The sequence below is a fragment of the Paramacrobiotus metropolitanus genome, unplaced genomic scaffold (genome assembly GCF_019649055.1).
Source record: "Paramacrobiotus metropolitanus isolate TYO unplaced genomic scaffold, Prichtersi_v1.0 Parri_scaffold0000041, whole genome shotgun sequence".
Taxonomy (NCBI): Eukaryota; Metazoa; Tardigrada; class Eutardigrada; order Parachela; family Macrobiotidae; genus Paramacrobiotus; species Paramacrobiotus metropolitanus.
Genome location: NW_026570261.1, coordinates 974403 through 1044968, shown reverse-complemented (window position 1 = coordinate 1044968; position 70566 = coordinate 974403). Strand labels below are relative to the sequence as shown.

General features: G+C 46.5%; 5 protein-coding genes and 1 long non-coding RNA gene across 8 annotated transcripts in view; 5 read left to right on the top strand and 1 right to left on the bottom strand.

Annotated features, from left to right (window-relative positions):
• LOC129590639 (methylmalonic aciduria type A homolog, mitochondrial-like) overlaps positions 1 to 252 on the top strand; it is a 4895-nt gene extending 4643 nt beyond the window's left edge. The window contains exon 5 of the mRNA XM_055485974.1: positions 1 to 252. This exon is cut by the window's left edge and continues 233 nt beyond it. Coding sequence (XP_055341949.1) covers positions 1 to 55 — 55 coding nt within the window. The 3' untranslated portion in view covers positions 56 to 252.
• A 12818-nt stretch (positions 253 to 13070) lies between these two features.
• Positions 13071 to 24097, top strand: LOC129590661 (kelch-like protein 3). The gene is made up of 5 exons (XM_055485997.1): positions 13071 to 13357; positions 20526 to 20802; positions 21005 to 21284; positions 21925 to 22524; positions 23886 to 24097. Exons 1-5 carry the CDS (start codon positions 13071 to 13073, stop codon positions 24095 to 24097), a joined length of 1656 nt encoding a protein of 551 aa, XP_055341972.1.
• Positions 24098 to 26120: 2023 nt separating this feature from the next.
• LOC129590688 (uncharacterized) lies at positions 26121 to 29131 on the bottom strand. The gene is made up of 3 exons (XR_008690757.1): positions 28717 to 29131; positions 27610 to 28640; positions 26121 to 26727 (listed from the first exon to the last, which is right to left on the bottom strand). It is a non-coding gene; the product is annotated as an uncharacterized LOC129590688 (long non-coding RNA).
• Positions 29132 to 32654: 3523 nt separating this feature from the next.
• Positions 32655 to 36966, top strand: LOC129590660 (kelch-like protein 3). Its single transcript, XM_055485996.1, has 6 exons — positions 32655 to 32854; positions 33771 to 34047; positions 34291 to 34438; positions 35515 to 35946; positions 36604 to 36675; positions 36755 to 36966. The coding sequence occupies exons 1-6, from the start codon at positions 32655 to 32657 to the stop codon at positions 36964 to 36966; spliced, it is 1341 nt and encodes a 446-aa protein (XP_055341971.1).
• Positions 36967 to 39162: 2196 nt separating this feature from the next.
• On the top strand, positions 39163 to 48274 carry LOC129590635 (kelch-like protein 12). 3 transcript variants are annotated; one of them, XM_055485969.1, is made up of 9 exons: positions 39163 to 39298; positions 39378 to 40465; positions 40680 to 41504; positions 41700 to 42122; positions 42836 to 43112; positions 43301 to 43580; positions 45083 to 45694; positions 47604 to 47675; positions 47768 to 48274. In XM_055485969.1, the coding sequence occupies exons 4-9, from the start codon at positions 41839 to 41841 to the stop codon at positions 47977 to 47979; spliced, it is 1737 nt and encodes a 578-aa protein (XP_055341944.1). In that variant the 5' UTR covers positions 39163 to 39298; positions 39378 to 40465; positions 40680 to 41504; positions 41700 to 41838; the 3' UTR covers positions 47980 to 48274. The 3 variants fall into 3 exon arrangements, with proteins under 3 accessions (XP_055341944.1, XP_055341945.1, XP_055341943.1); XM_055485970.1 differs by having other exon boundaries at positions 39181 to 39298; positions 39408 to 40465; XM_055485968.1 differs by having other exon boundaries at positions 39186 to 40465.
• On the top strand, positions 39418 to 40849 carry LOC129590659 (serpin B8-like). The gene is made up of 2 exons (XM_055485995.1): positions 39418 to 40465; positions 40680 to 40849. The coding sequence occupies exons 1-2, from the start codon at positions 39418 to 39420 to the stop codon at positions 40847 to 40849; spliced, it is 1218 nt and encodes a 405-aa protein (XP_055341970.1).
• Positions 48275 to 70566: the final 22292 nt, after the last annotated feature.

Below are 70566 nucleotides of genomic sequence, written 5' to 3'. Positions count from 1 at the left end.
CACCCCGTTGGCGGGGGCGCAGGTGCTCATGGAGGCGTACTACCGCCGCAAATGAAATTGGCATTAGTTGCGAACCTACTGAGATGTTTTTTAATAATGATGGGCTTGTTAATTTTATTAAAATCTTTATTTGATTTGAATTTGTTATTGTTTTCCTAATTTTATTGGATTTGTTATTGTGACAGGCAAGCGCAGGGGACTCACAGTGAGCTTTATTGACAGATAAAGGGAGCAAATACCGCGTGATTGCGGGAGAGGAAGAACCAAGAGCCAATGTCTGGCCAAGCAAAATCAGCACGTCAAGTTGCTGAGAGCAAGTTCTAGAGCGTAATGAAATGTAGAGAGAGAAGTGCTGGCGGCAACGTCGTGCTGTCCAGACATGTGGAATGTGATGCGCAGACTGGACTCGTATCCAACGCGAGCGTATAAGCGCTGAGTCATACAGCGAGAGAGGAACGAGAGAGCAAGTATGCTCAGTGAGTGCGCCCGCGGTGGATCCGCTAGGCGGAGAGTGCAGTGCAGCCACTCACGTACGTACAAGAGAGGGCGAATCAGCATGTGTGCGTTGGTACGCATACGCAAAGTGGCGTATCTACCACGCAGGCTGTCGTGCCTCTAACATGCCTCTGGGCGGGAATCCGAGCTCCTGCGAGGATGCTCCGACTCAGTACCGCGCCAGCGTCGCACCTCTCCGGTCGACCCATGTGGGGTCGCCGGTACGCGTCCTCTTCCAGTGGGAGTCCGGTGTCCTGTTGACCGTCCCATCCTTCACTTCCAGACCCATGAGAGGCAAGCAACTCACGGCCGCAAATCTGGAAGCCGCTCGGGCGTTTCGTTGGGCCGGTAATGCTTCTGTCGGCAGGCATCTTGCTTCTGTTGGCTTCGGAGAACGTAAAAGAAAAGTGTAATGACGGTTAAACAGCGCGAAAGAAAAATGTAATAAAGTTTAATCACAATTCCAGTGAGCACAAAGGTAACACAAAACAGGTTTGGTTAGAGATTATTCCGACTAGGATGACGTCCACGGGGTCTTGAGTTTCCACGGGGTCTTCTTTCCAAATGCAGTCCGGTATATCAGGTCCGGGGCGTCGGTTCCCGGGTTACCTAACGTAACCGGTAAATTCGTTCGAGGTCGGGTAAGCACGGCTGACACTTACGTCCGGCTCGTATCCGTCCGTTCCGGAGAGAGAGGCACTGTCGCTGTTGCAAATGTCAAAGCATCCTCTCTGAATAGGGCAAATGGACCGAGGTCGGTTAACCAAGGTCGACCTACCGGTTAGTTAACCGGCGGTCAGTAAATCCGGCTAAGTTCCGAATTCCGAAGTTCAGGTCGGACAAAACCGTACTTGTGTCGTGCGACTTCTGTGGTCGCCAAGTGGTAATGCCGATAAAGTGTGGACGGTCGAAACCGTTCAATCTGCTACCACGAGCCTGGTTATGACTTCATCCGATGCGAACTGGCTCGAAGGTCCGGTCGGAATTTTTTGCTCCTTCCATCCAACGATGATTTACTGTTGTCATCCGACCTGTTGTCGGTTAGGATGGATATCCGACCTGAGGTCGGTCGTAATGTTATCCGACCTGAGGTCGGTGATAACGTGCCTCCATGGTCGACCTCGGTGACCCGTGTTATTTAGGCCCATGTAGGGTCAAATAAGTCCCGTCAAGTCGAATTTGTCCACTTCGAGGTCGTTTACAGTTCCAATCTTCAGTTTCGTCATTCTTCACCGACCTGTTATCGATGACTTCTGATGTCCGACCTGAGGTCGGGTATAATGTTATTTAGCCCGAGGTCGGTGGTAATGTTGTGCGACCTGAGGTCGGTTACCACGTGACGTTGGTACTGGTCCGCTCAAAGGTCGTAATTCGGGTGATCCGCTGGTTTTCCACGCGGTTTCAGGGATCCGGTGTTATTAACCGATTTCTGTGGTCGGTTAAACCGGTTATCCGACCTGAGGTCAGTGATAGTGATTTCCGACCCGAGGTCGGATATTCCATGTTCCAGGTCGACCAAGAGAGTTACAGTCTTGCAGGTCCAAGTGGGACCATACAAGGTCGTTTTGGCCGAATTCATCCGTTCGGAAATCGTTTTCCGCGGAGTTCTTCTTATGGGTATCCATCTACCGATCTGTTGTCGGTTCATCCACATGTCCGACCCGAGGTCGGTTACAATGTTATCCGACCTGAGGTCGGTTGTCCTGTGTCACAGGTCGACTGAGGTCGATTTCATCCGTCCGGAAGTCGTTTTCCTTAGACAGTTTCAATAGTCTCTCCATCTACCGACCTGTTGTCGGTTACTTGACATGTCCGACCTGAGGTCGGTTACAATGTTGTCCGGTAATTCCATATCATGTGGCATTGGTACCGATTTTGGATACCGTATAACGTCGAAAGGTCGTAATTCGACTAATCCGGTGATGTTCCAGACAGTTCCGAACGATCCGGTGTTGTTAACCGACTTGCGTGGTCGGTAACGCCGGTTATCCGACCTGAGGTCGAGTGTAATGTTATCCGACCCGAGGTCGGTTACTCCATGTTCCAGGTCGATGGAGGTCGATTTTATCCGTTCGGAAGTCGTTTTTCGTTAGAATCTTGCGTCCACCGACCTGTTGTCGATTATCCGCACAAGTCCGACCTGAGTTCGGTTACACTATTATCCGACCTGAGGTCGATGATTCCATGATTGCAGGTCCAAGTGGGACCAGACAAAGTCGTTTTGATCAAACCTCCGTCCGGAAATCGTTTTCCGTGAAAATCTTCCATGGTGTGTCCATCCACCGACCTGTTGTCGGTTACTCCCCATGGCCGACCTGAGGTCGGGTACAATGTTAACCGACCTGAGGTCGGTGATTCCGAGATTCCATGTTCAACCGAGGTGGGTTACGGTAATGTAAGCTCAAAGTGGAGCCACACAAGTCCCATTCGGCCGAATAATCCTCGTTGACCGGCCTGTTGTCGGTAATTTCGCGTTATCCAACCTGAGGTCGGTGGTTTCTCCCTCGTAGTTGGTTCAATCCGTTGGGAGGTCGTTTCTAGCCTCTGGGCATTCATCCGAGCTCTGCAAAGTTGTTAGGAGCGATGGCCGTGTTCGTACCTCTAACATGCCCTGGGTCGGGTCCGTGACTTTGCCTCTGGACGGGTCCGAGTTCCGTCAAGTTTGGCGGTTCCATGGCGTCTTTTGGCCATTCAGCATACACTGCTGGTTGATTACGGTGTCAAGGGACTTATGTGATCCCTTTTCACCAGGTAATCTTTTTGGTTCCATATGCTTCCATCAGGTCCACGTCGGTCGGTCATGTGTTGACATTTCTTAGGTCGGCTACCGTTGGCAAAATCGACTTCTGTGGTCGATTTAGGTAGCAGGTCATGGTTGACGCGATCCGCTCTGTTGGGATCCGAGTGATTCCGGGTCATATCCAGACTTGTTGTCTGGTTAGCTTCGCTTTATCCGACCTGAGGTCCGGTAAAATGTTGTCCAACCCGAGGTCGATGATTCTTCATCATGGTTGACTCCATTCATTGAGAGGTCGTTTCAGGCCTCTTGGCATTCGTCCGAGCCCCGGAAAGTTATCAAAAGTTGTGGTCCGGTTCGTACCTCTCACATGCTCTGGGTCGGATCCGAGTCGCTGTTGGTCGGTTATCCCGCTGAGCCATGTGACATTGGACTTTGCCTCTTGACGGGTCCAAGTTCCGTTGAGTTCGGTGGTTGCCATGGCGTCTGTTGGCCAGGTTTTCCATCGCAGGTCGAAGTTAATGATCTGCGAGCTTGCGGTCCGTTTAACTAATCGACTACCCTTATTCGGATCGACTTCCGTGGTCGATTAAGGTAGCGAGCTGTGTTTATTGCGGTCCGCTTGGTTGACCCTCCGGTTCCGGAGTCGACCATGGGTGCTTCAACGAACATTTACGACTTGTCCTTCGGATGTTGAGTTGAAACTTTCACCGACTTCTGTGGTCGGCTATTTTATCCGAGTCGTAACGAGGGGGGTCCAAGTTCTACCTTGAGGTTGGTTGACTTCCGTGGTCAACAAAGGTAGCGGATCGTGGTTCTGTGGCACGGTCTGCGCCACTTCCTTTTTAGTTTAGCTACCTCCGGAATGGTCAACTTTTGCGGTTGACTGAGGTAGGAAGACGTGGTTAAAGTCGCGGTCTGCGGGGTTAAGTCTTTGGGCGGAAGTCCGGTTCTTCGCTCCTGCTTTAATTCAATGGGCCATATCATAACAGGTCGGTTTTGACTTCTGTGGTCAATTCCGAACCATGTGACATTCCAAACCGATGAGGATACCACTGTCTGCGGTGACGAAAGTTACTGGTCAGTTACCCGGTCCCAAAGTCGGCCACGGGTGCCAGGCAAACACGGTGTAAAACAAGCGCAGTGACGTGTTTCGCACCATGTTAGCGTAATCCTCTCGGTCTGTACTCCAGAGTCGGTTGGCCGGAGTAATTTTCTTCGGTAGCAGAACGTGGTTCACGATGTGCTATGTTAGCAGGCCGGGGCGTCTGTTGTCTCCGGTCCGACCTCCGGGAACTGAGGTCGGTTGCCCAGTTCGTTCCAGGGGATTCCTCCGGGGACGTACCGGTACGGTGAAAGAACCGAATCACGTCGGTCTTCACCACGCGTTTCCGGGTCTAACCGAAGAATCCGGCTAAGGAAGCAAATCAGGGTTATTGTCACTTCTGGGCAGCGGTCTGCTCCTTTCGACTCCTTCCGTCGTAATCTTGAGTGGCCGGGCGTCTTTTAGCTCCGGTTTCTTCTTTGATTCGGCCGGCTCAGGCCGACCTCTGCGTGAGGTCCATTGATGTGGTCGACTTTTGTGGTCGACTATGGTAGCGAAACGGCATTACGGTGCGGTCTGTTGCGCTTGAGGCGGCCGGGCATCTGTTGGCTCCAGCCTTTTTCGCTTTGCCGGCTGGACTTCCGTATATGGTCGACTGACATCCATCCTTCTGGTTTGATGAGGTCCTTCCGGCTTCTGTTGTCGGTGGGACGTTACGGATTTCCTTGATCGAAGATTGTTGTGCGACCTCCATCTTCTGTTGATGTTGACCGACCTTGGTCGGTGGAAGTTGTCCGACCTGATTAGTCGTTGAAATCCTACCGACTTCTTTGGTCGGTTGGATCTTACCAACTTCCGTAGTCAATGTCCGTTGGCCAACTTCCTTGGTTGGTGATGCTTGACCATCCTTCCTATCCGGTTGAGGTAGACCGACCTTCCAGGTCGGTAACTGTTGACCGTCCTTCAAGGTTGGTTAAGTGAAAGTCCTACTGACTTATGTGGTCGGTTGGACTTGACCGACGTCCGTTATCGGTTGTTTTTGTCTGACCTTCAAGGTCGGTTGCTGTTGAACGTCCTTCTAGGTCGATAAAGTCGCCTTACCCGAGTGGGGTGAGGTCGACTTCTGCGCTTCATCCATCTGGTTGGGTGATTTGCGTCTGATGTCGGTGACTGTCGTAGTCTTTACCGACTCCTGAGCTTTGTGTGAGCTCAGCTGAGTTCCTTCAGTTAGGTCAGAGGAGGTCGGAGTGCCAAGTAGGTGCTCCTGACCTATTTCGCTTTGCCGGGGAACCAGGCTGTTTGCACCGTTCTTTCCGGAGGATTCCTCGGGGGGTGTGCGGTACGGTGAGCGTGCCGGAGTTGCACCGGGTTTGACCCACTCAAGCCGAGTCCGGCCGAAGAATCCGGCTAATTGCCGGTCAACTGTCCATGCGTGCAAGTAAAAGGTTAGTCTTGAGGGTAAGTTCCGGGTATCCATGTCGTTTCTCGACGTTGCTGTTTCTCAGCTAGGCCGTTTCTCGGCTTTCAGTCCCAAGTGGGGACTGGTTGATAAATACCAGGCAAGAGATATGTGTCGGTCATTGGCTATTCGTCCATCCAGTACTCTTCCACTGATATCATGCCGGCCTGTTGTTTTTTTGTTGGTCTTCCCACCATTGGTATCGGGAAAGACTTCATCGTCTCTGGTGCTGATCCGGGCGTTCCAACGTGGTGGAGTTGTGATGCCCTGGCGGCGTTCTGTCCTTCACCGGTGCGATCCTGGCAGGTGAGACGGGTGTCTCCGGTGTGCACATTCCGGCTTACCCGTGTGTCGACACTGCCCGATGCCTCTGGTATCGGGATAGACTTTGCCACCGATGTAGGCGGTTCCAAAGTCCGACCAGCAGGTTGTTCCGTTTCGTGCGGAGACTCCGTTATGCTGCTGACCGCTGGAGCGGGTTGGCTTCTGCGGTGCGCAGTTGGACAGGTCGCGATCCCATCGTAGTGCGGACGAATATCAGCTCTCCTGTAGTCGGCTGTTGTTGTTGCCGTAATCCAGTTTTTTTTCTTTTGGCCAGTGGGAGGTAATCCTGTCCGCGATTATGGCAGACAACTCGACCGGAGTTTTACCGGGGGACCCTTCCGTACTCTTGACGGAAACTCCCTTCGCTGCACTAACGGTGGAGAGTCCAGGAGGCGTTATTGTGTCCTGATGAGGCGTGGGGCGACATTCGGCTGTACCACGAGGTCCGGTTGCCGGGGCGACATTGTTCGCGCCTTGCAGTACGGGAGGCACGGTGTCGTTATTGGCACGTGCCGGTCTGACGACGTTATTGCCGTCAGGCGATGCGGATGGCAGAGCGTCGTTATTGGCGCCGGCCGGTCTGGCGACGTTATTGGCGCCAGATGATCCGCAAGGCACAGCGCCGTTATTGGCGCTGACCCATCCAGCGCCGTTATTGGCACCGGACAACCCGGCAGCGTTCTTGCTACCAGTCGGCACAGTTCCTTCGTGGGCACCGTGCCGTCCAATCGGGGTCCTCTTACTGGACTGAGATGCATTGAGGCAGTTGTCGGCTTCCGAAGTGGGTTGAGGCATCACCGTTACTAGGTTACCTTTAAACTCCGTCGGCGAAGGTAGGCCAAACTTTTTTTGGGTAGTCACAGACCATATCCGGGGTGATATGACGGCGTTATTGTCGTCAAACATGCTGGCGGCTTCTGTTGTTCCAGATTGCACGGTTCCTTTGTGGGCTCCGTGTGATTCGACCATGGTTGTCTGGTCGTATGATGATTCACCGGCACGTCTGTTGGCGCTTCTAGTGAATCCAGCTGCGGTTGGCTCTGCGGCACTGACGGTTAACACGGTTCCTTTGTGGGAACCGCGTGGTCCAGCTGACGTCCTTTTGTGGGACGATGGTTTACCGGCGCTTCTGTTTGCGCCTTTTGTGGATTTCGTAGCGGTTTCTCTCGCTCTCCCTGGGACGCTTTCGTTGCGATGCACAGGGTTGTGTTTGTCCGGTGGGTTGGTGGGTGGTAGGAGGTCAGTTGAGCTACCGGTGCTCACTGACCATAGTCGTTTTCCGTCGGATAGACCGGGGTCATTCCGCCGCCGTTATTGGAAGGGAAGACAGTCGGTCCATAATATGAGGGCTGCAGAGCGGTCGGCTGCTGCATCTGACCGGTGAAATTCTGTTGTTCATCCGATCCAAAGTTGTGTCCGCCGCCATCCGGTAGGTTTCCGCCGTCGGCTCCGTTTCCGGTGCCAGGCTGCCAGTTCCGATTGGCTCTGCCACTTGATCGACCAGCGCCATGTGGGCGCGGTGGGACCAAGGCCGCGCGATTCGGATTTGCCGCGCCAAGTGGGCCGCGGGCTTGGTATCTCTGACGCCAGTCCATGTATAAGTTCCGGTTTGGGTTACAGGCCGGGTCAACGTTGGCGTATGCGCAGGCATCGCTGTGGTGGTTCCCCCACATGCAGTGGCCGCAGGTTATTCCGTTCTGGAATGTCCACTGCCAGAACAGACCTTCTTGTCTTTTTATATATGCGTCCCGGTTCCGCTGACTCTGGTTGGGCCCAGCGAGGCTCTGACCGTTCTGTCCGGCGCCTCCTGTTTGGTCGCGGTTTGTCCGGCCGTTTCCGTTGTTACGTCTTCCGCCGGAGTTTCCGTTCTGGCCAGCGAATGGCTGAGCCGTATACTGACCCGACCCTCCGTTACTGCCGTAGTAAAGCAGTGGGGCTCCGGGTTGCACGGGGAATGACCCATGTGGGGTCACAAAATACACCACCTGCGGTCTTTCGTGGGCCAGCGAGTGGTTCTGTCCGATGGTTTCTCCGTACGATACATCGTATTTTGCCTTTCCAGTGGTGTATTGTCGGATGTAATTTAGGAACTCTGCCGTAGTCGCCGGCATCCAGATATCCAGAGCTTCCCGTAGTTTGGGTTCGAGGATGTTCTCCTTTAGGTAGTGGACCGCCATTACGTCGGTGATGGATGGGACTCGGGACTTGATACTCATCATGGCATCGTAGTACTGTTCCGGCGTCTCTTGTCCGAAACGGTATTTCCGCTTAGCCATCGTTGCTAAAGCGTTAATCTCCTTATTTTTGTCCGCGAACCGCTCCTCGAATTTCGCAAGCCACAGATTTACTGGCCATCCGCCAAGTGGTTCGTCGGCTGCAGCCAGTCTGTGCCATTCTTCAGCCTGTCCTTTGAGTTGGGCAGCAAGGTCGGTCATAAAGCGGATATCCGACTCAAACCATTCCTGGGCCTCGGCGTGTAGGCGACGGATCTGTTTCATCCAACCATCAAGTTTGGTGTGGTCGCCGTCGAAGTCCGGGAGGGGTTGTCTACGTCCGCGGGCACATGCTCGTATCATTGTTCGTGTTAGCTGATCGCTGGGCCGTCCCTCTCCCTCCTGATTGGGCGCGTGTCCAGCCTCCGGATGCTGAGGGTGTTGAGGTGCCACTGGTGCATTCTGTTGTACATCCAGGGCGGGCGGTGGGTTGGCGTTTGGTATCCGACCTTGTTGGTCCGGATAACCTGCCAGATAACGAGCCGGTTCTAGTTGACCATCGTGTCCGTTCGCTTGCGGAGGTGATACTTGAGCTGATTGTGGTGGCTCCGGATAGAATCCCTCAGGTAGGTTGGGGACTCTTCCGTATAGGCCAGGTTGCAACTCAAGTGGAGTCTGTCGACCTTCTGTGGGTCGATATAGCTGCACCCGGCTGTGTTGTTCCGGGTAGCCGGCCGGATAATGAGCCGGATCAGGTTGGCCACCATACCCGCCTAGTTGCGGGTCGGCCATGTTGTATGACCGAGTCCGTGCTCTCTGAAGGTTGAACTCCGGTTGGTTCAGACATTTCGGATCGTCTATGTAAAGGGGGGAACTTGTTCGTTCCATCTGTGGACTGGTTTCTCCGGCGGCTGCGTGGAGCGCGGACGGGTAAGAGGCCGGGTAATGCGGCTGTGGTGCTGTTGACCACGGCACCGACGTGTTAGTCGGCGTGATGACCCATCCTTCGGGTGATGTTCCGTCGAAGGTCACATATTTGGTCGGCTGTGGCTGCTTATGTGGCGCCACCGTTGCCGGTCCGTGGTTCGTTGGACACTGAACTACCGGTCCGGTAGGTACCTGTAGCGGCAGTTCAATTGGCCGGTTCGCATCCGTCGAGGGTGGTTCCGACCGATGGTGCTCCAGATCGGAGATCCGCCGGTTTAGCGCATCGACAGCCTGCAGAGTTACGGTGTGGTTCTTCTGCAGTGTGCCGACGGCTTGCAAGGTTTCGTCCTGACTCCTTTGTAGTTGGAGCAGAAGGCCAGCAATCTGTTGGTAGAGCGGAGCGTTCTGTTCGCGCTCCTCAGCCGGGTAGAGTTGGCTGTCCTGACCACTTCCGTACCTGCGGTCCGGCTTCATGTTGCCGTCCTCTGGGCCGCCGTAAGACTGTACGGTTAGCGCTGATGGATTCTCCATCCGCCGTTCCGGGGTTCTGTATGCGATCTGCCGGTCGACCACAGTCAGTGGTGCTGTCGACCGCGTCAGATGCGCCGTGTCATAGTTGGGCCGGGTTGGTGCCGCGTAACCGCCTTCGTTGACGACCGGGACCAAGCCGTTCTCGTAGGTGTCCTGGAGGCCGCTGTCGTATGCGGTGAATCCGGTCGGTGAAATGCGCTGGTCGCGCGCTCCCGGTACCTCCGTTCGCCTAAGTGGGCTCGCGGATGGCACCTGACGACCGACTGGGCTGGCATGTTGGATGCTGTATCCGCCCGCCTTGAGTGGCTCAGGTTGGTGAGCATAGGCGTTGTTGACCAAAGCGGCCATTCTGACAGTCAGCTGGTAATGGCCGGGTATTTGTTTACCTCGGCCGAGACAAACGGACGTTAATCCCTTTTGTGGGGATGTCCGTTGACACCAGGTCCCTTTTGTTAAGGAAGCCGGCGGTCTGCACAGGTCGGTTGGACTATGTCCCAAGTGGGGATGTCCGTTTGGATCCGATGATGTACAGCACCGTCAAGGCGTGAAAGGCATGAGCGTTCTCGCTTCAGCCAATCAATCGGACAATCCCTTATGTGGGGCTTTCCGATGAGAGCAGGAACTTTTTTCGGTACAGGTACTTCCGTGTGTCCGGTAGATGTGGGCGAATGTTCTTGATGACGTAATCCTGTGTGTGACTCAGTATGGGTTACAATACAGTACTATATTACAGTACAGTGCTATGTTACAGTACAGTACTATACTACAGTAAAGCAAGGTGGTACGGTTCTACGTACGTCCTATACTACTGCCAATGACCGGTCTGACGTCACACGAAATGGTCTTGCAGTTAGCTGCCTACGTCACGACGTTAGTGCCGTGCGCACAAAAGGCGTAAACAAGTATGACTCACTACGACGGTCACTATGTTATAAGTATGGGGACTTTCCCAGAGCTCTGATTGGTCGGCTCTAAAGTACTGAAAGTAAGTCCTTCTGACGTCACACAGAAAATCGAAAATTTTCGCGCTAATTTTAAGCGGAAAAACAAGTTATTTTTGGTCGGCCAGAGTTGTTATCTGGTCGAAATTTTAAGTTTTAAGCCGTTAGAAATTAATTTTAAGAATTTAGGAATTTTTCTGACGGTGGGAAATCCGTCGAAAATGAAAATAAAGAAAATGACCGACCTCTGGTCGGTTAGCCCGAAGTGGTCGGTTAGTCCAAAAAAAAGAGGTCGGTGAAAGTAAGCTTTTAAGTCTGTTTCTCCGACGAAAATTTATTTTTATCCGTTAAAACGTTGCTTTTAACCGTTAAAAATTAATGTTAACCGTCAAAAACTAGGAATTCGACCTAGTTTCGACCTGTGACCACGACTTTACCGGTTTGTTACGGGTCCTTGGAGGTCGGTTATCCACTGTTGGGAGGTCGGTTATCCGCTGTTGGGAGGTCGGTGATCCGCCGTTTCTCGGTCGGAATCCGCCGTTAAAGTTGCGGGTCGCCGTTCAAGGCGAAGGTCCCCGTATTAATGGAGTAATCCTATCGCGCTGCAGGCTATCGTAGCGAGCCTGGTCCGTCAACGTCCCGTACGGTCGGGGAAAAAAACTGTCCGATCTTCTTATGTGGAAGAGTTAAGGAACTGATGCTCACCGATTGCGGCAGGGATCGCTTCTGCGGTCAACCTGTACTTCCACAATCGTAAGACGGCAAGATCTGTCTGATCAGCGGTCGAAGTAGAGGCTGCGTTTGCAGTCTATCTGACTTTCAACCGTAGGTTCCTCAGGTTCTCCGAAAAATGCCTTTACCGTCTCCTCAAAGGGTCCGGTGGATCGAAAAGCCAAACGATCTGCTTACCATGTGACAGGCAAGCGCAGGGGACTCACAGTGAGCTTTATTGACAGATAAAGGGAGCAAATACCGCGTGATTGCGGGAGAGGAAGAACCAAGAGCCAATGTCTGGCCAAGCAAAATCAGCACGTCAAGTTGCTGAGAGCAAGTTCTAGAGCGTAATGAAATGTAGAGAGAGAAGTGCTGGCGGCAACGTCGTGCTGTCCAGACATGTGGAATGTGATGCGCAGACTGGACTCGTATCCAACGCGAGCGTATAAGCGCTGAGTCATACAGCGAGAGAGGAACGAGAGAGCAAGTATGCTCAGTGAGTGCGCCCGCGGTGGATCCGCTAGGCGGTGAGTGCAGTGCAGCCACTCACGTACGTACAAGAGAGGGCGAATCAGCATGTGTGCGTTGGTACGCATACGCAAAGTGGCGTATCTACCACGCAGGCTGTCGTGCCTCTAACATTATGTTGTTGCAGACTTGCAGATACGGAAATTTAGTTGATAGGTTCGTATTTACTGCGCATTTTTACCAGCTGTAACAACGAGAGAGAAAAAATAACTATATTCAGCAAAAACCGATACACGTAAAAAATGCTTGCGCCGGGATACTAATTAAAACGATAAGAGTTTAAACACTGAAATAACAGTCAAAATCGATATCCGTGGTCTTGGAATGCAATTTTGGTGGTTCACAGAACGGCTGTTGCATTCCCCCTAAATAAGAAAAAAATGCAACTACGGGGAAAAGCAGTTGCGATCGCACAGAGACGTCACTGGAGAGTATGCATTTTGTGTGCCAAGAAATTTGAGATTTCTTTAAAGATTCTTGTTTCTAAGAAATTTTAGGGTAGCGCTGATGTCAAACAAATTCCCCAAGCATGCTTTTGATTTACCGAGCAAAAAAAAACATGTCTGCTCGGTAAATATGCTCGGTAATAAATATACTTTTCATCGCTTAATACTCGTATCTCGAGTAACATTTGTTTTGCGTTTTACCATGTTTTGCGATACGTTAGAAGGTTAACGCAACACGTTGCAAGGGTTGACTTAGTTCGCACAAAAACTGAAAAAATCTGCCGATCGCGGCAGTCGAAACTCGAACCCGCGCCACCATGATCAACAGGCCGGCATGGCTAGCTACCACTGGGTCATCGACAAAGCATACAAGTTGTTTTGAAAGATTTTACCGCACGAATCTGTAGAGAGAGGCAGCCTCTGGACATTTGTGAGACTCTGACAACTTGACACGTCATCAGTTCAAGTGGTCATATATATGGTTGCTGGTGCAGCGTGGACTGTGGACACGCCGGCACGGTCTTGCGGCCACAGCTTGTTTTATAACGAACTGCATGTTAGTTAGGTATTTTATCACACTTTCTATTTCGACCGATATATTTTCGTTTTGGATCAGGAGCTCCAGATTCTTAGCTCCTCTTTAATTTTCACCAGCCATTCAAAAACTCATTTCATTTAATCGGCTCTCCTGCGGCAATCAATCCTAAAAAATGCCGAAGCGCTGCCGATCAGCCAGCCCTACGGATTATGGAGTTTATCCTTCCCGAGCCTCTCTGTCCGCCGGGTTTGTGCGCGGAATGTATGAGCTGCAGAAGACGGGGAGCTTCTGTGACGTTGTACTGAAGGGCAGTGAAGAATCTTCTGTCGGTATTCCCTGTCATCGCAGTGTTCTCACCGTGCACAGCGAATACTTTCGGGCGGCCTTCTCGCAGGACTGGAAGGAGTCCACTCAGCAAGTATATCGGCTGCGCAACATCGACAGCCAAACACTGAACGAGTGAGTATCTCACAACGGCATGTATCCCCGCGCTAGAGGGCCAGATACCGGGTCCAGTGGGCGGAGGGGGGCCTTGTATATTTATTATTTTTCGAAATGACAAAACAGTTTTCTGACAAAAAATTTTGCATTTTATCAGGTTTTCTCTCGGAACTTCTATGTTTGTAAATTTTCACCTTTCTTTTTCATTTTCTTCCCTTTCTTAGCGCTCTTTCAATTTTTCCAGTTTTAAAAATTTTTACAATTTTTACAATTTTGCCGGCTCGTCGGATTTCCAAGATTTTGTAGGCTTTTGGCCTACTAATACGATAGCTACAGTATATGCCGTACACCGCACACAACTGCCCAATAATAATACACTTTTATTAATAACATCCACTCTACCGCCATACAGTTATACCGGCGGATTTATAAATGTGCTGCTCCGGCGCGTTGAGCGCGCCCAGAGCAAAATACTTGCCAGAGTTGTATAACGCTAGCAGATAAACAACACCAACGCCACACATTATACCACACCTAACGAGTGTGGTTTACTACAATTTGGCTTTAACCTTTACTCCTGTGGGCTTCGCCACACAATGCGTACGTTCGTTGATGCGTACGTTCTTCGTTCTGTATCTGTAATTGTGTAACGTTCGTTCTTCGGCCAACGTGTTGTGCAACACGTTGGCCTTGCTTGTATGTTATGCGTTTAGAGAGCTATATAAAGGCCCGCTTCTGCTTGCAGAGGGGGTGGTGCAGTCGAGTAGGTTTCCCATTGTATGGTATAAGTCATATAGTGTATGCCTTTATGGGCCAGCTCCCACACTGGTAGCAGAGCGTGGTTCCGGTCTTATGTGATTTTATAAAGTTTTTTTTAAACCAACGGGAGCTGGCCCAAATCACTTATCTCACTTTTTATTATCATCATTCTGCCTTAATTTTCTTTCCAATTCCATTCGAATATTATCATTCTCGATGCCTTATGAAGATACCCGGATGACTTATAAAAACACCGCCTGTTTTCTCCCTTCCGCAATGGCCCATTCAACTTGTGACCTTTCTTGATTAGTAAACAGGCTCAGTATGTGAGTGCATGAAGTAGCTCTGCCCTAAACTCATTTATTATATTTTGTTACGATCAAGGTAAAGCAGTATTGACTGTTCAACACAACGAAATTTATTTGCATCATCTAACTTTTGCCCAGTCAAAGCAGTAATAAACTATGTATGCCCGAAATAAATATGTCTCAAGTTTACCTCTTCAAATATAAGCAGTTTGTTAGAGTTTATGCATTCTGAAATTACATTTTGCTTGCCCGTAATAAATTTCGACTTGTTCATTAATTTTATGTGCCCTAAATACTCGCTTATTATAAGCTAAAATACAAAGATTTTGGCCAATTTTCTTCTTGCCGGCTTAAATGAATTTATCCATGTAATATGTTAAGCGCGCGAATTTATTGACGCAATGAAGTGCTTCGTCCGAATTTGAATGAAGAAATTTTTCAAGATAGTCGGGTTTAAAACCTGCCATTTACATGGCAATTTTATCAATATTAACGGGAGCTTTGTGCTGTTGTCCCACTGTTAGCGAAACGCAAGGCGTGGGACCCTTGCACGTTAACAAACAACACAAATTGCGACCACAAAAATAAATCGAGATTCATGAAATCACGTGATAATTTTGTTACAGAGATTAATTCCATTTGTAGTCAATAAAATTGCTGTTATTTTTGTCAAACAGAAGATGGGTTGATTTTGATTTCCCCACACTTTGATTTGCTGATGCTTAATCTCATATCAGTTAAAAGGAAATTTTTTATAACATGGCGCAGGATGTATGGAATAAATCGGGCACTATTTTCAAAGACGGGGTCAATACTGTTTTTGCAAAAATTTTAAATTTTGCGCAGTTCACATTACTAATTACAGTTTTAATGGGCATGACATTATCAAAATGTAGGCGATATTTCACTCTTTTGAAAATAAAACCAGAGCAGATTCGATGCGACTGAGGCCGTAAAATCTGTCATTACTAGCAAAATTTATGCGAGTTCGAATTTTCGTGAATTGTTACATAAGGAAGCTATACTTGCTTATGTATACTTGCTTATGACATCCAACTCGAACAATTAGGTTCATTAAACGACAACAGTTATAACGATCGTTGACTATACTATACTATAAGCATATAATTTTTTCTAATTGTCTTGTAATTTTTTTATTTGTTCAAGTGCTAAGTATAGGTACGTCCGTTTGCATCATAATAGTGTCCGTAGTACATATTACATACATATATAATGCAACACTTCATACCAATCATTCTGCCAACTCTCTTGTGAATGTAATTTGCTCTCAGAATAAACGAACACTGCCAAATTTCGGCCTTATTGCATAAGTGCCTGACGGACATTACAGTCTTAAGCAATTTAGGTTACATAACAAAAGCATTGTGGAAGTAAAACGTCGTTATGTCATATGTTTGTTCGTTCGACAAAACAGCTTTATTAGTTAACTTCGTTATGTCATATATCATGTGTTTGTTCGTTTGACAAAACATTTCTTATTAGTTAACTATGTCATGAGCCAGCGCGATCCATAATCAGTTATCTAATTTTATTACATAGTTACCCAGAAGTTATGCAACAGCTTGTTTGATGGTACTTGTTCGGTCCCTTGCAACTTGAATTATGTCAGTAAACACCCAACGTCAACGGACGCGGTAGTCCATATAAAACAACGTGGTTTTGCCACGGACGAAAAGTTTCTTATCAGTGCAAGAATTGTCTAATGCCAACTTAGTTGACCTTTACACAAAAGTCTCAATACATACAGGCAGGTACTTACAGGTAAATTAGGCCTTTTCACAATCATGACTCAGTGCTTTAACTGTGGTCGGTGGGGTCATCGCTATGCTGATTGTCCATTCCCACGTTGCTGCTTTAACTGTCACAGCGCAGCGCACATCGCTCAGGAATGTGACCTCGATCCTCAAGAATACGATAGCGACGATCGTGGCAATACACAGAAGTGCGAGAATTGCTTAAATTGCGGTGGTTGGGGACACCATTTTGCGGTCTGTCCATCCCCCCGCACCTGCTTCAGTTGTCACAACGAAGGTCACGAAGCAAGCCAGTGTACTATTGATCCCAGTAACTACGATACGTACGAAAACGATGATGAGGAAAACAATTACGATAGCCACGCCAAAGAGCCAATTTATGGATCCGATCACTATTATTTTTGCCCCAGTTGCAACAATCCCAGCTTGGAAATTTCAGATGCATGTATTGAGGAAATTCGATGTAAGCGTTGCCAATTTTATGCACATGATTTGAGCCTATGCGAATGCACACAGTAATTGGACGCAATGGTAAGTCGGACAAGCGCATTTGGTAATACTGTTTTTGAAAAATGTATAAAAAATCAAATTCGTATTTTAATAATTCCGCATTATTTAATTGAAGCAACACACTCAATAAAACTAAACAAAAACGCGATGCATTATATTTTATTTTGATAAAAAGATCCACACGCTGGTTAAAATTATTATGACATTATTTTGTCCCGTGCCATTTATTACATTGCAGCCAAAAGATCGCATTAGCGACATATTTATTTTTCTCCTAGTAAAAGATCACAATAGTGACATATTTCCTATTACATCAAATGAAAAGATCGCATGAAGCGACAAATAAAAATTTACTCTACTTTAAAAGATCGCACGAAGCGACAGTTAATTGTTTCCGTTCAACAAAAGATCGCACGAAGCGACAAGTTAAAGTTTCCTTTAATGACAAGATCGCACGAAGCGACATTTAATTGTTTTCGTTCAACAAAAGATCGCATGAAGCGACAAGTTAAAGTTTCCTCTACTTACAAAATCGCCGAAGCGACATTCAATTGGTTTTCGTTCAGCAAAAGATCGCGTAAAGCGACAAGAAAATAATTTTTTTTTACTTTATAAGGATCACGCCAAGCGACAATAACATGTTGTTTTAGTCTGAACTGAAAATCGTGTAAAGCGATTGTTAAGGTTTTTCCATTCAAGAAGTGGCAACTAGCAACACTTAAGTTTTAAGTTTCAAAAAGATCGCATGAAGCGACACGTAAAATTTGTTTTATTTAAAAAAGATCGCAGGAAGCGGCAAGTAATTTTGCATCATTCAAAAAGATCGCTTAAAGCGACAATTAGGATTTTTGTACTCAAGAGATCGCAACTAGCGACACTTAATTTTACGATTCAAAAGATCGCAGGAAGCGACAATTAATTTTTCAGCATTCAAAAAAGATCGCATACGCGACAGAATTTTCGATGCCTTTGAATAATTACCGGCAGAGATGGTATACAATCATTTTTCACTCTGACTGTGAGCGCTTCACAGCGCCTTTTTCTATGCTCTGGTTTTGGTTCTGCTGTTCCGATTTTTCTTTTGTACGATTTCTTATTACTGTCAGCGCTTTACACATTTCTGATTACTGTCAGTCAACTACCGTTCAACTGTACTCGACCGCATGTACAACTTCATCCAACAAGACCGTCGATTCAATTTTAACCTGCTTGTTCACACCGGTTAAAATCACTGCAATCAAACAACTACTGAAATGCTAGTTTAACCAACCCCCATTTATGCCATCCATACGAATAGCAGATCAGAGCCTGTCTAAAGCAAGCCACTGTCCGAGCTGATTATCTCCGAGCTTGCTCTTCTTGGTTTTTCAATCGCCCCAGGCAGTAAGAATTTCATCGCTTTCTGCGCACTACTGGACCGCACTTCTATTTCGATCATAACAAAAATGGATCATCACCGTCCACCTATGATTTACTGCAGTGCTGACTTTCAATTTATAATATTAGATATCGATATCGCCGACAGTAATCTACGAATAACATACGAAACGGAAGCGTTGCCTGTTGACTTTATCAACAATCGCTATTCCTGCCAAAATTGTCGCTACTCTACTCAGTCCGCGATCGCCATCTTTACACATACATTTCGACGATACATCTTACCTGCTATCCTAAGCCGGGATTTACTCCGAATCATTCGCCAACGATATACCGCACGCGCCGTGCGCGAGCATAACCGGGAATACGATGCGGCTCACCCGTAGAAGAAGATGCATGTGGCTTACGCCCCCAGCTACACTGCGACGCCAGCGCAGACAACGGAAATATAAACGCCAAGCAATTTTGGACTGGATTCCATTTCCAGTCGCTTTACCGACAACTACAATAGCTACAACAACAAGAATGTTAATTCCAACACCGTCACAGCTGACCGAATCCGCGATGACACTTACAACGGTAACCCTAACACATCAACAATCAACGTCGTCAGCCCTCTCAGTGGACCCAGTACCGACTTATCAACCGAAAGAAAATCAAAAGGAATGTCCGGTCTGTTATTGGGACTTCAATCGCAAAAAGAAATTGCTTACGACTGTGGAATTGCGTTGCGGTCACGCAATATGTTCACGATGCCTTGGAAAAATATTCCAAACATACACAGATGACCTCCGGATTGATTACTCTCTTGGACTCGTACCACAACAAAGACCATGTTGTCCAGTATGTCGCAAGAGCATCCGCCCGGAGCGGAGTCGTTTTATCTAATGATAATTTCCGTTCTAAAGTATCTCTACCTATCGTTCTTTAAAACAAATTTGAAAATCTTAGTTAGTGCATGTTGGTGCTCTTTTTCTAGACGTTCTTCAGTTGTCTGTTTTCTCCTTTGGTTTTGGTTTTCTCTAGACTATATCTACATGTTGTTTTTCCAACACGGAGGGAAGTGTGGGCTTCGCCACACAATGCGTACGTTCGTTGATGCGTACGTTCTTCGTTCTGTATCTGTAATTGTGTAACGTTCGTTCTTCGGCCAACGTGTTGTGCAACACGTTGGCCTTGCTTGTATGTTATGCGTTTAGAGAGCTATATAAAGGCCCGCTTCTGCTTGCAGAGGGGGTGGTGCAGTCGAGTAGGTTTCCCATTGTATGGTATAAGTCATATAGTGTATGCCTTTATGGGCCAGCTCCCACACTCCGATAAGTCGCCCCCCGATAAAACGTCAGCGCGTAGCTGTTAACAGTAGAATACTTAACTGTTGAAAATCACGATACATCGATTACAGGTAGATTTCGATTAATTTCTTGTTTCTTTGCTTAAAACGGAACAAATATTGGGAAAATAAATTCAATATACTTTTATAAAAATTTAAATTCGATGCCGTTATGAACCACTTTCGTTAAATTATTCCAAACCTCAGCCTGCCACTCCTCAGAAAACCACCCGGAAGTAGCGATAATAATTTTACTGGAGGCCACAAAACAAAACCAACCAACATGGGAGTGGAGTCGCAGCCAATGTTAGCGGCGTGCAGAATCGTGACCTAATACTTGTAGTCCTATATTGTGCGCGACCTTTTGATTTGCTTTTAAGTGTTTTACGCGTAACTTTTGTTACTGATTCCGATAATGTTCCCGAGTGAGGACATAATAAACACAAAAAAGTCAGAAATACCTTGTGCAGCCATAGCTACAGCCTACCGGCCTTAGTCGTACGGCGATTTCTGAGCATGTGCACAGTATTTCTAATGTACAGATACAAGTTTCTCAGTACAGGAAAACATAAGGAAAAGAAAAGACATAAGAAAAACATAAGAAAACATAAGAAAAACAAAAGATAACACAAAAACATAAGATGACATACAATAGCCACATATATACCATAGATTGTTGTACAGTGCATATTATGCATTTTTCGAAAAGGTTTTTACTGAAGTCTGCTAGCGTTTTCCTCACTCAAGAAGCATAAAACTATAACTAAAAAGTATTTCTATGTAAGTTTCAACTAAAAACAGTCAAGTCTGTTACCCCTGGTGAAATACGATATCACCAAGGTGGACCTGTGTTCCTCGATTCTGGTAATCGTAATCATAGCTGTCTGGTGACCTTGCATTCCTTTCCAACCTGAACAGTCGCCAGCTGCTTTAGCGCCCTGAACAAACAATTTGACACCAAATAAAAACATTTTTTATACCAACATTAGTTTCGATGTCTGCATTTGATCGGAGATTCTCTCCTTTGCGAAACTCGTAGAGGGCAGGGCATTTGTGTAGATCCATAGTTTTAATCTCCAGTCAAAATCGTGCAGTTCTATGCTCACTCTTGGTTCTGCATTGCCCAGGTTAGTGGAGTTTGTCTACACACTGGATATTAGACTCAACGGCGACAACGTGGAGCGTATCCTGATTGCGGCGCAGTTCTTGCAGATGGTCGCGGTAGTCCGAATGAGTTGGGACTACGTAGAGAAGCATCTGCATCTGTCCAACTGCCTGTTGGTCCATGCTCTGGCCTCCAACTACCATAATCCCAATGTATGCGACGCCGCCTTGAGCTTTATCCGGCGATACTTCCTGGAATTTGTGGAGGGTCACGACTTTCTGCAGATGGACACGCAACAGGTACAGCCTGTGGCGGTGTTATACGCCATAGAAACGTTGTATCAGCCTGCTAGCTCTATCTGTTCGGTTTAGTGAAGCAGTCCAGAAAAGGCGTTCAGACCTTAAGATCGTTTAAGTCCAAGCTGAACGTTTCTTATGAACACAGTTGGACACTTTTGGAAAGTGGAAAAGATGAAGTATTTACAGCAATTTTTGTTTGCAGCTGATGCAGGTGATTGGATCCGATGTCTTGGACGTGGCAAGCGAGGATCTAGTGTTCCAGGCGGTGATGCGCTGGTGGGAATACGATCGTCCCGGCAGACTGGCGCACCTGCATACGCTACTGCAGACTGTCCGTGTGCCCTTTCTGAGTGTCCAGTGCCAGCAAGACTACGCTCTGGCCCTGACCAGTACGTCGATGGCGGTGCCGCAAAGCTCGGCTGAAGCAGTCGGGGAATCACCCGGCGAAGAGACGAAAGACACCATCCCACGACAGTCGTACAGTAAGCATTGCACGTGGTACTTCGTTAAATGGTTTTCAGATTGTGTACGCCTGCACGAGTATTGTTTATTGGTCATGTAAGTGAACATTGGTTAACAAAACAGCGTGTTGTCTACGTATAACTGAAAACCAAGCACTTCACAAAAACAAAACCATCGAGGACGGTCATGAGTTTCTAAATTTTTTAGGTACATACATAAGTATATAAATGACAATCTCGAATCTGTTACCGAAAGTGTTTGTAGCTCTCATACAAAGCGAAAACTAAATCCTCTTAGTACATAGTCAGTGTAATGTAATGCGTATCTAGCATCTACGGATGTAGGATGTAAAGGTAGACTGAACGGTAGAATCGCTATTCGTGTCTGTTGTTGTCGCAGCTGTTTAGAGTCGCAACTAAAACTGAGGAAAACAGGAATCGCGGCAAAGAACTGTGCCAACGCTGTCATAACGTTTTTCCACTCAGGATGCGATATCGACTGCTGTAAAATAAATTTAAAATGTATCTTTTGTATTATTTTTTATTAATATGATACTCCTCTTAAAGGAGTATGTATCATAGAATTGGTAGCGCATGACTCCTACTGCGAACCCTTTAACGTGGAAAATCATTTGTTTTGCGCCAGGTGCCGAAGAATAAGTGATCCTCTGTGTGGGTGGACGTGGTAAGGACAGCCAGCGCAGCGTAGCCGCTAGGGTGGACGTCTTCAGCCCATCGATACCGGCAGTGTGGCGCCTGAAGAAACTGCGCGAAGAGGTCGGCAACGCCGTAGTAATGCCTGACTCCAGTTCGCTGTTTATGTTCATAGCTGGCCACGTCATGACTGTACAACGTAACAGCCACTACACGGACCTGCGTAAGGAGTGGCGCCGGCTGACCTCCATGCGGATATGGCGCTATTCGGTAGCATATGCCACACTGAATGGTGGCATTTACGCGGTCGGCGGTTATGCTCAGGACAGCGCATCGATGCAACCACTGACGTCCGTGGAAGTGTACGACCCGAATGACGATTCTTGGAGCGTCGTCGCTTCGCTACCCGCTCGTCGGGCCTCCTTGGCATTGGTGGCGTGTGAAGACCGACTGTATGCGTTCGGAGGAGAAAACGGGGCGCGCGACTGCAGGACGGCTTTCTGTTATGATCCATCAACAAACTCCTGGAGCAGACTGGCCAACATGCCGACCGCGCGCAGCGAGTGCGCTGCCTGTGTGGCTCCCAGCGGATTGATTTACGTAGTCGGTACGTATGTCGGTATGCGTAAAAATTAAACTGGAACATATAACTTATTTCAGTATACGAGTGTAACCGTCCAAAACGACCGGTCGCCTCAGGTCGCTTTGGCCTTTAAACCGTCCGAAGCGACCGGGGGCCGCCAAAACGACCGACGTCAATTTTGCTCACCCAGTTTTTTGCGTTTTTGATCAAGACCAAATGGTACTCGTTAAATTTCGTATCCGGTCGTTTCTGCCAGAGGGTAAATTTGTATCTGGTCGTTTCTGCCGGAGTTCAAATTCGTTCCCGGCCGTTCCTGCCGGAGTGGACCTAGGTGGCAAATTTTTACTGAAAGATATGGTCATATTTCCACCAGACTTATGCCCTATGTGGAAAATTCCCGCCCAGGCGTAGGGACCTGAGTGTAAATTACCACCCGACTCATGGACTTAGGGGTAATTTCCTACCCAGAGATATGAACGTTTTCCCACCAGACTTTTGATGTAGGTAAAAAATTCCCACCAGACACATGGACTAGGTGGTAAATTACCAACCATACATATGGACCTAGGTGGTAAATTCCCACCCAGGTGTATGGACAAGGTGGTGAATTACCACCCATACATACGGACCCCGGTAGTGCTACCCCAGAGGAGGGAACTCTAACCCAGAGATATGTAATTTTGTAGGTGGTAAATTACCACCTAGTCTTGTCAAGTACAATATACCTTAGTGGGAATTTACCCCCTAGGACCATGTGTCTGGTCAAAATATAAAACCTTGGCCCACCGCGGCAGAAACAATTTACACTCCAGCTGAAACGACTGGATACGAAATTACACTCCGGCAGAAACGACCGGAAGCGAATTTACACTTCGGCAGAACTTACCGGTTATGAATCTAATTACATAGGAAAGTTAGCTTATTGCCTTATTCCATTTGGACATGATCAAAAACGCAAAAAAACTGGGTGGGCAAAATTTACGACTGTCGTTTTGGCCGCCCCCGGTCGTTTCGCACGGCTTAGAGGCCAAAACGACCGGCGGTCGTCTGAGACGACCGGTCGTTTTGGACGGTTACATACGAGCACCAATCTAGTTATTTAGTATACCCGTAATTCGAACGTACTTCTTACCTACTTTGTATTTGAGTAAACGACATTTTTCGTATACAATCTTTTCCCTTGCTCCGAAACCCAAATTAATTCCACCGATATACTGCACAGGTGGAAATGGAGTCGATCGAGAACGCTGTGTGGAGGCGTACGACCGCGCAGCAAATCAGTGGATAAGGAAAGGTCAGACAGACTGTTTCAGTCTTAAAACTCTCTGCAGTGTTAAGCTGTAATTCTGGCTAGAATGTGCGATATCAACGGCAATTAACCGTAGGGGATCTGGTCGAGCCACGCCATAGCCCCGGATGCGCTTGCGTGGACGGCAAGCTGTACGTTCTCGGTGGATACGATGCCAACGAGTGGAACAGCCATTCCAGCATCGAAGTGTACGATGAAGACGCTGACCGCTGGGCGCTGCATGCATGCCGATTGCCGCAGCCCAGATACGGCTTTGGCTGTGTGGTGATGAAAATGAAGCGTGACTGAAACGAAGCGCATGCGTCCAGCGGCTCGTCGGTTGAAACTTCTTGAAGTTTTGCCGCTTTTCCATAGTATGGACACATTTGCGGGCGCAGACGGTCAGTTGGGAGTGGAAAACATACAGGCTTCATCATCTTATTAGTATATAATATTAGTTAATGTTTCGTTTGTTTTGTTGGAAATAGTTCTTACGTTTCTGGGTGATTGGTTTTGTCTTTACTCTTGATGAGAACATACGTAACCGTATTTGATTTTTTTAAACGGAGGATATTGCAGCTGCTGAATGAACTGGATTTCATGTGATTTTCTGTAGGAAAGAGTATGCACAATGTTCTGTACGGCACGATATTCCACGGGTTTTTTTGTGGTCATGATTCACAAAAAAATCTGCTGCGGCGGTTAACGGTTCACATGGTTCGGTTCGTTAACGGTTCGCAATTTTCCAGCTTGCTTGAGCCTGGAAAGCGTCGCCTGATATACGATTCACCGCTCAGTGTTGCATGGTGCTTTCTACAATGATGCCATTATTGCGAAAAATCAGACATCTTTCTCTGTGGGCTGGTATACGGCCAGTGCAGCGCATTATGGTGCATAAGTTATGATTCATAGAGATAAGAACGGGTATGTTGAAAAACGGAGCTGTGCAGCGCGGTATCTCGAATACGTGCGGTATGGTTGTTTTGACCATTCGGAGCGTAGATAAGCTCCGGATCGTGATGACACACGTTACCAGTCGTATCTACTGCGCATAATGCACAAAAAACCTACATAGGCGTTGGAAGATACCCGAATGTCTGAATCTGCGTATTATGTCAACAATGCCATGAAGCGGAGAAAAATACAGAACTACAGTACATGATAATGATTTTATTTGCAATACGGCGGTCTGACGAGCGGACCAGGAACAATGAAAAGATTGGTCAAATTATAACAGTAAATCAGTCATGACCTTTAGAAGGCAATAAATAAATAGCGACCGAGCGGTGGGCATTGATTGGTGATCAAGTGAGGCGATCGGTGATAAATGAAACGTAAAATAGCGAACGATGTCCCTTTGGGGAGCTTTTTATGGCTCATCCAATGATCTGAGAATGACGCTGTCGTGCTTATTACAGCTCGTCGAACGTTTCCCTTTGTTGCCCATGTGAACCGTTAACGCTTCTTTAGTACATCGATCAGGATCCATGCTCGATTCAGTAACTAGGAGAATATTTTTCTTGACGATATCGTCCGAAGCCATCGATGGTTTCGGTCTGTTTGACTTTCATGTTTTCGACCCGACAGCTATCATAACACATAACCGATTTACAATGGTAATAGTGAGAAGTTGGTCAACGATTCGTGTGAATGCTGAAAACGGATGTCCCCGCCTGTGAAGAGTCACCGCTGGGTTTGGCAGGCGTTCACATTAGTGTATGGGATAACGCCATTACACAAAAACGTCACCAAGCTATGGGATGACGTTGGCGACAATAAGTGACACGAAGCACGGTTGAGACCAGTCAACGCGAAGGTACGCCGGGGCCTAGGGTAGCTCAACGCGCTTCCAGCGAAAGTATTCGGCAGTTTCTTGGATAACCAGACTTTTCGCATTTCCGTTGGCCTGTGGTTTGGTGCACAAATTTTCGAGCGTCCTTTGTGTGCCAGATGTGGAAGAGATGTGGCGGAGAATAGATATCATGGGCCGATTAAGAAGTGCATTGGCAGAATGCTTCAAACGTTTCGACAAAATGGTGGGTGCGTCCACAATTAAGGGCGCTGGCACGTAGCTGTATGATCGTGGACTACAATAACGATGGAAGCCAAACGTACCTACAATATAATCAAAGACGAAACGACATTTACCACCTCTCGTTTCATTTTACCTCTTTTGCCGTCATTCACGAAACGGTTATAAGCTGAGCTATAAGTGAGCATGTTTACTACCATAAATATTTTAGCTCTTCGTTTTTACCATCATTTTATACATGTGCACAACATCCACCGCAACACAGCAAAAGCATCACGAAGAACGAAAGTACATGCTCGAAAGAGTTTAGAGATGTTGCAATGGAAACATTATTGTACGCACCGTTGTTCAATAGTCCGTCTAACAGGGAAAGATTGGTCTAGTCGGCAGACGCCGCTGTCAAGGATGATAGAAGGTGGCGGCAGTTATTCTTTCCCGAGACCATGGGATTCCAGCTGCCCAGTCCGATAAGACATTGACATCCTCTCCGGATAAGGTGACGGTCGACCATGCTGCATTGCGTTTAGTATCGAAAAATTCTATCGTCAGTGCGTGGTCTTTTCCGGCGTGCTGGCCGCCGCAGACATATATTCGGTCTTTAATAACGCATGCTGAATGCTTTAGTCTGGGTTGATGTAGTGGTTCAATCACGTCCCATGTAGCCGTTCCAGCTTTCAGACGAATACAGTCGGCTACTGCAACCCTTTCCGAGTTTTTGTTAACGTATCCCCCCATAATGTATACGTAATCGTTGACCACAGCCATTGCAAAATCCAAGCGTCGTGTTGGCATCTTAGGGTAGGATTTCCAACTTTTTGTTACCGTATCAAACTGCCACAGGACCGGTGGTGTAGCATAAATTATCTGCAGATCGTATTTTGCCACTGCTTGTACAAATTCGTAGGATCTGTAAAACAGAAACGCTTGAATCGTTATCTCTCATGACTGTAAAAAAGTGTGACTAATGGGAAGTGACCCGGGTCATGGTACCAAACTGGGTATACATCTAAGAAAACTTCAGCTTTCGCGCATCTCCAACCCCTTTTCACATTGTTTTATGACATTGCATGATTTGGATACATAGGCATGAAAACCGTTTAAGCGCTCAAAGTCACGGCTCGGGAGCAATGGGTGAAATACAATTCCAAAAGTTTACATGCACGGAGTCAGATTATCAACCATCTGTTATGGTTATCAGATTAGTCTGGTTATCAAAAGTCTGATTATCAATTGATCTTCCAGTTTTAAATTAATTTCTACAGTATGTTGTTTGAAATTTGGAAAGATGGTTCGACGTAAAAACGACGTTCATGGTAATTTGCGTTTTCATGCAAAATTCGAAGAATATCCATTTATAGTGAGACTTTCGGCACTCATTCGTTAGCTTAAGTTTTAAATTTTGGAATTTTTTGTTACCGATAACCGCATGTTGCACGCAAACGGTTTTTACGCCAGTGTTAACGAACAATCTGGTTGCAGAATGCCATGAAATAATGCAAAAACGTGTATTTGATTGTGCCAAATTAGCAATTTTTGCACATGTACACGAATATGGTGCCATGTTCCAGGTCGCTTCCCTCAAGCTCCTTCAACCAACTGAATCAGAGAAACGTAAATCTAAAAAGCCTAAGAAATTTAAGATAATATACTGTACGAGTACTGGGCACACCACGGGAACGAGTGCGTCAAAATAGTCGAAAAGCTCGACAAAGCAGTCAGCAATAGCATGTTTGTGGTCGAACATACTGCGGCTAGGTAGGCAAATAGCTCAAAATAATAATTGTCTTACCTCCACGGAATATGCTTCAGAGACGTAACCCTGCCAGTAGAGATGCTTATTTCCGTTAACATTTTGTTCATGTCCCAGAAATAAACTTTGTTCTGTACCGCGACAAAGCTTGTTTCAGGATGTATCCGTACGTCTAAGGCCAAAATTGTCTCTCGTTCATGCCATGCTCCTTCGCCAAAACTCCAGATACAAACACGGAACTTCCACTTGTCGTCGATGTCACGTATCTCTTCCGTGAACAGAATTTTTCTTTCCGTTACAGAGAACTGTTGATAGCCAAACCACCGCGAGTCGCGTGAGATCTTCACATTACTCGGCGTGTCTTGAACGCTTACAGAACCAGTTAGAGGGTCAATTATTAAAAAATCTCGTAAAGCGAAGCTGTCAGAAGCGAAAAATATTATGACCTCCTTTTTCTGCAACTTCTGCAGCAGTTCCCCGGCGGATAACCGACTTGTGCTGATTACATTCAAACACTGGCGAATGATGCCGGCCAGGTCTCCATCAACGTCGCCGTCCACAAACGGAGCGTAGCCGTTTATTATCAGTGTGGCGTACTGGTAATCGGCGAGCTGAATTTCAGCACTTATAAATTATAATGTCCCCATCCTTTATAAGTCGCTTCTTAAATACACGTCCCACGCTCTCGACCAGATCAAGAATGATGCAGCCCAAGCTCCACATATCCCCTTTCCGTCCTGGCGCTTCAGTCGCCATTTGGGAAAATTTTCTCAGCATCTCTGGCGACATGTAGCGTGGTGTGCCGCACAACTGCGAAATGTCTGCCGAAGAAGTTGCGTTCCCTTCAATCTGAACTATATCATCTAAATCACTGATCAACAGCTTTTGGCGACCATTTGCGGATACTTTTACCAGAACGTTTTCCGGTTTCAGATCTCCATGAATAATGCCGTTGCGATGCAGGCAATCCAATCCCCGAGCCAAGTAGATTACAAATTTTTCCACCTTTTTATAACTACTGAAGATTTCTGTCTTCTGCTTGGCTTCCCTCAGCAGCTTAGCCAGATCCCCTGAAAGGTTTTAATGCAGTAATTAATCCAAAGAGTAATGCGTTAAATTGCTACTAAGGACAACCGAACAGGGTACCTATATGGCAGTCCATTGCTAGTTCGACTGTGGCTCCGGCGGACGATCTTGTGATGGACACTTTATGATACGCTACGAGATTCTCGTGGTGAAGTTCAGTGAGTCTCCTCAATGTTCTCAATGTTGCTATTAAACTTTCGTAGTCGGCAACGTTTTCGGAAGAGGCACAGATTTGTATCACTTTGACTGCTACAAAATTTTCGCCTGTATAACGGCACCGCTTCGTAACTCTGGCTTTGTAAACAGCGCCAAACGATCCCCTTCCAATTAAATCTTCATGAGAATAGCGATATTGCATAGCATGGCCAAAGTGCTGGACTGTGTCGGAAAAGCTGTTCCCCATTTCAGCTACTTCACTTAGAAGTAGTTGTAAGCGATTACGTTTTCTTCACGGTAAATAAAACCGAGTATACCATTTGCAGATTATTAAATGATTTATGCAAGCACTAAAAACCCGATCGCTCTCTTGTTCGCTTACTACTTAAAGCATTTTCCCTTTGCGATGTATGCGCTTAGTGCAAACCGAATCAAACGAAGTAATCAATGATCTCGCAATGCCGCCGCAAGAATAAACAACAGATAACACCTCACCACCACCACTGAAAATTCAATACTAAATGACGACAGGCCTGATAGCGCTAGCAAACAAACAAACCATTCACCATGTACGTAAGGTACAACACTTGTATTTTATCTGACGGTATTGGTATGAACACGGTTTTCCACATGCGCTCGGGCGGTTATGATCTGCTCACACAAAAACATTTACAGGTCTATTTTTAATCGGGCTTCTTTTCTGGCTATGTAAGGTACGACGTAATCCCGCTCTTCTGTGATGATCGGCGGACCGAGGACGAAAATCACGTGACGACTGCTGGCAGGTTCCTGCAGCACAACTTTCCACAAAGCGCATACTCTGCAAACGAAAATCAGAGGAACACTGGTTATTAATTTTGATGCGTACTGGGTTTTGTAGGGTACGGATAGCTAAGAGAAGTAAAATAGGTTTTGAAGGTTTCAAAAAAAATTAAAAAAGGTTAGAATAAAAGTTAACGCGGATGGATACATTAGCGATACTACATGTACTGGAATTGTTAAGATAGTACGTTTAAATATTAGCATGCAGAACAGGCTGAGCAACAGCTTATATTAAATTTTGGCCTTTGGACAGTCACAGATGTGGATATATAAATTATAAGAGCAGGAAGGCTAAGCGATGACGATATACAGGGGTACTACGCCAAGTTCGGGCACTTTTTATCAAAAATTGCTAAAGGTCACCCGTCAACACTTTCAAACTTATTAAATTTTTATAGTATCATCGTATGTGTCCAATGTCCATCATCTTTTGCAGGCTGAGAGCGTGTTTCGAATTGCAGCGAGTTTGAAACTAGAGCAGACCTGCTTGAAAATGCGGCTCAACCCAAGTTACCCAAGTACCAACCCTTCTGTTTATAATTCGCTTAAAAATTCCGCTGACGTCCTTCTTTATAGAAAATAAGCCTAACTTGTTTGTCGTTCAGTACTTAAGCAAGCCCAAGGTTGTATAAATTCAATAAAATTTACGTGACCTTTGTAATGAGACTGTGGGCATATTTAAAGTGGATGGTGACCCTTTGTAAACGCTTGCCCTGAAACCGCGCGATTTTATCGATGACAGATTTTTATGTAATCTTATCTGCAAGGTACTGAACGCTTATTTAAAAGCTTTCATCCGCATAACAAGCTGAACTGTTGGAGACAGTTCGCTCTTGCACACTCAAACGGCAACCATAACTTCTTTTGCATGTTGCTTTGTTCGTTTTTTCTTTCAGTTGTCCGGCACTTTCATCTCTCTTCCCGCGTAGCGGATCTCCATCGGCCAGCGGCCCACCATCCTCGTCTCGCAGCGCAACATGTGCGGAAGTTCCCTGCAGTTTCTGTCGACCAATATGTTTAATAAAATAATGCGGCCATCTGTTTAATAAAAATTATAAAATAATGCGGCCATGCTGTTTAGAGTGGATCCATTGGGCGCTGATCGTTGTGGCGTCGAAGTCAACGAAGAACTTATCGCCGTCAATATCCTGAACATATCCCAGCCACCTTTGCCGTTGTCGCGTTGTCCCAGCACCGTGTTCCCGAAGTTGATTTGGGACGTCTCGGAGTACCCCTCCCGAAAGTGGCGTACGGTGGTCAGCATGTTGGCGTGAGATTAATTAATAGAAAGTCTGGCACATGTACGGGGCGTTTTCTGAATGTCACTCAGCCACTTGGCCGAACTTGTGGTGTTGCTTATTTCGACGGCCCACAGCTGCAGAATATAATATCTATTATGTTTTACAACGTACATTAGAAGAGTAGATAAAAAGAAAATAAGATCCATCTACTGCATACAGCGACAAACGCATAGAGCAACAGTTTACGATAAGGTGCACTGAAACGCTTAATAACAAATCCAGACCTATAGGATATATTATCAGGATTTCGTGACAGAGGCGTTGCTTATAAAAGCAGGGCGGGTGAAAGGGCGGCTAATCACTACGCGCACAAGAAAACTGGAATATGACAGATTTAGTTTGATTCCATCAGTATTCAGTGGTTAACTCGATTCCGGCAATACAGCAGGGAAAGAGATAAACTCAAACAACGAACAAATGATGTACTCAAACAACGCTTGCTCTGCCATCGCTGGCCGGCATACTGAGCTGATTACATTTTGAATAACCGGTCACCAGCTCCCATTTGGCGTTTTACATGATTAATCATTAATGGTTTATCTTAGTTGAAACAACGTGTTCAATCGAAGTAAATTTTGATTTTTGATAAATTTCGATGTTAGGTTTTTATTCTACTTTTAAAGCAATTTTCGGGTTAGGGTAACATCTAATCAGCAGTGAAATGCAACACTTACAAAGAAGGCTCAGAAATTATTAAGCGCATCTTCGGTGAAAAGCATGTGATCGAAATCGCTCAGAAACAAAAACAGAAACGGAAACTTTTAAATATGCATCCCCACAAATTCTTTTTCCCCCTAATAATAATACTGACGCTTACTTATAACGACTAATTTTTTTTAATGACGGTTTCCACTTACCAAGCCAAACAAAATGATTTATTTCGTTCAATTTTTTCAATGTTTAACTTGGATGATTTTAATTAGTTTAAATCATCGCAGCCGTATTTGTATGGATACTGGCTATTGCCGAATAAGTATTTATGTAACTGACTTTAAACGTATGTGAGCAGAGAAGCGGCTCACGTACAGCGATAAAGTCTTTCAAAGGATTTCAACGTATTGCGCCGTGGTGCAGTGGTACTGCCTACGCGGGTCTAACGACGTAGCCGGGTTTCAATTCCCCCATCGGCGCCTTTTCCAGCCGTATCTCGGTTTCCAGTGGGTAGCGCCCTGGTTTTACGTAGATCGGTTATAACTTACCGGGGCTAGTGAATAGCTGCCAGCTTAGTTCAGATCCGGGTCGGCTCGTGCCGTCCGGGTGACAGTAGCTGCGCAACTCAGATCCGTCCCAAGGGATAATACGCTCTTGCCTGCTTCAGGGTAGGGGGTTCGTCCTCGGTAGTTATACCTGTTTATTATTCTGGTCAAGAATGCATGGTTTTCCAACCGGACTTTTTGCAAATGTGGGTTACGCACTCATTAACTAAGTACATTCCTGCTCCAGAGCGGTTAGTGACTCTTACGTCTCGCCCAGCTTGCTTCATCGTGAACTCGCCGTTAAGTGCACTCCCGATGTTGGCCGTTAATGACCGATATAATTTCTTCAGTATCGCCTGATTTTGTAATTTTTTTTATTTTTGTGACCGTTCAGAACCTCAATTCCTTAACTTGGCTGTCCAGAATTCCAACCTAAAAAATGTCGAAGCGACGCCGATCAGCCAGTCCAGATTATAAAGTTTATCTGTCTCGAGCCTCTCTGGCTATAGAATTTGTACGCGGCATGCATGAGCTGCAGAAGACGGGGACCTACTGTGACGTTGTCTTGAAGGGCAGTGAAGAAGCTTCTGTCGGCATTCCCTGCCATCGCATTGTCCTCACCGTGCACAGCGAATACTTTCGGGCGGCCTTCACGCAGGAGTGGAAGGAGTCCACTCAGCAAGTATACCAGCTGCGCAACATCGACAGCCAAACACTGAACGAGTGAGTATCTCACAACCCCAGACATTCCAGCACTTGGGCACTGTTAGATTGTATTATGTTTTGAAATTTTCTAATTTAAAACATTTTTTATATCAACATTACTGGGAGGCTAAACCAAATGACGGACTCATTTACACTGTTGCACTGGGTCCGTCCAATGTTTGATTGACGTTATCTTAATAATTTCAGTTTTCGCTTCAAAGAGCAATGTTTGCTGCATACACAGGTTAAGCTTAGCTTACTGCTAAGTAGCGCTTACATTAGGCAAATGTTTGACCTTTTCTTTTAAAAATGCTTTGCTGATTTTGACAGCTGATTAATTTGTTTTTAAACGAAGTTAAACAGTTCTCGGTACCGCAGGTGACACGCAACAAACGAACGAAAATGGGAGACTGCCATTTTTTTTACCATCCAGTAATTTCGATGTCTACATTTTAACTGGAGCTCCCCTCCTGCGCAAAAATTGTTGAATGTATTTTGGGTGCTCGGGTAGCTTAACAGTTTTGGTCTCCAGTCAGTATTGCTGGGAGGCCGGTGCCACCGCCCAGGATAGTGGGGCTGCGTGGATGCCGCACCGTCTCTGCGGTCTGTTTTTGTGCCGATTCGACCGTACATTAAAGTTATTGATTAAAATGTACGGTCTCACTTCTCATTCGGTGATTTTGCCTTCTCCCAGCCAAGAATATCTTGACTGGCCGATTCTGTTTTCCCTCTTGTTCCCTTTCTGGGTTTTCTGATCATCCTGCGGATGGTCGAGATTTGTCGGGCATTGTGCCTTTATTAAAAATTGCCATTTTTAATAAAGTTCTTTTGGTAGCGCGGTCGCATTTCCTTCGCACATCTGTGCATCGTAATCGCCACGCTTACAGTATCGTCCATTTCAATGCTGAGTCTTGGTTCTACGCTCACTATCCAGGTTAGTGGAGTACGCCTACACACTGAACATCAGCCTCAACGGCGACAACGTGGAGCATATCCTGATAGCGGCGCAGTTCTTGCAAATCGCCACGGTTGTCCGATTCTGTTGGGACTACGTAGAGAAGCACCTGCATCTGTCCAACTGCCTGTTGGTCCATGCTCTGGCCTCCAACTATCACAATCCCAATGTAGCCGACGCCGCCTTGGGCTTCATCCGGCGACACTTCCTGGAATTTGTGGAGGGTCACGACTTTCTGCAGATGGACGCTCAACAGGTACAGACTGTGGCGACCTTGTACATACTGTGCAGTACGCCATGAAAACATTGTATTTTTAGCCTCGGGTGGCTCTGTCTGCTCGATTTAGTTGAGCAAGTTGTACATTTCAAAAAAGACGTTGAAATCTTTAAGAATGTATTACTCCAAGCTGAGCGTCTCTTACAATATGAGCTTAGTTGGGCGCTTCTAAAAATGTGAAAAAAAACATGGAACTATGTACAATAGGTAATTTGTTTGCAGCTGATTCTGGTGATAGGATCAGATGTCTTGGACGTGCCAAGCGAGGATCAAGTGTTTCAGGCGGTGATGCGTTGGTGGGAATACGACCGTCCCGGAAGATTGGCGCACCTCCAAAGTCTACTGCAAACCGTCCGTGTGCCCTTTCTGAGTGGCTAATGCCAGCAAGAATACGCTCTGGCCCTGGCCAGTACGTCGACCGCGGTGCCGCAAGGCTTGTCTGGGACAGTCGGGGAATTACCCGGCGAAGATACGAAAGACACCATCCCACGACAGTCATACAGTAAGCATTACATGGGATACTCGATTAACCAAGCAGCGTTCAGATAAATTGATTGGTCTTTGACCATTTCGTGCGATGATTAAGTTCAAAACAGAGAAAGAAACATCGATCACATACATACGTCACACAGTAAATGCTATTTAGGTTGGACAAGCAGCCAGCGAAAGAGAGTAAAGGCGTATTTCAAATGCAACCTCTCAATAAAATAGAGTACGGATACAGGCTCGCTTCCAGTGATTTCTAACTTTTAGCGGGGTTTATTTATTTAAGAGAACTGCCTACAGAGGCAGTTTGAAGGGCGGGCACCATTTCATTACCTACTTGTAGTGTAGTGGCTACGCGCAATAGTTGCACGTAGCAACATCATATTTGCATGACTTTGGTTGAGCTGACCTTATGTGATACGAGTATTCTTTGCATATTATCATTTAGTTAGTCAGTAGTTCAGTATCTCGATCGAGAATGATCAAAGTCTTCGCACATATTTTTTACATTGTAAGTAAATAAATCACATTCGGTTCCGCCGGAAGTGTGTGTGTGTATGTAGCTGCTGTACCGAGTACTATACTGAATAGTATTATGTAAAGAGAATCCTTCATATAAAGAGAATCCTCCTACAATAAAGAGAATCCTCCTACAATCCTCCTCCTACATAGTCTACAAGCGCGTCTACTACTGTAGTCCGTTTTCTTCTGTCTGCCGCGTACTACAACTGCTCACCCATTAACTTGGGAAACCGCTTATTGTAATCTAGTTTTTATCAGGTGCGGAGGAGGTAATCCTCTGTGTGGGTGGACGTGGTCAGGATAACCAGCCTAACGTAGCCGCTACGGTGGACGTCTTTAGACCATCGATACCGGCAGTGTGGCGCCTGAATAAACTGCGAGAGAGGGTCGGTGGCGCCCTAGTTATGACTGACGCCAGTTCGCTGATAATCTTCGTAGCTAGCCACGTCATGACCGTACAACGCAATAGCCGCTACACCGACCTCTGTAACGAGTGGCGCCGGCTGGCCTCCATGCAGAAAGGGCACCATTCGCAAGCATTTGCCACACTGAATGATCACATTTACGCAGTGGGTGGTTATGACCTTGGCGGCGCATTTAATCAACCACTACCATCCGTGGAAGCGTACGACGCCACTGACGATTCCTGGAGCGCGGTTGCCTCGCTGCCCGCTCGTCGGGCCTCCATGGCATTAGTGGCGTGTGCCGGCCGACTTTATGCTTTCGGAGGAGAAAACGGCGCGCGGGAGTGCAAGGCGGCTTTCTGTTATGATCCATCGACAAACTCCTGGAGCAGACTGGCCAGTATGCCGATCGCCCGCAGCCAGTGTGCTGCATGTGTGGGTCCCAGCGGATTAATTTACGTAGTCGGTACGTATGCGTAAGAAGAAAAGTGGAGACACGCTTCTTGTTTTATAATTTCAAGCTTGCTCGTAATTTCCTGCCCCACAGGTACGTATAGGACGTATAAATTAGATCGATTTCGCATGCATCAGCCATTCCATATCCATGTGGAGCGTAACTAACTTGTCGTGGCACGTGTAACCTTCAGGAAGGTTACACGTGGAAGGTGGACGTACAAAGAAATCGCATCCATCTCCCTGCCGAAGTACGGCAGATTGGTGGATGAATCATGCGCGCCGTAGTATGGAGTTGGGCGTAACCCTGAATTCGTAATTGTCGCTGTGATGATGCGATAGAAATTAAGGGACAACACTACAGAGGGTGACAAGCGCACATAGGGTGACAATTTTCACGCCAAGCTGAGCCAGTTTTAGAAAAATTTATCGTGCTTTTCTGCGCTCAGATATTAATGTGATGTTCGACCAGAATTGAAATCCCTTCGGGGTTGCCTGCTCTTGTGCCGTAAATAATAATAATAATAACAATAATACCTGTTGATACAGGTGATACAGGTCTATGTGATACAGGTGTAACCACCTTTACGAAGACCACTGTACCTCACCATTTCCCGCAAGGAGAGCCTAGCCAATTGTCAGAAATTTATTCTTGCGATAACTTTCGTAGGTGGAATTGGACAGGGTCGGGACCACTGTGTGGAGGCATATGATCGCGCAACAAACCAGTGGATAAGGAAAGGTAAGGCTGCTTCAGCTGTAGCCGTGCAGCTGTATATTTGCATGGAAGGCATGATATCAATGCCGCTTTGCAACCGTAGGGGATCTGGTCCATCCGCGTAGTCAGCCCGGATGTGCTTGCGTGGACGGCAAACTGTACGTTCTTGGTGGGCACCATCACGAGGAGGTGAACAGCCATGACAGCATCGAAGTGTACGACGAAGACGCGGACCGCTGGGCGCTGCATGAATGCCGATTGCCGCAGGCCAGATACGCTTTTGGCTGTTTGGTGATGAAAATGAAGCGCGAGTGAGACGCACGCTACCAGCGGCTCGTCGGTTAAAGGCACTGAATACCTGCGGCTATTTCGTAGAATATACGAATATGTCCGCGCTCGGTCTAGACGGGAGTGGAACACGAGCAGGTTTCCTGTTTTTTTAGCTTACAAAAAACAGTTTGTTAAGGTACTTTTTTGTTTTGGTGGACGTAATTGTTAGGTTTTGGCTAATTTTTTTAAAATGTAGCTCCCTTCTTCTTTCGTAAGACTGCTAAATTACCGCTCATGAACAGTTTATCACAATAGCAAAATTTCATTTAACGCTGTCGCTCCATCCATTGTTCCAGTACGGAAGGGACGTTGCCAGGCTGATAGACGCTAGCGGAGAAAATCATGGGAGCTAGGCGGGAGGTTCATATGAATGCAGTTAAAATCGCTTGCCGATTTCTTTGATTACGAGGGTAGCTGAGTTTGGCGAATTGATTTTGTGTTAACTCTTATAACAATACTCGACGTTGCTCTTTATTAAATGAATCGGCTCTTTACTGAATCGGCATGATTGGGTGTCGTTGCAAAAAACTTAGAATTGAATTGAATCACATTACATTTAGGTTCCCCAAATCACTCAGCCTGGTGGAGACTTCGTACAGACTCGGGTTAACAGTACAAAAATGCTAAAAACAAAATTCAGTTACAGAAAGCAAAAACAATATACGGTAGGAAGCATTAAAAGATCATAGATAAGTGCAGCAAGAAAAATAACCAGAAGCGCCAGCCAGTAAATCCAGCTGAGCGTGATGTACATTTTGGGCATCTTTAAACATAGAGTGTATATTATGGGTAAAACGTGTATCAGCGTTACACGAAACAGCTCGAAAACGATCAAAATTTAGAAAATGGAGGAAAAAGTACGATGCATGATGTAAAAGTACGATGTACGAGGGTAAAGTACGATGATTTGCATATACCGCAGCGATGCGCCTGCTTCAATCTTTGAAATATGCGACCAGTGCGGCAAAGGTCAACTTGCTCATCGTGACACGTCCAGCTGCCGCAAATCCACTTGATCCTACTGGCGCGTCATCTGTTGAATCTGCTCAACACGAGACCCACGCATTCAAATCAAACCATAAATGTTTCGAGTTAGTTACGCAGTCTTACACTAGCCATACAGATACTTAATACTTGCATCCGGAGGAGGCTGCGAATCACCATTAACCAATCTGGGTAGGCCAATGTCTGCACCCACCGTGCATGCATCGCGATGACCTTTTCCAACACTCGCTGTGAAACGGCCGGACAAGCATCGGTGGCCGTTGCTAAAAACCGCCGACACTGCTCCGTGGCTGTCTCTGTGCAGGGAAAACGCAGCAACTGAAGAACCACATTATCTAACCCATTATTATCGAGACCATACATAAACACTCCTTCGTCTCGCGGCCATGTCGTTCCTGTATCGCGAACCCACTGCCCAGAGCCTGTCAAGTGGTAACCCATCCCATCGGAGGCGGTGAAATTAATCAGCCACAGCTCGGCACACACTGACATCCATCGACGCGCTGATGCCAATGTTGGGGATTCATAATTCCCATTCGGATCGGCTGCACCCAACCTGACGAATGGAATACCCACATACGAACAGTCTCTGTTGTCCTTCTTGGTGATGATCAGAAAGGGCGCAGATTTTCTACTCATAAATTCATAATAATAATACTATGTATAATGATTTATTATGTAACATATGCACGGGTTGCAGTTACTATCAGATCTTGTAAAATATTTTATCAGATATTACAGTATCAAGCGGATTGCATGTAGTAGAACAAGAAGAAGTAGAACTATTTATTTCTCCAGAGCTGTCAGCCTGGTAGAGACATCTTCGTTAATGTGTACGTATTTACTACGTACTTTTATTAAACATGTAGACCGGTACGTAAAGATCGCTTCGGCTAAGCATATCTGCTGCTGCAGTTGATATTGGCCGTTGCCGGTTGTGTATCTACTGTACACAATTATTAAAATTATAATTATAGTATCTGCGCTGCGCTGAATACGGCTGCGCATGTTCTGTAGTCTTTACTGCAGAAGGACTGACCATGCCGGCAGCTCGTAACCGCGCGATCACTACTCGCAGCTGGGCGCTGCATGCTCGCTTTTATCACAATACGAGAGTCTATCGATCGTTTCCTAAGGCACAACTGCCGCACTTACGTGTTGCGAACTCACTGCAAGCTGTGATACAAGTGCATGAAATATTTCAAAGAATAATTTTTTTCTCCACAAAACGGAAGGGAAGCTCGTTTTGATTTGCGTTTTTCTGACGTACTTCTAAATTTCCGCTGACAAAGTCATTTTATTGCTGAAAAAGGTAGGTTTGACAATAAACTGCTTCTGTTTTCAGGGTTGAGGCCTTTCTGCTGGTATAATAAAATTATTCCATGTTTGAGATTTCGCTACTCATTTCTTTGGTGCGCAAGAGAATCAGCCATGGAAGACCAGGAAATCCATGTTCAGAAGGCGCCCAGGGACAGCTCCGAGGACAACCCGCAAATTAAGGTTGATGGAAAGGAGAGTAATATAAATCCAGAGATTGTCTTTGCTGTGACAATGTTTAAGTGTTTAACGGAATCATCGTCTTCGTTTGACCAAAACGTGGTTCTGTGTCCATATTCCCTGGAGATTGCACTAACCTCCCTTCTTCCCGGAACTAGTGACAAGCTAAGAGGTGATCTAATGCGGCTACTTTGTGCTAATGGCAGAGATTTCGAGCAGTTGATTAAGGAAGTAGGGGAAGCCCAAGCGGATGAAACGCTGGTAATATCCACAACAGGCTTTTACGACGAACGTTATCCGCTACGTCAGTCATTCATCGCAGCGCTCAGTGCCGCCCTTGAATTCAAATGGATACAAGCGCCCTTTGCGAGTTCACCTGCGGCAGCTTTGAATGTAGTGAACACATACGTATCGCAAAAGACAAATGGAGAGATTTCTCACGTTCTAAACGAACTGGCGCCCACAACCACATTGATTATACTGAACATCGTTAACTTCACGGGGCCTTGGGAGAAGCAGTTCGATACAAAATACACCGAGCGCGGGATATTCCGTGGCGTCAATGGAGTTGAACAAGCGGTACAGTTCATGAAAAACGAACATGCCTACATTCGGGCTTACAATGTCGGCTCATATAAATGGGAGAGCAGTAGCGACGATCCCAAAATAGTTATTTTGGATATCCTGGGAAGGAAATACAGTGTAATGCTGTTACTCCCTGCCGACGCATCAAGTGGAACTGCACTGCTGGAAAAACAGTTAACTCCGGAAAAACTACTGATCTGGCGACGAAAAGCCAAAGTGTCATACTTGTGTATGGTCGTACCAAAATTCCGCATTTCCTTCGACGAGGATTTAATCGACTGCACGAAGCTAATGGGACTAAAAGAATTATACACGCCTTCCAGAACAGCGTTTTCGAATATGTTCGACAGCGGAGATCCAATTTGTGTTTCTAAACTTAAACAGCAAACAATATTAGGTAAGACTCTTTTTAGTACAACACAGTATTTAACTTCAAAATCGTGCCAAAGCAAAACTGGTCTGGCTTCCAGCAAAGCAGTAATTCTCACACAAAGTGACACCGTTTCATGTATTGGTTACATAAAAAGCCGTAGGGAAATAACTTCTTGTTTTCAAGACCCGGCAGTGCCGTAAAATTTAGCTGCTAACTTGTCCTTTTATTTTACTTGTAGAACTAGACGAATTCGGTGTCAAAGCTTCCGCAGTGACCGGCTTGAATACAGAATATTCGAGCGCCAACGAACCAGATTTTGTGGCCAACAGACCATTCTTATTGATAATTTGGGATGAAATGACCAACATCCCCAAGTTTATAGCGCGTATCACAAATCCCAACGCTTAATAGATGACAGTTCATTCGAAGTTGTCGGGCAACCATTTTGGAACAACGTGTTTCCGCCGCTTTTCGAAGTGACCTGCATTTTGCAATTGTTTCTTTAGCGGGGCCGCTTTACAATAAAATATGGACTGGACCATATGCGGAACGTTTCCTACAGCAGATTGCGTGAACAGAAAATGTGCCCATGACTCAAATGTGATACGGTTAAATGGCCGTAGTGCGAGCAATATTTTAACGTGGGCGAAAGTAGTTTATGCCTGTTTTCTACTTTATGGTGATTCCTTCGTTGGTGTTTACCGTACGTACAGACAACAGCAGCAGTACATGTGAATTATACTCATACAATGCAGAATTTAATGTCCTTTACGTTGAAAATGACATACTGCTAACGCAGACCGGATTGTCTATACAAAATTCGACTCTTATAAGTGTGGACTGTGGAGAGTGGTCGCGGGAAGCATTTGAAAAGGACCAAGAAATATGGTCGTTTCTTGGCTTGGCTTTGTTTGAACTGAGCAGCTGTGCACTCATTGTCAGATCCATTTTCGCCTCTTCGGGGTCGCGTGCCAGTTGCCATGCTCTACTATATCTGTATTATTTACTGGATTGAAGGTTCTGATCCATAATGCATTGTTCTCCAACCGGACTTTTCTGAAATGTGGGTTACATACTCATTAACTAAATGCCTGCTTCAGATTTCAGAACGTTTGGTGGCCTTTTCAGTTTTCAAAATGCCTTCATATACTGTACTTAATTAAACACGAAAATGGTGTGTCTCTGTATTCACATGTATTGCAATAAGTGAGCACGTCATCATTAATTTTGAAAACTCAAAGTGATCGTATGGTTGCAGTGTGGACTGTGTCACTTTGGAGTGGGGGCATGTCCTGCCCAGCTTGTTTGATCACGAACTCGCAGTTTTACTACCCGTTCACATTTTGGCCGATAGTTTAGTTTCTTCAGGATCTCCTGATGTTTCAGCTTCTTGAAGAATGCCGAAGCGACGCCGATCACTCAGTCCAGAGCTTGATGTTTATATTTCTCGGACCGCTCTTACTGAGGAATTTCTGTGCGGAATGCGTGAGCTGCAGGAGACGGGGACCTTCTGTGACGTTGTCTTGAAGGGCACTGGAGAATCTTCCGTCGGCATTCCCTGTCATCGCAATGTGCTCACCGTGCACAGCGCCTACTTTCGGGCGGCCTTCACGCAGGACTGGAAGGAATCCACCCAGCAAGTCTATCAGCTGCACAACATCGACAGCCAAACATTGAAGGAGTAAGGAGCACTAGTAACGGCAGGCATGCATGCGATTGAAGGATGCCGGGTGGGGCGGCCAGATGAAGGGCGGGGGGTTGAATTTTTCGCAGATCTTCATAGTTTTTTTCGGTTTTAAAACTACAGTAATATTTTACTCTTCATCAAGTGTACATTTGAAACTTATTCATTCGTCTGTTTACATTTCACTTGATTTCTTACTGCTTCAAAACAGACGATAGTGGAAATTAAATTTTAAAAAATTTGTTTTATATTTTCAAATTCGTTGTAAATGTTTTCATTTTTGAATAAAGTCAGCCTATTCAGCCTGATGACATAAGGTTGATATACAAGTAATAATTAATAATATTATTATTGCTTTTGGATTTTTTGTATGCGAGGATCTAATTAAATTGGGCTTGCCATCTTGCTTACACTTTTCTGGTGTCCTTCGATTCTGGTAATCGTAATTTGTAATCATAGCTGACTGGGTTGTGGGTGGCCTTGCATCCTTTTCCAACCTGAACAGTCGTTAGCTCCTTTGAAGCGCTAAATGAGCCATTCGAGCTGATATCAGTACAATTATAGTAATACTTGCTTCGATATCCACATTTTACGAGTAACAGGAGCTGCGCTCCTTCTCAGAAATCGTAGGACTATTTTGCATAACTCCATGGTTTTGGTCTCCGGTCACAATTACGCAGTTCTGTGCTCATTCTTGGTCCACTGTCCAGGTTGGTGGGGTTTGCCTACACGCTGGACATCAGCCTCAACGGTGACAATGTGGAGCGTATCTTGATTGCGGCGCAGTTCTTGCAAATAACGCCCGTGGCCCGCATGTGTTGGGACTACGTGGAGAAGCACCTGCATCTCTCCAACTGCCTGACGGTCCACGCTCTGGCCACTAACTACCACAACCCTAATGTGGTCGAGACAGCCCTGAGCTTCATCCGTCGGCACTTCCTGGAATTTGTGGAAGGTGAAGACTTTCTGCAAATGGACGCGCAACAGGTACAATCTGTGATGTTGTGCGTCACAGAAACACTACACAGTGGCCCGATGCGGCTCGGTTGGTTGAGCAGTATGTACAAAAACAAATGTTCAGGCCAAATTCCAGCGTTTGAGCGTTCCTTGTGAAAATTCTATAGTGTAGTTGGGCGTTTCTACTCAGGCATGTGGTTAAACTGAGTTCATTGCAGCTGGTTAACGTGGTGACATCTGATGAACTGGACGTGCCAAGCGAGGATCAAATGTTCCAGGCGGTGATGCGCTGGCTGGAATTCGACCGGCCCGGCAGACTGCCGCATTTGCACATGCTACTGGGGGCTGTCCGTGTGTCCTTTCTGAGTGTCCAGTGCCAGCAAGACTACGCTTTGGCCCTGACCAGCGCGTCGATGGCGTTGCCGCAGGGCCCGCCTGAATCGGTCGGGGAATTAACTGGCGGAGAGACGGAAAACATCATCCCACGACAGTCCTACAGTAAGGATATCATGTGATACACTTGTAGGTAGTGATAGTCAGAATACAACTTTTAGTAGTCTACAACAATTTCGGGTATTATATTTGTCTCCAAGACGGATAACTTTGAGCATAGAAATAGGAGCGGGGATTACCGCATATAAGGTTGCCTAAGTACATGCGGTGCGACTCCGTTGTGTTTGGACATCATGCCGCTGCTTACATTTATAGGATTTAGGCCCGCCACATACAGAGTAGCACCAAATTCATGTACATCCTCGGAAACTTTCGCTGTCGCGCACTCCCAAACACTTTTCTGCATTGTTTCATTATATTTTTGTAGCCAGAATATTTGTATACGAGGTGGGAACAAGCATCTTCGGTAGCGCGTTCGAATAGTCGAGACACTTTGAACACTGCGCGTCAAGTGGTGCGACAGCATGATTCACTTAACAGCCACCCGTGGAATGATGCCCATCTGCGTGAACCTCACCGTCAACCGTGGATGGGTGCCTTGATTGACGGTGGCCAAGTTAAACGTGGATTGCCAGCCTTCCGCGGTTGACTGTTAAGCCAGATTTGCAGCCACACGAGTGTTCAAAGTGTCTTGACTATTCGAACGCGCTACCGAAGATGCTTGTTCCCTCCTCGTACTGTGGATGGGGGTGAAATCCGTTTGCGCGCGCGACATCCGGTTGAAAAGTTATGGGTGAATCAAAATTTCAAAAATTTAAATGCATTCAGGTGTGCCAAAAAGTCTCGATCGTCCTCAAATTTTGCATGTAAACCCACATAACCATGAAGATCGTTCTTACCAGACCTGTTACTCTTACACTGATTCACTGTTCTAGCACGTTCTTCAAATTTTAAAGCTCATTTGAAAATTTGAAAGATCCGTGTAAGAATGATCTTCATGTGTATATGCATTTACCTTACATGCAAAATTTGAAGAAAATCGGTTTATAATGACACTTTGGCACACTTGAATGCATGTATACTTTTTGGAATTTTGATTCTTTCATGACTTTCCAACCGGATGTCACGCGCGCAATCGGATTTCACGCCTACGTGTACATACTTTTGGCTATGTGAGGAGAGAAGCGGCTCATGTACAGCGATAAAGTCTTTCAAGGGATTTCAACGTACTGCGCCGTGGTGCAGTGGTACTGCCTACGTGGATCTAACGACGTAGCCGGGGTTCGATTCCCCCATCGGTGCATTTTTCGGCCGTTTCTCCGTTTCCAGTGGATGGCGCCCTGCTTAGAGCTACAAAGTATCTTGACCCAATGCAAAAAAGTGTTTTTGAGTGCGCGACAGCAAAAGTTCTCGTGGATTTGCGCGAATTTACTCGTAGTTAGCTCTATGAACCGGGCCTACATTTATTTTAGGCACGCTTTATTTTATTCTAATTTTTCTAATCCCACTAATCTCAAGTCTCAAGATAAGATCTAGAGAGCAGCCAAAGCTAGTACCGAGCACCGCTCCCTTTAAAAAATCGCTTAGTGTTGCCTGAATTGTAACAGGTGCGGAGGAGGTGATCCTCTGTGTGGGTGGACGTGGTCAGGATAACCAGCCCTGCGTGGCCGCTACTGTGGACGTCTTCAGCCCGTCGATACCGGCAGTGTGGCGGCTGAATAAACTGCGCAATGGGGTCTGTGGCGCCGTCGTTATGCGTGACTCCAGTTCACTGGTAATCTTCGTAGCTAGCGGCGTCAGGACAGTACAGCGCAACAGCCGCTACACGGACCTCTGTAACGAGTGGCGCCGGCTGGCCCCCTTGGGGATAGCACGCTATTCGGAAGGTTATGCCACACTGAATGATCGCATTTACGTGGCGGGCGGTTATGGTGTTCGCGGCGCGGCGGCGCATCCACTGACATCCGTGGAAGTATACGACCCGAATGACGATTCATGGAGCGCGGTTGCCTCGCTGCCTGTTCGCCGTGCCTCCTTGGCGTTGGTAGCGTGTGACGGCCGACTGTATGCCTTCGGAGGAGAAAACGGCGCGCGCCGGTGCCGTGCGGCTTTCTGTTATGATCCATCGACAAACTCCTGGAGCAGACTGGCTAATATGCCGACCGCCCGCAGTTACTGCGTTGCTTGTCTGGCTCCCAGTGGATTAATTTACGTAGTCGGTACGTGAGCGTAATAAGCATTAAGGTTCCCTGGTGTCAGAGACCGCACACTCGTGGCGGCTGGCGCCTCTCGTGGCTTGCTCTGTCGCCCGCATGCAGGTGACCACGCCACTCGTGCCGCTTATACTGCGCGCTTACCCAGCGCGCACTTTGTCTGCGCTGGCCAATCGGCAGCTGTTGCACTCGTGATGGGCGGAGCCTTTTGCGCACGAGCTTTCACACAGCGCTGTACGGCACAGCTGTTACAGAGCATGATGCCGCCTCGTCAGTCACTCTCCAGCATCGACGCAGTGCACCAGTAGTGTTGGGTCGGCCCGGCCCGGCCCGGCGCGGCCCGGCCCGAGCAAGAGGGCCGGGCCGTCGTTTGCACGGCCCGGGCCGCGGGCCGATCCGGGCTGCGGCCCGACATGTCACCGGGCCGCGGCCCGGGCCGTCTTGCAGCACAGTAATATTTCATTCCAGGATGTCATTATGCAAGCGCTACAGCGGGTATGTCAACGGAAAAATAGACGGATTTTCGCCTAGAAACGTTTAATGCTACGAAAATTAAGAAAAACTCATCGAAAACTACGAAATTTCAGTAAATCCCAATGAAATTTTTTGTTTTTCTGCGTCTTTTTCCATATTTAACGTTTACAGCGGGCAACGGCCCGGGCCGAGGGCCGCGGCCCGGCGCGGCCCTCCCAAAAGGGCCGGGCCGAGGTCGGCCCGGGCCGTTCGGGCCGCGGCCCTGGGCCGGGCCGGCCCAACACTATGCACCAGCTATCCTGGCCGCATAGACTTTGTGGTTTTTGTGTTGGTTCGCTGTATGTTTTTGGGGCATTTCATCACTTTGTTGTCACATTATTCCAATAAAGTGTGTGCGTTTGCTCCCCTTTGCTGTCATATCTGGCACTGGGGACACACCACCTGTTTTATATGCAAGCTTGTCCCGTAATTTCTGTCGTAGAAGTACAAATAGCATGTGTTTAACGTAAACTGCTTTGCACTATAAAATGAAGGCTACTACACTACGTCTACCACAATAAAGTTAGCGCCTTTCAGTACTTAAGGTTGGTATGAAGGGTAAAGGTCGTGTTTATGAGTTATATGGATAGTTTCTGCCTTTGATCGATATTGCGCATGTTTCAGTTATGCTAAATGCTTGTACGGAGTACAGTTGAGCGTAATTAGTGTGGCGTGTATGACGTACAATGAAAGCGCATCCGCATCCACCTTCCTTGCCGAAAATCCGGCACATTCGTGGATCGCGCGCGCCGTTTTATGGGGTTTGGCGTAACCCTGAATTTGTAAAAGTGTCGCAGTGCTGATGCGAAAGAAATTAAGGTACAACGTTTACGGTTGTAGTGGTTTGCCCCGGGACTACACTAATCCCTTAATAAGAATTCTATGGAGAACTACAGTAATCTCATCAGCAGCGCTACACGGTTCTGCATCTGCTGAAGCTACTGTTTTCGCGGACGCATTTCGGCAACCATGCATGTTTGTATGTACTTCATGAGTGCACATTCATGCATGCGCGCAGTCCGCGCACTGCTATTTGATTCCGATCAGTTTCATTTAATTCGCTTCAGAAAAGGTGGCCTATTTGGCTATTTCCTGGCAGCAAGACAGTCTAGCGTGGAATTTTAAACCTGGCTAAAAGAAATATATTAGAAAATAATGTGAACTGAAAGAAACGAGAAATCCTTATAGGATACCGGCACCGCTCGTATCTGAGAAAACCAAGGGCCCTGTCAAACTAAGACACACGTCACCGGCTCAAAAAAAGCCAACACTGTACAACGAAGCTTTAACGTACTGTAGCTAAAGGAAGTCATGGGTATTACTTCCGCCACGGCTGATGTTACCTATCGTAAGCAGGGCATAGCCAATTGTCACAGTTGTATTCTTACGATAAATTTCGTAGGTGGAATTGGACAAGGTCGGGGTCGCTGTGTGGAGGCGTACGACCGCGCAACAAATCGGTGGATAAGGAAAGGTAAGGCTGTTTGAGTTGTAGAACACCGTGCAAGGCGTAAAGCTGTATATTTGCATGGAAGACATGGTATCAATAGCGCTTTGTAACCGTAGGGGATCTGGTCCATCCGCGCAGTAACCCCGGATGTGCTTGCGTGAACGGCAAGCTGTACGTTCTGGGTGGGCACCATCACGAAGAGCTGAACAGCCATGACAGCATCGAAGTGTACGACGAGGACGCGGACCGCTGGGCGTTGCATGAATGCCGCTTGCCGCAGGCCCGATACGCCTTTGGCTGTGTGGTGATGAAAGTGAAGCGCGAGTGAGACGCACACGACCTGCGGCTCGTCGGTTGAAGGCATTGCGTACCTGCTGCTCTTTCGTAGGATATGCGAATATGTCCGCGCTGGGTCTACGCGGTCGTCTGGGAGGAGAACGCGTGCAGGTTTCCTGATTTTTTAGCCTACATTTTGTTAATGTACTTTTTTGTCTTGGCAGACGTAATTGTTAGGATTGGCTAATGTTTTTGAAATGTACCATAGTTCCTTTTTTCTTTCATAAGAATGCTAAATTACCGATCAAAAACAGTTTATCACAATAGCAAAGTTCATTAAACACTGCCACTTCATTCATTGTTCCGCAGAATCGGAGTAGAAAGTTTTCGAAGCGCTCTGCAATCTGCTTCTTTTCGGCGGTTGAAAACAACAACACTAAAAGTTGCTCTGTAATAAATTAATCAACATGATGACATGAATCGGCTTTTCATTGAATCGGCTTGATGGGTGTTGTTACAAAGAACTTTTTGAATTGAATGACATCACATTTAGGTTCCCCAGATCACTTAGCCTGGTGGAGACTTCCTACTGATGTCTCAGGTTAACAAAAATGCTAAAACAAACTTGAGTTACAGAAAACAAAAACCATACAGGAAACATAAAAAAATTAGAAATAATTAATTACAGTAAGAAAAAATAATCAGACGCGCCAGTCCAAAGTTGGCAGTAAATCCAGGTGAGCGTGATGTACATTTTGAGCATCTCTGAAGATAAAGTGTATATCATGGGTAAAACGTCTATCAACGTTATGGGAAATGGCTCGAGAACGATCAAAATTTAGAAAACGAGGAGGGAAAACCACGCTGAAATATATGCATATACCGCAACGATGCGCCGGCTTCAATCTCTGTAATAAGCGTCCAGTGCGGCAAAGGTCAACTTGTTCAGTCGTGACACGTCCAGCTGCCGCAAATCCACTTGATCCCAGGATTGTGGGATGTCACTGGCGCGAATGCTGTTGAACCTGTTCAACACGAAACCCATGCATTCAAAACAAACCAGCACCATGTATCCGAATTAGGTATACTAGCCATACTTACATCCGGAGAAAGCCACGAATCACCATCCACTGTTCAGGATAGGCCAATGTCTGCACCCACCGTGCATGCATCGCGGTGACCTTTTCCAACACCCGCTGTGTAACCGCCGGACAAGCGTCGTTGGCAGCTGCTAAAAAGCGTCGACACTGTTCCGCGGCTGTCTCAGTGCAAGGAAAGCGCATCAACGGGAGATCCACAATATCCAGCTCCCCGTTATCGAAACCAAACGCAAAAGCGCTCTGGCTTGGCGGCCATATCGTTCCTGTATCGCGCATCCACTCCCACAGAGACATACGACCAGCCCCATCGGAGACGGTATATTTGACCAGCCACAGCTCGTCACACACCGCCATCCACCGACGCGCTGATGCAAGCGTCGGGGATGCACAATTCCCATTTGGATCGACTGCACCCAACCTGAAGAAGGGGATACCCACACATGAACGGTCTCTGCTGCCCTTTTTTATAATGAGCACTGGCAAGCGACGATTTTTATTTTCTGTTACATCACAGATCCGCTGCATTCGGGATGCAAAATTGTCAACACGGCACAAATTCTCGCGTTCATGATACGTTCTATCATTCACCAGCACCACTGCTCGTGTGTGCTGCGACAGGCCACGTTCCAGCATCGCTGAGAATTTATATCCTTCATTTGCGCTACATTCCGCAGTTACGAAGTGTTCACCCTCTTCTGTTATGATCGGCGGGCCGACGATGAAAATCATGTGACGATTGCTAACAGGTTCTTGCAGCACTAGTCTCCACAACGCACACACTCTACAAGCGACAATTAGTGTGTGCAGTTGTTAATGGTAAAACAATCATATGACCATTGAAGCGAAAATTAAATTAGGTTGTTAATGATAGTTCTTTACTTCTGTGACTGTTACGGCGTTACCCATGAGATTATGTTGTTGCGAGTACAGTACTTCAGTGTTTGTCTTTTTGATGAGATCAAACCAGACGGTAAAGCGGCAGTTCGTGGAAAACAGTTTTGAACAGTTAATATACGTATGTAGCTTGTACCACAGTTTCACCTGACTTACTGGCCTGCCCGTAACTGAGTAAAAACATCCATATTCCACAAAACAAAGCCAACGACTGCAACCGACAGATCCTGGATTCGCATTTCTTCTGGTGCTGTAATCAACATTTCGGTGTTAGCGAAAAGGGCAACAGCAATTTCCATGCTTTTTCCATACAGTTTCCATACTTCCTTCAGCAGCCGTAATTCCCATGCTTGTGCAGCTGTCACCCATACCATGCTGGAAGTGCCCTGCCGCAGTCATAGTAGCAACTGTTGGGGTGAATTCGTAAAACCTTTGTTCGGAAATGGAACGCTGACACACTGCCTTCAAGGAGTCCGCGGTCCAGAATATGCTGTACCCGGCGGTGTCCGCTTGCACTTCGGCGCAAATAAACGTCACCGTGGTAGCCGCCGCTCGCGCGAACACACGAATACAATACCAATACTGATCACCTGTTCGAATATGCTCTCCCCAGCAGCGAAAGTGGAACAAAGTTCCTGCGTACCCGTTCACACGAAATGGACAGCAGGCATTGCACACACGGTTACCAGGAGCCCATGCTAACTGACACGCATCAACCAGGAGCCTGGGTAAAAACCTCACGTCTCGCAACCCATGCGCCTGCCCCAAATCGACAATGTGTTTCCGGTAAACGAATCCGTTAGCCTTTCCGAAGAAGCTCGGCTCGCCGTCCGCGGCCGGTAGCTGTACGGTGAGCTGCCGTACCGGCACGATGCGACGGTCAGGTGAATCATTAAACCGAACAGCACAGAACATGCAGTGCAAGTCCTCTAAAATCGTGGCGGGTCGGAAGACCAGAGGCCCACCGTCCTCGTCCCGCAGCGCCACATGCGCGGAAATTCCAAGCAGATTGTGTCGCGTAAGATCATAGACAAAATAATGCGGCCACAGCTCTTTACAATGTATCCACTGCGCACTGATCGTGGTAGCGTCGAAGTCAACGAAGAACCGATCGCCGTCAATATCCTGAACATATCCCATCCACCATTGACCGTTGTCGCGGTGCACCAGCACCGTGTTTCCAAAGTTAACTACGGACTTCTCGGAGTGCCATTCTCGAAAGTAGCGTAAGGTGGTCAGCATGTTGGTGAATGATTGACAGAAAGACCCGTAAAGGTGTATTCCATTCCACTCAATCAGATGGTGTACTGTTTATTTCGACGGTTCCGACTCTACTTACTCTACTTTAATGTAGCAGAAATGATAGGGCATACCAAAAGTATAAAGAGAAGTAAGATCAACTTCACTTCTTACCGCGACGAACTCTAAGTAATAAAGTTTACGAAAAGCCGGGATAAAGTAAACTTAAGCCGGGATAATAATGAAACCAAACCAACGGGAAAATATTTTCAGTTTTTGGCGATGAAGACTGTAAGGGCGGGACGCTCCGCCCTCCTGAGTAGCTATTCGCTGTTTCTGGGGATTTCCACCCCGCACATTTCTGCGCTGTTTTGACGGATCTGCAGCACAGTTGCACTGGCTGCAGAATCCTTCCTCGTTAGTCTGGTGTTGTTGCGCCACGGTGCGCATTAGATTCGGCAATAAAGCCTCATCCGGGTTCCCCGCAGTTTCGCTGTCGAGGATGCGCGTGGCGCTCATACGGCCCCGCGTTATAAGACGTTGTTCGTAAAACCACTAAATAGTGGGCTAATTAATCACTGCTTGTTCAAGCAAAATGGAGTGTCAGAGATGTGATTAATTTTCCATCAGGGGGATGGAAGTTCCAAATCGGTGTTCCAGTCAACTTACTTGCATGGATTTGGGAAAGAGTTTAGACAAGGTATAAATATTATTCCTTCGGGCTTTCCAATGGAATCCATAATTAAAATGCCGGTATTAGGATTCATTATATACGGAATAACTATAAGCACTTTTCTTCCAGTAGCTGTTGCATTTTTTTTGCGATAACGTCAACAAATTCCAATTGACAGCATATTATTTGTCCGCCCTGTGACGTAGCTTTCCCCAATGAGCCGATCCATTCTTCACTGCAACCGCTGTAGTCTGTACAGAGTAGTACTTACATAAATTATTGTAATTACTAGTAGTAATAATATCGTTTCTCTGATTAGTCGTAAATTAGTCGTTTCTATGATTTAAGAAATTTTAAAGGGACTTAATTTTAAAAGGACTTTTAGTTTAAAAGTGCAACGCAAATCCATTTATTAGTTTAGTACGAGTAATTATGCACTGACCTAGCACTTATACAATATAGACGCAGCACCATTGTGGTTGTGATTTAATAATACATAACATGAAAGTTCCAGTAGCGCGTTCTACTCTATTTTAAAGGTGCCGCTCATCCAGATACACGTTGAAAGCCATCCCAGGGTTATTGAAACTTTCTGGTCAGTTCGTTACGTAGCTGCCGGCCAAAGGTTTCCGCTTTAAGCAGACGCCAAAACTGTAATATTGAACAGTTTTTGGAGTTGCCAAACACGTAATCCAATGTAGCAAAGCTATTTATCGCAAATATCGTTGTAAAATTTATAAGAAGCTGACGATACAGTTTCATTATCAGTATGGGGATTTTAAAGGATGTGCGTTAACAGAATTAAATGGTAGACTTAACAGTTACAAATCACCAGAACCATTTAACATCACGTACGCTGACCCTCTTACTTTGACACCGCTACAGGAGGGCAGATGTTACCCTATCGTAATTTCCGAATTAGAAGGCCTTGGTTTATACATTTTCAACTGGGCCCGGAAGGAGGCTTATACCGCAGAAGAGGTGCTATTGGAGAGGGGGCTCTCAAATTAAAGCTTTTAAACTAGGCGCAGATGAGTTAATGAACGAGGGCGACTAGTTTCGAGTCAACGGTACATCGGTCCTCTTCCGGCGTTGTGTTTTCCCCTGGTACAACATACTGCGCAGTTATGAAACCAGGTAAAAGTTGCACACTGGTTTTAGAGAATCAGCGAATATGGTTTGTCTTGCAGCTAGGATTTCTGTGCGAAATCAGGCCCCAGAAATTCCACGACCTAGCAGCTGGCGCAGTCTATGTACGTACGCAGATGCTATGTTGTAGTAAAGTCTGCTAAAGTGCAGCTCTTGGGCTGCTAATACAAGTACAACTATTTGTGGTATAGGCCATGGCAACGGATTGTTGTTGTTGTTTTGTTATGACTGTAAGATCAGTCAATGCAGCGCGCTAGCGAGAAGTGGTATTAAAGACTTTACAGTGGCGTGAAGATTCGAGTGAATTGTTGTATTCCTAAGAACTCATAATGCCTGATACGAACACATCCACGGCATCAGCGGCTGCTGCCCTCCCTTTCCAGAACGTCCAACATGGGATTACCAAGTTTTGACCCTGATATCATGGACTGGACCAGCTGGAAGGTCAGATATAAGAACTACATCAAGCTGATGGACGTTCCCAGCGTCAAACATCGCGAGTTACTCATAGACTCGCTGGAGACGAAGGCTTTTAAGGTCCTGATCTCCATGTGTCGCCCGCAAGAGCCGCAAGAACTGACGCAGGACGAACTCCTGGCAAAGCTCGACATGGCATACACCCGTTATACATACAAAATAACGGAGTGGGCAAACTTCTGGGTGTCCCGTCAGAAACCGGGCCAGTCGCTGGTGGAATTCGCGAACACCTTGCGCGACCGCACAATCACGTGCAACTTCCCGGCGACCATCCTGGACGACCTACTCAGTTCCGTGTTTGTGACGGGGGTAGAAAGTGACACTACGCGCCGTCACCTGATGTCTCAGGAACTGGACTAGTTTGACAAGACTCTGAACACGGCGCGGAAGTTTGAGACGGGCCAACAGGAGGCAAAGTGCAACAATAACCTGGCGCACGAGTACGTGAAGCAGACCACCACCGCCAGGCCACTCCAGCAAGGCAGAAAACCGTTCCGGAGGGAGGACCGCCGACAGCAAAACAGTAAACCGGCGGTGCGGAATGGCGGATGTGCAGGTTGTGGTGGAGGCCACGTTCGCGCAGAGTGCCCACATCTTAGCACCGTTTGTCGAAAGTGCGGCAAGGAATGTCACCTGGCGAAAGTGTGCCGCTCGGCCGGGGATACCAAGCCAACCATCCCGCAGCGACGCACTAACTACGTGGAGGAATCCTTCGACGTACTGCACACGTCCACAGCACAGACTCTCCGGGTCGTTCTTGGTGCCGCTATCGATCGACGGACACAGAGCCACGTTGGAGTTCGACACTGGGTCACCCGTGACCATTGTCAGCGCGGAGACATGGGCTGCCATCGGATCACCACCACTGGAGGCCACGGCCATAACCGTGCGCAGCTTCACTGGCCACAGTATTCCGTTGCAGGGATCGACGCTGGTGGAAGTGCGGTGCGCGGGCGGAGCTGCTAGATGACTGCGTGCACTGCTAGCACTGGTATCCGACCGCGGCTGCAACATTTTGGGCAGGGACTGGTTCCACAACCTCGGCATGCACCAGATGTCTCTGGAAACACTCGGGATTCTGCAGGTCAACGCGGTCACCGTGCCGGCGGCATCACCGGAAGTGACGGCTTTACTGGAGCGACACGCGAATGTGTTTCGCGACGAACCTCGGTTGCTGCAAGGACTTTGAGGCGCACTTGTACCTTAAAATGGACGCTCGGCCGCGTTTCTGCAAAGCCCGGACAGTCCCGTGTGCCCTACGTAAGGCCGTCGAGAAGGAGCTAGAGCGCCTACAGTCGCTTGGCGTCATCAGTCCGGTCGATCACGCCGTATGGGCAGCTCCTATCCTGTCCGTGCTAAAGAAGGTCACCGGTGATGTGCGCACCTCCGCTGACCTGAGCACAGGTCTCAATGACGCATTGGCCTCCACCGGTATCCACTGCCGCATCCAGACGAGCTTTTTGTTGCACTGAATGGCGGCACCAGATCCTCCAAGATTGACCTTAAAGACGCTTAAATGCAGATCCCGTTGGACGAAGAAAGCCGTCGCCTTGTGGTAATCAATACGCACAAGGGCCTTTCCCAGTACAATCGCCTGCCTTTCGGGGTCGCATCAGCGCCGTCCATCTTTCAACAGAAGATGGAAATTGTCTTTCAGGGATGTTCCGGTTACGCAGTCTTCTTCGACGACAAAATTGTGTAGGGGAAGAACGAAACGGAACACAACCGCAACCTGGACGGTGTACTAGAGCGGCTGGATGCGTATGGTTTTACTGTGAAGATGTCAAAGTGCCAGTTCAATGTCGAGTCGGTCGAATACCTGGGCTTCATTATTGACAAAGACGGTCGTCATATCGCGTCCAGCAAAACGGAAGTAATCATCAAGAGCCCGCACCGCAGAACATCGGCCAGATCCGCTCATTTCTGGGCATGATGAACCACTACGCACAATTCATACCGAATCTGTCGGACCGATGCGGTATCTTCTACGATCTGCTGAAGAAGGAACGCGAGTGGAACTGGGACGCACTATGCCAGCAGCGTTTTGAAGAGCTGAAGGAAACGCTGTTAAGCGCCACATACCTGACGCATCTCGATCCCAGCCTTCCGCTTATCCTGGCCGCAAATGCTTCGCCGACCGGAGTAGGCGCGGTACTGCATGCTTTCTACAACAGACTAAACCAGCGCTGTTCCGTAGTGCCGGAGCGGCATGAAGTTTTCAGAAGAAGAGCAAGAGAAAGACTCATTAATGTATTCGTAATGGGAAATGGGAATCCAGGATGCAGTAACGAGGAAGGTCATGAGTTTGAAAGATTTCAGGACACTGACTGAAGCTCTTAAGGAAGCAAAAGAGAATGAAATGGAGAGAAAGGAGCTGGGAAGCGACAAACATGCTGGACATCGGATCAAACTTGATATTACTGTTCCGTTTATTGAAAATCAGGTATCCGGAAATTGCATATTCACTGAGCCGCCCACGTAATTAATCTAATTTGTCAAGCCGGCAAAAACGAATTTCTGACTAACTCCGGAAGCTGCGGGGAATTGCCATGAGGTCACGAATGCCCATTTCGATTAAGGTTGTTCCAGTGTACAACCCGAATAACCAGGACGGAAATTCTCAGTCGATGTGGTCGTACGTCCATATTATTCTACATATTATAAGAACTGCCGGAAGCGTGGGAATCGAACAGGCCACTGTGAGAGCTGCAGGCAAAATCCGCTACCGACTTGCTCCCGGTCTTACAAGCCCAAGTGGTATAATGATAATGGACAATGTAACGAGTGACCGCTGGCATGCGTACTGTCGAGTGTAACGACAACCTGACAGTTAATCATTCGGAAAATTTTGGGGACTCGCCTACAAGGGCATATACAAATCGAGTTGAAAATAGTTGGCGATGGCTGAGGGAATCTTTTCCTTCCCCATGAACGATAGAAAATATGATAGAATCCAATGATAGCGTGGGGACCATGAAAAGCTGTGTAATGTCCAGTAATAAGGCAGGAAGGCACAAATCCAACTGCACAGGACGTTCTGGCACTTGAAGCTTAGGACCCGGCGGAAAACGTTAGTGGCCGGCTTTGAGATAACGTTGAAAGATACGAAAACCTGCGCCCAAATGGCGCAGACGTCTCAATCAAATTTCCAAAAATCTCATACAGATTCCGCGAAACTGGAATTTAATAAGGCGTACAGTTCCCCTTTTCAGTTGGTCATAATTCCTGACCGCACTCAAGTTACCACTGTAAAGAAGTGACCTTTATTTTTTTCAATGCTGTTTTCGTCAATCGCTTTTTATTTACTATATCATTTTCCTCTTAGTAACGTCTGACCTCGTTCATTACTGACTAAGTGATGTCTGACTTTCTGTTATGTTTGCTCCTTTTTGGCACGTGTGTTTTGCATCGTTCTGCTTGATTATTATTTCTTGAAGAGTGCTGTAATAACGTTAAACTTTGTACTTTGTAGTACAAACAGACAGCGCAATTTATTCCATTGGGCTAAATACCTATTAATGGCTGGAGTGGTATATAGCAGTATGAAAACTTTTCGAAAAGTATAATTATAGCGTTCGCGGGGTTTTGTCAGTTGACTACGCGCATCCGTGCGTCTCGGTCAAGACTCAAGATACAATGTGCCGGTAAATACTACTCTACAAAATAGCTAGGATTTTTCCGGAATTTGATACAGTCTTGATCTGCAAATTTTTGACGACAATGAATCGGAAACCAGGTTACAAACAAAGCAAGTTTTCATTTTAATTGATTTAGCTTTGATTGTTATTTCATTTTCTAATTTACTTCCATTTCCAGGATGGTTGGTTTGGAAATAAATTTCAGCGATAATTTTTTGTCGTACAGAATCGCTACAAGCTGCTAAAATTGCTCATCAAAATCTAATGCGTACCTTTGAGGAGAAGTCAGTCAGCGCCCATCATCCATACGCAATAAGCTATCTGTAACGTCCCAGGAAACCGCGGTTACGCCAGAGATTCTAGGAGCATCTCTTCCCGTATCTCTGCAAAACATTTGGCATTCATTCTCTGCAAGAACCAAAATTCAGGCAAGCGGTCCGGCGAATAGCACAACAATCGGGTCAAGGGTTATATCGACCGTCCTGCGTTGACTGGTTAGACGAAAAATGTAGCTACATACTAAACTAATGAGAATACGCTTACTCAACTTCCACGCTAGCGAACGCGTGTGTACAGTTGTAATCTGTAACCACTGAAGTTTATAATTATGAAATGCTAGCAGCTAAACATTAACCTAAGGCTTAAAATTTCTGACAGGGAAGTTGTATCTTCCTGCAAGCACATACGATGATTTTGTGGTAGTGCTGCCGCACATATTTTGCTTAGCAACGGAGTGCCGGTCCACAAAAGACTTCCACAAAACATGTGAACGCCAGTTGTATGACGTTGACCGCGAACCCCCAAGCTGTTCTCCATCCGGAACCAGGTCGATTAACCCGGTTAGGTTAGTTCAAACATTCTGTGCGCCATCTTGCGGCTTCTCGGTTTCCAATACACCAGAACGTTCCAGCGGGTCATTACGCCATAAGGGTCGATGCGTTTCACGAGATTTCTGTTCAAAAATCAACGGATCTTTTCGAAATTGCGGGTCGCTTATGACGTTGAGAAAACTAAAATTAGACTTTGCATTACGAGTGAAACATTACGAATACAGTAATATATAATTCCTTTGCCGCATAACTGGAACGATACCTCCCAAAATTTGCAGGCAAAACGACCAACATGCCAGAAAATGTCGCCATTAGCGTCTTGCCGGAAATACTACTACAGCTCGAATGTTGCTCTCGCACTGTAATGAAGCGGTAAGGAGACGGGAAAACGTTATTACCTAAGACAAGATTTACATGACGTATGACTAGGTATCATATTCGTAATTTAATGGCTAAAGTATTACTTTTCGCGCTGTGGTCGCTTTGCACGTGACCCTTCCGCCAGTAGCTAATTGTCCAGCAGTGTATGCCTACTTGGCAACTACAGTGGTCTTGTGCCGTGAACGGCGTGGTTTAATGGGTTGCTGTTTACGTATGTTATGTTGGGTTGACTTCTGCAACATCTAGAGATCGGTAATATCACAGGTTTATGCGATATCAGTTTACGGTTTGTAATACTGTCCAAACCATAGCTTTATACATGTAGAATTATCCTATGTGCACCTTGTTTGTAAACATTATTCCTCGATGTCTGAATGTTCTGCTTTGCACTGGCGAGCTAACCTTTAATAAGTATCGTAGTACAAGTACAAACTTAGTACCAAAACAGAAACTACAGTATCCACCATAAGTTTTCTAACAAACCGACGGTTTTTGTAGAGTGTGCCACTTGTGGAAGGGAGTGATTGACGCCTTCTCCGACTCGACACTAGTGATCATCGATTTCAGACTATGCGAAAATATCCGCCAGGTTTCCCGGATACGGAAGACTACATTTACACTTGTTTAATTGATCGCTGCGTGCAGTCCTCGACGCGGACGCTGGCGCTGCTCAATTTCGGTCGACGCGGCGATGATATAGACCGTTCGTGCAGTATTATGGCCTTGCTGCTCAATGTGAAAAAGATCAAAATTCCCACAATAATCACTAAAAACTGCCTTGCCCCGTTCGAATTTTTTTGTGGCGACGCTGCTCAGGAGGGTTATTTGTTCAATATACCTGTTCTAATGCCATACTGCCGGCAGCTGTTGGTCTGCAACTACAGCATTGAAGACATTCTCTGCGGCTGCCCGGACCGGTATCCTGGAGCGGGCCGTCCAGACTCTCTCCCAATCACGCTGACTGTAATGTGTTTCCGTTGCGCTGACGGCTTGGATAACACAAACATATTTCGTTATTCATGGAGATGGTAGAAAATAATTTACCTCCCGTGGAACCATTTACCGAGAAACTTTGCCGAAAGTTCCGAGTGATGGCGCAGAGCGTGAATTACCCTGACGGGTGGCAGTATTTCCGGAACTTCCTGCAAAAGTAATGTCGTAGAAGCTGCTCTATTAAACAATGACGCTACCCACAATACCATTTTTTTGCGTCTTGTAGGCACATGTTTGATGAAAAGTTGCACGATAATTACTGGGCAAATGCGGATCTGCGGGACGCTGCGTCTAAGTCGCTACCTTATGCATTTACTGAATGCATACGAGGAATTGCCGTTTTCCTAAAATTACTGAGGAAGTCTGAGGAAGTACTTCAAGGTTATCGAGATTAACCGTTTACTGTGTGAACATCCTAAACTGATCTAGTGCCGGCGTAACTGAACTAAATAACGGTAATAAGATTGCCGCAAAGGGTATAAGTGATGAATTTTTGCTACACTCACAATTTCGATTTTTTTAAGGTGTATTCTTCGAGTGTATTACGTACAGAATAAACACATTACATCCCTTTCGGTATTCAAGATCAGGTCAAATTGTTAAACGGCACTTAGTGGCACTGATAAAAATTCAATAAATTCTTAGCATTGAAACGCTGATTAACTGAATAAGATCATGTAAACATTTTCAACGGCCAAAAGAGCTGATGCATTGACAATGCTGTTTTAATCACAAAGTTTCATTTTCTGCAGTGTTACGAGCAGAAAAAAATTCGGAGCCACTTCACATTATTTGGAATGCATTAAAAAGAGTTCTCGATAGCGCGTGACCTTAGGCGGTTTCAGTGTTTTTGCGTCTAACGAATTGTAGAGCCCTTTAAACCTACTTTGTATAACTCGATGTACTATAGATGCTAAGATGCTCGATGCTAAGTTGTAGTATAACAAACTAACCTAGCTAGTTTTCTAGTGCTGCAAATTAGTCAATTTCATCCGTGCGTCGGCTTTCTTTAATGCTTTGTCCTCATGGCCAGTCTTTGGAACGAAATTGTGCTCCCGAAGGAAGCGTACATACACGTTAGCCGCTTCGATGCAGCTCTCCTTGCTGTATAATGGACGGATTTAAAGTGGACGAAACGTTTTATTCATAAAGATCATTGTTGTTTACTGTGAACTATACTGTTTACTTTTGTGGTTTCTCTTTGCGTAAGACTTTCGCTACTGCGAAAGTTTTTCTATTATGAGTAGTCTACGACCTCGTGCAGGTTATACCTGATCGTCCATTAAACAAACAAACAAACAAGCTATTCGATTTAATATTTGTTTGCTGTGCGGCTGCTGGTAACGTCAAACTTGCAAGAGTGTCATGCTGGCCAATGCCGGCTATTCGGGCTGAGCCGGCATTTGCGGAGCAGCCGGATGTCTTGTGCCTGGGAGCCCGCTTTGTTCATTGTGCCTTTATTCCGCTCCCTCTCCCAGCGCCGCTCAAGATACTGTGAGCTTACTTGTTTGCAGTCCGTGCAATCCGCAGAATTCTCCATGCAGCACTTGCCCGCTTTACTTGGAAAAGGGCACAAACAGCTAACGCCTCTATCGTCGTGTTCCAAAACCCCCACGCCGTACTGGAAGAGATGTATGAGCTCAATTGTTCTTCAGTAATTTTTGCAATTTCAAATTAATCCACACCCGTCCAAAGCATGTCGTCTTATCCTTTCAAAGATGTGCATAACTACGCAGGTGGGCAGGCCGCTCAAAAATTTCGGAACACTGAGGCAGTTTCTAACGAGAAACAAGCTGTAGGGTGCTGGCAACATTTTCAAGCGTTCTATTCCTAGATTGTATGCATAGCTTAGCTGCTGCAGGCTGCAACCGGATTCAGTCAAGCTGCTGCCAATTGGTGGATCCATTTTGCGTTGCAACCAGCACTAGGTGGCAGTTGCTATACCCTTTTATTCTTGAAAAGTTTTTCTTTTTCTATTTGGTGCAGTTTGCAGGCCAGATACCGGTATTAGCAAATGCATTTGAAATATCCCCATTTTTCTCCAAATGAGCTATCATTGTACCTGTACTCTCGTATCATGGACAAACACTACTTTACACAAAGTGGACGTCCGGGCCAAAAGTGAAAAGAATTATGGATTTTTTCTCTTGTGGGAAGCGTAATAATTTGGCAAACTTAGGCAACACAGTGCTGATTAATCGCGGTGACGATGTGTGGATGCTGGCGTACATTCAGGATATTGACGGCGATAACGTGTACGTGGATTTCGACTGTGCAGAGCTGGAACCTGGCTGGATCCATTCGCAATATGTGTGGCAGCATCACCACTATGAGCTGCTAGGCAGACCGATCATCGTGACCAACGTCCACGTTGCTGTGCGGAGTTCCCAGAACGGACCATACACGTTACGTCCTGGAAAACTGTTGGACAGAGAGTACAATATGTACTATGCCGCTCTGACCGGGGAGACCGGGGAACCCGAAACCCAGCTCGTTATACATAGGTGGCAAATTGTGGATGAACTGCCGACTGAGCAGCCGTCGTTGTGGGGACGACTGCACGAAATACCCATAATAAAACTGACAATCCAATCGGAATACATCCATTTAATCCACAAAATTACCGACTATGAGATTCGGAGATTTGTTCAGTTGGTCTTTAGCGCTGCTGGGTATTCAGAGGTCTGGATGGAAAATGATAGATTTTTCGTGAAGGTGGAACAAGACAAGATGATGTGGTTGTTCCTGGGAACTACTCAGTGGCAAAAGAGCAGATACTCAATGCAGTCGGAAAACATTTTCCTCTTAGGAGATTGCAAACGCAGATTGCTAACAGCCGCGGAGAACCTCGTGCTGTTTTATAGTTGCAGCGAAAGCGAACTGGAAGCCGGCTGGAATGCATACATGCTAGGTACTGTATCTATGTTCTAACAACGTAACAGGACAAGGGTGAGTTATTAATGTATGACCATTACAGCAGCGCGCCGGAATGATAACGTCATAATGTTATTCATGTATGTCAGAAAGAAAATTTCCTTTTGTATTCGCTTTGTATTTTTTCATGCTGTTGGATTGGTTAACTGAAGTATTTATGGAACTCTTGACGCCCAGCCAAGTAAATACGTCTAAAAAATAAAATTGATTCGCTGTCCGTTCCTTGTCGCAGTGACCAACTGTTCGTAATGATTAGTTAAACTGACCAATTGTTCAGAAATCTTTACGTATGCACAGATATGTGCTTGTATAATATTTCTTTACGCTCTGCCTTGCAGAAGCAGCACGGAATGGTTTAGGGTGGCCGTGTTGGGAAACTGCGGACGCGCTTACCAGGAAGTGTTTTAAACCTCACCCGATCCCAGGGATTTGCACAGAACATACCAGCGCCATTCGTTGGAGCCAGCCCACCAGGTTGCAGGCCGTTCTCAACCCGGATGTATGCCGGTCCACTCTGATAGGTTAGTTCAGCTCGGGATTCTGTCCATGGTATCTCGCGCAGGTAGTAGGGCGTGCGCGTTCGAACGCGCACTGACGGTTGCGAAGCCTAGTGTTTTCGTTATTATATTTCCCCGTCCGACAAGGCTATTAAAGTACTACAAATCTGTAATTTCGGCACATACCCTTAAAACTTTGGCTTTTGCTGCTCTAAAAAAGTCGATGCTTGTTTGCGAAAATTTTTTCAACATACTGGAAATCTCTTTGCTATTTTTGGAACGGCGATGCTTGTAAAAGGTGGAGATCTTAATGTCAATTGTCTACTCTAACAAACTGGATGGTACACGCACATTCATCATTACGAGTAATGAAGGCCTAACCGCACTGGTCTTGAAATTTGCAGACAACCTCACGAACATGCCAAGAAATGTTGCCATTACCATCATGCCGGAAGTACTGCTGCAGCTTGACTGTCGTTCTCGCGCTGCAGCAAAACGGTAAGAAAGTCGGTAGACGTGTGAATTGGTGTATCTACGACTTCGACCATTTTTTTCATACCAAAATTTTATAGGTTTACTAAGCCTTACATTTTGCACATGTACATGCATCCATCTTAAGTCTCTGTAAATAAATTCGCGGTTTTTGCAGAGTGTGCCACCTATGGAAGACAGTGATCGACACCTCAGACTCGACATTAGTAATCATGGACTTCCAGACCATGCGAAAATATCCGCCAGGTTGGCTGGACACGGAAGACTACTATTACAGTTGTCTGATAGATCGCAACGTGCAGCCGTCTACGCGGACGCTGGCGCTGCTCAGTTTCGGTCGACGCGGCGACGATACACAAACTTCGTTCGGTATTACGGCCTCACTGCTCAATCTGAAAAAGATCAAGATACCCACAATCATTATTAAAAACTGCCTTGTCCCGATCGAAATATTTTGCGGCGACTTTGTCCATGACAAATATTTGTTCCATATACCAGCTCTAACGCCATATTGCCGCCAGCTGTTGGTCATTAACTACAGTATCGAAAACAGTCTCTGTGGCTGCCGTTGGCGGTATCGTGGAAGGGGCAGTTCAGATGGTCTTCCCATTACGCTGCCTACCATTACCCTGTCTGTCATGCGTTTCCATCGCTGTGACGGTTTGGATAAGGATGAGATTTTTCGGTATTTCATGGCAGTGGTAGAAGATCATCTACCTCCCGTGGAACAATTTACCGACAAACTTCGCCACAAGTTTAGCGAGGTGACGCAAAAAGTGGACTACCCTGCAGGATGGCAGCATTTCCGGGACTTCTTGCAAAAGTAACTCTCACAGCAACTGCCTGCTATGTTGATTATTTAGAAGCTGGTCTATTAGATCTGACGTCAACCGTATTTCAATATTTACATGTTTTTGTAGGCACGTGTTTGACGAACAAGGTTTGCATGACAATTACTGGGCAACAGCCGATCTGCGGAACTTTGAGACCTTGCGTCTCAGCCGTTACCTTATGCACTTGCTGAATGTATGCAAGGAACTGCCGTTTTCTGCGAATCACTGAGGAGATCCACCAAGGCTATTGGGATTATCGTTTACTGTGTATGCAGTGTAAAACGTTTCTGGTTACTGAACGTTTTAGATCACGAGCAAGGTGTACTGGGAAGCTGAAGTACCGATAGTGTCTGAATAATTTTACTGGTAGCAATATGATTATTTCAAAGGACTTATCATACCAACAGAGTAGACTTCTGATAAGACGTTAGCAATTTTAATTTACCTATGTAAGTGCCTATTCTTTGGCAGTTTGTACATTTTGTTTCCTACATGTTTACATTTCGTGCATTCGGTGTTAAGTGAAATGTTAAACAGTAAGTGCGAGTATTAAACTGCATTATAAAAATTCATTAAAATCTATACTTAAATGAATTTTGACGGTAATTGAAAGGATCAAGTGGGAATAACTGGCACCGATAAGCTTCGTCAGAGGAACAGACTGCAACAAAAAAGTACGACGACACCATACTACTCCAAACACCTACTGCACTACAGGTCCCTCCTGCGCATTACTCATTTCCATGCCTAAGAATCAGTTAGGGCTCAGAATTTCACTACAGCGGACGCTTGGTCCGAATTACAAGTGCATTACCGAAAAACAAAAAAGACAAGAAAAGCAGAGCTGCAGCAGTTCGTATCTTTACACTGCACATTTTGTGCCTGCGCTAATCTTTGTAATAGGCGTCCAGTGCGGCAAAGGTCAACTTGTTCAACCATGACAGGTCCATGTACCGCAAATCGATTTGATCCCAGATCTGCGGGCTGTTGTCGGCTGGAAAACTGTTGAACCTAATCAACACGAACCGCTGTCTAACCCAACCATTGCAGTAACCTATTCTGGCGCGCCATGCCGAGGCTTTACTTACATCCGGATGAAGCGATGAATTCCGGTCCACTGTTCTGGGTAGGCCAACGTCCGCACCCAACGCCCATGGATCGCCGTGACCTTTTCCCAAACCCGCTGTGTAACGGCCGGGGAACCGTCGTTAACCGCGGCCAAGAAGCGTCGGCACTGCTCTGCGGCTGGTTCCGTGCTTCCGAAACGCAGCCAAGGAATAACCACATGCAGCCGCTCCTCATCGGTGTCGCACATGAACGCCCTCTCCTCGTCCGGCCACAACTGTCCTGTAGGATAGAGCCACTGCAGTAAATGCTGGGAGCCGGTCCCACCGGAGGCGGTGTAGTTAATCAGCCACAGCTCTTCACACGCCGACATCCATCCACTTGCGGATGACAGCGTCCGGCATTCGTAGTTCTTACACGTGCGATCATTGGCACGCAGGTGCAGGAACGGGATGCCGATGACTGCTGAGTGTTCGTTGCCGTTGTTGGCGATGAGCAGTGGCAAGCGTAGGGCTTTCCTTTTCAGTACATCGACGATACTCTGCATTTGCCATACGAATTCGGCATTACTGCAGGAGTGTGCTCTAAGGACGGCACGCTCTTCAAGGGTTCTTTCGTCCACTAACGCCACGACGCGCGTGTTCTGGGTAATGCTACCTTCCAGCATCATGGAGAATTTGTATACTTCGTTGGCGCATAAAGCCATCGTGATCCAACTATCCCACGAATCCCTTACGGGCAGCGGACGGAGGATGAGGATCACGTGACGGTTCTTGACCGGTTCATGCAGCACAAGTCTCCACAATGCACACACCCTGGGAACGATAAGTAGCGGAGATCCAGATTACAAAATCGCTCGATAAAAAATGGTTTTCGTCAGAGATTACCGGATATTAAGTGCAACAAGTTTGTCTCTAACGTCGCAGTTAATTAACTTTGATCTTCTGCAGTTCACTTCTATAAGGCTTAAGCACCTTCTTTGAAGTACGTCGGGCTGTATAAAGCAAAGCCGTATAGCCGTCGTAACTCACAAATTTTGGTGATAAAAGTGCGCAATGTTCAAACGAAAAGCGCTAATTAGTAAATCAATTTCCGTCACTTACTGGCTGATCCGTGACTGTGTAAGGACATCCAGATCCCGCAAAACACACCCAAGAACAGCCACCGGCAGATCAGTTATGCGCAATTCTTCATTCTCTGCAATACCACTATCGTTACCACTTATCAGTGGGAAATTAATCTGTCGCAGTTTATTTTTGTACTGTCTCTTTTGCTAGGATGTGTCTCAAATTCCAAGCGAGTCTAGCTTAGGTGTGGCTGATCTGCCGCACGAAGTGGCTGTTCGCAGTGGCCACTGGCCACAGCTACAGAAACGGTACACGAAGGCACAACGCGGTAACTAGATTGACTTCCGAAGTCAGACCGACCCTAGACGACTACACTAACCGTGCTGGAATGGAGCAACCGTCGAGCAACCCGTCACCGCCAAATTAACAATCAACTGGGACTCCCGGGTTTGTTGCTTGTAGAGGTACCGTTGGCATGCATCCTTCAAAGTGTCCACAGTCCAGAACATACTTCGCCCGGCGGCGTCCGCGTGCACTTCAAAACAGATGAACGTCACCGTGACGATAGACGCTCTGACGAACACCCGAACACTAAACTCATGCTGCTCACACGGATCAGAATGCTCTTCTTCCGTACACTGGAAAAAAGATTTAACAGCTCCGAGCCCAATCATTTTAAATCGACAATGGACACCAGACGCACGGCTACCAGGAGCCAGCGATAACTGACATGTCTCAGCCAGGAACTCGGGCATAAACTTTACATGACGTAACATGTGCGGCCGGCCGAAATCGACGATATGCTTCCGGTAGACGAGCCCGTTAACCCTTCCGAAGAAGCTCGGCTCACCGTCCACGGACGGCAGTCGTGCCGTAAGCTGCCGTACCGGCACGATTCGGCGTTCGGGTGAATTATCCAGGTAGACGGCGCAAAACATACAGTGCAAATCTTCGATTATCATGGCGGACCGGAAAATTAGCGGCCCACCGACTTCATCTCGCAGCGCCACATATGCGGATAATCCAGGCAATTTTAATCGATTGAGAACGCCGATAAAATGATGCGGCCACAGCTGCTTAGAATTGATCCACTGTGCACTGACTGTGTTGGCATCGAAGTCAACGAAAAAGTTGTCGCCCTCAATATCCTGCACGTATCCCAGCCAGTAAACGCCGGTGTCGCGTTGCACCAGTACCGTGTTTCCGTAGTTGATTTCGGGTGAACCCGAGCGCAACTCTTGAAAGTAACGTAATGTGGCCGGCATGTTGGAGACTTGTTAGTAATTCAGTGTATGAGTTATTTTATTAACTGAATTTCACTCACTGCCCAATGAGCAGAACTCACTGCAGGTATTTATCTCAAACTGTGAAACTGAAAATGAATAAGCTTAATACTTGTACATAGCCTTAATAATGTTATAGTCAGTATTACTTGTACTGCGACGAATAGTCGTATCGTGGCATACTGCGCTAAGCCAGCTCAGGGCCACTTTAATGGATTTGCACTGATCAGCCGCATTCGCCCGATTCAGTGAAGCCGCTCCCCATTAGTGGATCCATTCTGCACTGCATTGCACTGCACTGCAAACTCAAATACTGTGCACTATACCGGTAATGCCGTAGTGCATATGAAGCCTCGTATTACATACTTGTCTAAGTGTGGACAGTAGAGGTATTTGAAAGGGAACAGACCAAGAATATGTGCGGGACTGGCCCTTTGACCGCTTCCTCGCCGCCGTACCGTTTGCTTGTTTACTTAGTCAGCTCCGTTCAATGCATTCAGAGCTAAAATAGGAAAGACAGTAACGTGAGTGGCAGGCGGCAGCTACCTCCATCTTGCGTCTGCTGGTCACTGTTATGTATATTATATGTCCACTGGTAGCATTTAAGTGAACAATACTGAGCAGACGATTCTAATCTCTGTCTGGTGGTATTGTAACTACAATAATAGCACATTCTCGTATGCTATAGCTACTGGGTCACAAAAGTGATTACGTGTCTATGACTGCCATCATTACCATGCATTTGTTCATGAAATCGGTTTTGCCATTACACTGCAATTAAAAGCTAGCAACGAAATAATTTTATGTTGTATGCAGTTTATTAATATATCGGGTCATAACAGCCATGCAAAATTTTGATTGATTTCATTTTTTGTGGTGGTGACGTTAAACATGGTGACGAAGTGTTTTGTGCTGAACTGTCCAAGCGAACAAGGTACGAGAACAAAGAAACAGTCGCTGGAAGTTGGGCAGTCGCCAAAGTTATCGTTTCATCATGTTCCTAAAGAAGGTTACCCTACTCGCAATTTATGGATCCAGTTTTGCGGTAACTTGCGTCTCCCATCAAAGCATGATATTGTGTGTCGTAATCATTTCACGGAAGAAGATTTTGTACACCAAAACCACAGCGATTCTCCTAAAGGGAAAAACATCTTGAAGGAGACGGCAGTACCTTCCCGTTTGCCACCTGCTGAACTTCACCATAAAGGTTACCGGAGCCCCAGGAAATGTGGAGCCGCAGTATCAAGTCCAGTACAGATATACGAGTATATGTATATTGAATACCGACTCGTCGTTACGGTTTTATTAATGGCATGTGCACACGCTAGTATCGACCAGTAACAGTTTCCCTAATATGCCGCTGTTACAGACAAATGTTACCATTGTTACACTTGTGCAAGGTAACAGGTTGCTGATTCGTCGGCTTCTATTTACTTACGAAGCGGCTGTTCCATGTTCAAAGCGGTAGGCCACGACCACTGGTCCCGCACATGGTTAATTGTTTTATGGCTCTGTCCGCACTTAGACAAGTATGTAATACTGGGCTTCATATGCACTACGGTAATGCTTCTTAATTTTTCTAAATGGTGCACTTGCTGAGTTGCATGCCAAGTATTCGCAGCTGCACTTAAAATACGTATGTTTTCTCTTGCCATTTTTCTCCACGAGTTTACCATCATATTATTCGTATGATTGATTAACACTACACGAATTGGACTTACGGGCCAAAACAGAATTATGGATTTCTTTTCATGTGGGAAACGTAGTAATCGCTTGGCTAACTTAGGCAACACCGTGCTGGTTAATCGCGGCGATGATGTGTGGATGCTGGCGTACATTCAGGATATTGACGGCGATAGCGTATTCGTGGATTTTGACTGTGAGGAACTGGCACCTTGCTGGATCCATTCGCAATATGTGTGGCTGCACCACCACTATTTGCCGCTAGGCAGCACGGGCAGCGTTCACGTTGCAGTGCGGGGCACCCGGAACGGCCCGTACATATTTCGTCCTGGACAATTATTAGACAGACAACTGAATGTGTATTATGCCGCTCTAACAAAAGGAACCGGTGAACCCGAAACCCCGCACCTTCTACATCGGTGGCAAATTGTTGATCCTCTGCCGACTAAGGAGCCATCGTTGTGTGGACTGCTCCACGAGATACCCATTCTCAAACTGACTATACAATCGGAATATGTCAAGTACATCAGAAAAATTACTAACTTTGAGATGCTGAGATTTGTTCAGTTGGTCTTTGGTGCTGCTGGATATTCCCTGTACAACGTGGGATGTGAGCGCGTTTTCGTGAAGATGGACAACGATAGGATGATGTTGTTGTTCCTGGGGCTCGATCACTGGAAACGGTATTGGTACGGAAAAGACATCCTCTTCACTGGAGACTGCGAACGCAGATTGTTAACAGCCGCGGAGAACCTCGTCCAGTTTTATGGTTGCAGCGAAAACGAACTGGAAGCCGGTTGGAATGCATACATCCTAGGTGACCCATGAACCGGTAGCAAGACAACAAGTTTGCATGTAGACTACGAATTTAAGGCGTAAATACAAGCCCATTGACGCACTTATTTTTCCCCTGATAATTGCCTTACAGGCCTAGTGCGAAACGGCTTTGGCTTTCCGTGCGGGTGGTTTACTTTGCCCGGGCTTGCCAGAGAATGGTTGGAACCTTGCCCGTTCCGAGGGATTTCGACGAAGCATGTGAACACCGTTTGTAAGTCCCAGCCACTCCCAGGCAGCCAACCAACACTTTGTTTTCCATCCTGTTACCGCATGATTTAAGTGATGTCTCGTACTTTGCAGGCAACACGACGTACATGCCAGGAAATGTTGCCATTACCGTCTTGCCGGAAGTACTGTTGCAGCTCGAATGTCGTTCTCGCGCTGTAGTTAAACGGTAAGAAAGCCGGAAAAATCTTGTTCTCATGCCATGTGGACAGCAAGATTCATGCCGACAAGACTGTATCTTTAAATTTAACATACACATAAGCAAAATGGTAGCTATATAACATTGCTAAAATTTTGCGTTTATTTTCTTACCATTGCAAGTACAGTACCACTACCTACCCACCATTAT

What these genes read in the sequence shown, in the direction of transcription:
- LOC129590661 (XM_055485997.1), top strand. Translation starts at nt 13,071, where the DNA reads ATGCCGAAGCGCTGCCGATCAGCCAGCCCTACGGATTATGGAGTTTAT. An exon ending in GACAGCCAAACACTGAACGA is followed by an intron (nt 13,358 to 20,525) that starts GTGAGTATCTCA and finishes TGCATTGCCCAG; the next exon opens with GTTAGTGGAGTTTGTCTACA. An exon ending in TGCAGATGGACACGCAACAG is followed by an intron (nt 20,803 to 21,004) that starts GTACAGCCTGTG and finishes TTTTGTTTGCAG; the next exon opens with CTGATGCAGGTGATTGGATC.
- LOC129590660 (XM_055485996.1), top strand. Translation starts at nt 32,655, where the DNA reads ATGCATGAGCTGCAGAAGACGGGGACCTACTGTGACGTTGTCTTGAAG. An exon ending in TGCAGATGGACGCTCAACAG is followed by an intron (nt 34,048 to 34,290) that starts GTACAGACTGTG and finishes ATTTGTTTGCAG; the next exon opens with CTGATTCTGGTGATAGGATC. An exon ending in AAACCAGTGGATAAGGAAAG is followed by an intron (nt 36,676 to 36,754) that starts GTAAGGCTGCTT and finishes TTGCAACCGTAG; the next exon opens with GGGATCTGGTCCATCCGCGT.
- LOC129590659 (XM_055485995.1), top strand. Translation starts at nt 39,418, where the DNA reads ATGGAAGACCAGGAAATCCATGTTCAGAAGGCGCCCAGGGACAGCTCC. An exon ending in TAAACAGCAAACAATATTAG is followed by an intron (nt 40,466 to 40,679) that starts GTAAGACTCTTT and finishes TTTTACTTGTAG; the next exon opens with AACTAGACGAATTCGGTGTC.
- LOC129590635 (XM_055485969.1), top strand. Translation starts at nt 41,839, where the DNA reads ATGCCGAAGCGACGCCGATCACTCAGTCCAGAGCTTGATGTTTATATT. An exon ending in GACAGCCAAACATTGAAGGA is followed by an intron (nt 42,123 to 42,835) that starts GTAAGGAGCACT and finishes TCCACTGTCCAG; the next exon opens with GTTGGTGGGGTTTGCCTACA. An exon ending in TGCAAATGGACGCGCAACAG is followed by an intron (nt 43,113 to 43,300) that starts GTACAATCTGTG and finishes AGTTCATTGCAG; the next exon opens with CTGGTTAACGTGGTGACATC.